General features: G+C 36.1%; 6 protein-coding genes across 6 annotated transcripts; 2 read left to right on the top strand and 4 right to left on the bottom strand.

Annotated features, from left to right (window-relative positions):
• Positions 1-24,758: 24,758 nt before the first annotated feature.
• On the bottom strand, positions 24,759-30,249 carry betaCOP (coatomer subunit beta). Its single transcript, XM_073977877.1, has 9 exons — positions 29,579-30,249; positions 27,667-28,952; positions 27,473-27,602; positions 26,888-27,413; positions 26,659-26,820; positions 26,460-26,596; positions 26,264-26,400; positions 25,115-25,220; positions 24,759-25,042 (listed from the first exon to the last, which is right to left on the bottom strand). The coding sequence occupies exons 1-9, from the start codon at positions 29,894-29,896 to the stop codon at positions 24,977-24,979; spliced, it is 2,868 nt and encodes a 955-aa protein (XP_073833978.1). The 5' UTR covers positions 29,897-30,249; the 3' UTR covers positions 24,759-24,976.
• A 6,181-nt stretch (positions 30,250-36,430) lies between these two features.
• Positions 36,431-38,449, top strand: LOC141399349 (uncharacterized). Its single transcript, XM_073977873.1, has one exon. It carries the CDS (start codon positions 36,431-36,433, stop codon positions 37,901-37,903), a length of 1,473 nt encoding a protein of 490 aa, XP_073833974.1. The 3' UTR covers positions 37,904-38,449.
• A 224-nt stretch (positions 38,450-38,673) lies between these two features.
• LOC141399350 (glycolipid transfer protein) lies at positions 38,674-46,711 on the top strand. The gene is made up of 4 exons (XM_073977874.1): positions 38,674-38,807; positions 45,909-45,964; positions 46,038-46,295; positions 46,421-46,711. The coding sequence occupies exons 1-4, from the start codon at positions 38,681-38,683 to the stop codon at positions 46,586-46,588; spliced, it is 609 nt and encodes a 202-aa protein (XP_073833975.1). The 5' UTR covers positions 38,674-38,680; the 3' UTR covers positions 46,589-46,711.
• On the bottom strand, positions 45,805-47,429 carry LOC141399351 (transmembrane protein 17A). Its single transcript, XM_073977876.1, has 5 exons — positions 47,342-47,429; positions 47,164-47,267; positions 46,989-47,102; positions 46,741-46,932; positions 45,805-46,670 (listed from the first exon to the last, which is right to left on the bottom strand). The coding sequence occupies exons 1-5, from the start codon at positions 47,355-47,357 to the stop codon at positions 46,641-46,643; spliced, it is 456 nt and encodes a 151-aa protein (XP_073833977.1). The 5' UTR covers positions 47,358-47,429; the 3' UTR covers positions 45,805-46,640.
• Positions 47,430-52,230: 4,801 nt separating this feature from the next.
• Grip128 (gamma-tubulin complex component 5) lies at positions 52,231-56,845 on the bottom strand. Its single transcript, XM_073977872.1, has 8 exons — positions 56,635-56,845; positions 56,141-56,569; positions 55,599-56,084; positions 55,031-55,542; positions 53,574-54,351; positions 52,931-53,512; positions 52,650-52,878; positions 52,231-52,370 (listed from the first exon to the last, which is right to left on the bottom strand). The coding sequence occupies exons 1-8, from the start codon at positions 56,710-56,712 to the stop codon at positions 52,327-52,329; spliced, it is 3,138 nt and encodes a 1,045-aa protein (XP_073833973.1). The 5' UTR covers positions 56,713-56,845; the 3' UTR covers positions 52,231-52,326.
• A 12,174-nt stretch (positions 56,846-69,019) lies between these two features.
• Positions 69,020-70,455, bottom strand: dmrt11E (doublesex-Mab related 11E). Its single transcript, XM_073973538.1, has 2 exons — positions 69,589-70,455; positions 69,020-69,467 (listed from the first exon to the last, which is right to left on the bottom strand). The coding sequence occupies exons 1-2, from the start codon at positions 70,079-70,081 to the stop codon at positions 69,106-69,108; spliced, it is 855 nt and encodes a 284-aa protein (XP_073829639.1). The 5' UTR covers positions 70,082-70,455; the 3' UTR covers positions 69,020-69,105.
• Positions 70,456-72,089: the final 1,634 nt, after the last annotated feature.

Genomic DNA, 72,089 nt, shown 5'->3' with positions numbered 1-72,089 from the left:
ACAAATAATCAAATCGATCATGTTGTGATAGATGGAAGATATTCATCCAGCGTGTTGGATGTACAATCGTTCCGAGGCGCAAACATTGATTCGGACCACTACCTTGTTGCAGCAAAGGTACGTACGCGTCTAAACGTTGCAAATAAAGCACGTACAGACACAGCGCGGAAGTTGGACATCGATAGGCTGCAAACACAACAGATAGCCACAGCATATTCCACTCAAGTAGCCCAATTGCTTAATCAAAGCACTCCTCATCCCGATAACAAATCAGCGCAATGGCAAAGCATTGCCCACTCCATGCAAACAGCCGCAAAATCCATACTTGAATACCAGAGACCTCCACCAAGGAATCCATGGTATGATCAGGAGTGTCGTGCTGCCACCGAAGAGAAAATGCGGCATATAGGGCTACTTTACAATCCGTAGCAACGCGTAGCGCACGAGAGAGATACAGGGAGAAAAGGAGAGGAGAAACGTCTTTCCCGCAGGAAAAAGAGAGAGATGGAAAAGCGGGAGTGTGAAAAAATCGAGGTGTACAGGAGCCAGAATGAAGTCCGAAAATTCGACCAAAGAGTCAAGCATCAAACTGATGGCTTTGGTACAGGCACATCCTCCTGTAGAGACCAGCAAGGTAATTTGGTAACTGATACAGATAGTGTACTCAGGATATGGAAAGAACATTTTTCAAATCTGTTGGTATCCAATAGCAGAGAAGACGGCGAAGATACCACAGTCCCAATCCCAGAAGATGGTAAGGTGTATTCATCAGCTAGTTAGCACCATCTGGCACGAAGAACGAGTACCCAAGAATTGGAACCTGAGCATCCTGTGCCCCGTCCACAAGAAGGGAGATAAGACTGTATGCTCTAACTATAGGGCCATAAGTCTACTCCCTTTTGCCTACAAGATCGTGTCAGGGATATTGTGCGAACGACTAAAGCCTATGTTCAACGAGATAATTGGACCATACCAATGCGGCTTTAGACCTGGCAAGTCCACCATTGACCAGATATTAACCCTGCGGCAAATCCTGGAGAAGACCCAAGAGATGCAGATCGACACCTACCACCTTTTTGTCGATTATAAAGCCGCCTTCGACAGCCCGCTGCGTTCAAAGGTATTCCAAGCCATGTCTGAATTTCGTATCCCCGCAAAGCTCATCCGGCTTTGTAAAATGACTTTAACTGACACGAGGTCCTCAGTTAAAATAGGAAAGAACCTCTCCGAAGAGTTTGGTACCAAAAGAGGTTTCAGACAAGGAGACAGCCTTTCGTGTGATCTCTTCAACATCCTGCTGGAAAAGTTTATACGAGAGGCAAACGTCAAAAGAAGTGGCACAATATACACCAATAGCCACATGTTACTTACTTATGCTGATGATATAGACATCATGGGCCGATCAGTAAAAGAAGTAACTGATACCTTTATGAAGGTCGAAGGAGAATCTGCTAAAGTGGGTCTGGCGGTAAACGGTGAGAAGACCAAGTTGATGGTGTCGACGCGCAATGCGTCCCTTGAGCTCGGACCGACTGTGGAAGTTGGTTCCTATAATATTGAGGTAGTAAAAGACTTCGTCTACCTCGGTACCTCCGCAAAACACAACAAACGACATCAGTTGTGAAATAAAAAGAAGAATTGTATTGGCCAACAGATGATACTTTGGTTTAAGTAAGCAGTTTAAAAACAAAGCCACATCTCGTCAAACAAAAATAACGCTCTACAAAACACTGATACAACCCGTGCTGATGTATGGCTCCGAATCCTGGGTACTTGCGCAAGCAGACATGGCAGTGCTTGGTGTGTTTGAGAGAAAAATTCTTCGAAAGATCTACGGACCAATCTGCGTTGACGGTGAATATCGACGTCGCATGAACCACGAGCTGTATCTGCTATACAACGACATCAATATTGTTAAACGCATCGAGATGCAGCGATTGCGTTGGCTAGGCCATATCATAAGAATGAGCGATGATGAACCCGCTAAAAAGGCGTATAAATACGGACCGCTTGGCGGTGCACGCAGAATTGGCAGGCCAAGGAATGGATGGCGCAAAGAAGTGGGTGATGAGATGAAAAGACGCGGTATTCCAGAGTGCGAAGCAACAAATAGAGAGAGATCTTTTCTTAGTTCGGCCTATGGAACAAATGTTCTGTAATGTGCCAGCTAAGTAAGTAATATATGTAGTTACATTTTCAGGACGTCGATCCACTATTTTTCTGAAACGCCCCTGCCAAAGGATAATTTCACTGATAAAGCTTCTTTAAAAACAAATACAATAACAAAACACAGTTGTAAAGACAAATATAAAATTGTTTATAACAAAACTGTTCATATCAACACATACCCGCTCATACACGCACACAAATACATATGGATGTGGTCAGTTCCATTGCAGCCGTTTTTGTTCTTGTAATTACAGGTGCCTAAGTATTTGTAAAGTCGTCAATACCATCATTGAATTTGTGATGGAGTGGTGGGGGGTGGAAGGGGGTGAAATCCACCCAACAGCGAAACAGGGGATGGATGGATGGTGTTTAACAATTGGGTAGGTTTCTTGTAATGCAAAGAAGAAGAAGAACTAACTAAAACAACTGCACGGAACAACCATACAACTAATAAGCTAAGCTATTACCTGACTATAAAAGTCAGGTAAGTGAATGTCCAAAGCCTCAGTCAATTATCGGCAATACTGCGTGGCTATAACGTAGAAGACAAAAACAATAAGACGGGCGGAAACACGATTCATAAACATTGATTAATGCATTCACACCCTATCGCGCAGCAATAAGTGTTTCAAAAATTTCGCAAAAAGGATTATTTTTGTGGTTGTTGTAAAGGATAATATGATCATAACCAAGTGGAAACATGTTATCAAAAGAATTGTTTTAAAAAATTAAATACACAAATGAAAAATTGTTACACTTACATGAAAACAACAACAAGAGACAACAAATAATATTGTTTAACGTCAAGGACAAATAGCCATAACCGTTTGGAAGTTTCAACATGTGTTGGCGTCATTATTTATTCAAAATACAAAAAAAGACAAGTGTTTCCTTCTTCTTTCTAAGGCCATCCACAATCACCCAATCCTACCACAACTCTCTGTCTCTCCCTCCATTCGGTGTCACAGCTAACCTTAAAAATTAATAAAAAAAAAATAGAAACAATAGAAATCCTTCAAATTTCAAGTGATCAATTGCATGACAATGACAAATGAAATTTATATTTTTATTAAAATTATTACGTGTTCTTAAATCAGTGACCATTGGCCAGTCAGCTAGCTACGCAAGCATGGACCTCTAGATCCATGCCAATCATCATCTCTGTGCAAAATAGTTCTTATTGCAGCTGCTGGCCACTGCACAAGATTAGATTAGATGACTCTTGTGCGTGTGACAGCGGCTATTGTGAGATACTAAAGTCAACGCAAGTCATCTTCATCGTCGCGACAAACAGATAAGTTCGGATGTAATATCTCTATAGCATAAAAGGATGTTATAAAATTTATCAAGAAAAAATAAATTTACACCGAAATTTATATTTTACTGAGATAATTTTCATATTAAGGATATATTAAAAGTTTTTGACAATTATGACCAATAAGATAAAAAAAGGATATTAAATAAAATTTTTACTTTTTTTCCTATGGAGTTAAATTGAAATTCCAACTTTTCTATACGTATTCACTTTAACGTGTTTTGAAAAAAATGAATGGATAATACGAAAGAGTCAATATATTCATCTTCAACAGGATTCGTTTTTTTCTATTTTCATACAAAAAACCCATTATTGCAGGTGGCTGTACGGGTTTGGGACTTTCGAGAATATAGTGAAGTATTCGTGAAGTATTTTAAACCGACAAATGATACCGCTGCAAAAAGATCGCAGCGTCTCCATTCTTCAAAAATTGACGCATTTTCGCATGTAGTGTGAAATTTCCAAACAAAATAAGTATCAATTGGCTTTCCAGCCTGTGTGAATTGAAACTCTTTTTTCCCTAAAAATTATGTATTTACGGGGTTTTGGATTAACAAAGTCAAAAGTGGAAAGGACCGACATATTCAATTTTGGAAGTGGATCATATTTTGGAAGTACTTTCTTTTCGAAAGATATCGCACCCTCCTGTCATTTCAGTTGGTCAGCGTATAATTTAGAGATTTTGGACCATGATCTTGATCACGAAAAACATAATATCGCTGTAAACAGAATCACAAGAAGTACCTTTGGTAAAATGTCAAAAGGATCCACCAACAGGCACTTAAATAAAAATGTGGAACTTTTGTGATGGAGGTACCCCAGGGAGTTACCGATATAGTCCATTTTTGACCATATACTATGTTTGGACAAATTATTACAAGATTCTAAGTTTGGACCAAAACGGATGCTCCGTTTATGATATATCGCGTGTACCATGTTAGCAAATATATTTGAAGTTTAGTGGGGGAGGTACCAGAAGGAGCAGACAGATAAGTATCATCTCCGAACTTTTTTTATAAGATTTGCAGAATATTACGATATGCAAAATTTGGTACGACCCAGTATCCAGTTTGGACGTTGTCGTGAGCGTCAGTCACTACATACGTTGGCTTAAAGCGTAAAGATTTCGGATCATTTTCTGAGGAAGTATCCCATAAAAACTTGTATTGACGGAATGGGAGCAGAGAATACAAGTTGTTTCAATAAAAAACAAAGCGATTCGATAACAGGACTTAAACTGCACTTTTCCGAAATTTTGTGTGGGAGGTACCCGGAGTGGACCGACATAATCGATATTCAAACCTAACCTCGTAGAAGTATTACGACATGCGTAGTTTGAGCTAATGTAGTATTTAGTGCGAAAGTTGTCGTGCGCACCAGTCACTACACATGGTGGCCGTAGGGGTTTTTTAGAGCATTCGGGTCAGGGAAGTTTGAACTTACCCCTGAAACAAAGTTATAAGGGGAGCAGCGAATACAATTTGTTGCGAAAAAAATCAACACTATGCGAGAGAATGCTTTAAACAGCACTTTTCCGAAATTTTTGTGTAAAAGGTATCCGAAGGAGGTCCGATATAGTCCATATACGAACTTGATCAATGACTATTAGGTTACTGCCTTCGAGAGTTATCTTTCGCACCATTTTAGCGAAAAGTTTTGAACTTTTGTGGGGGTCCACTCCGATGTGGCGCATCTTCAAACTTAAGTTTGGACAAAATATTACAAAGGCCGAATCAGTTGATTCTTTGGAGAGACAGAAACAGACAGAAACGGATTTCGTCGAAACATAGCTGTAGTCTAAAACCATTATTTCAATGAGGCACATTTTGGTCGTATGAAAATGTTAAGGCAAAAAAAACCTTTCAACCTGCGTATATTGAAAAAGAAAGATACAATGTGGACTGTTTTTTGCTTTACTTGCGGACCATTATGATGGGAAGCACGGACTTATTCGAGAAAAAATTTACCTTGGTAAAAAGGGCCGCAAGAAAAACCTGAGTCAATGAGTGCACCCCGATTAGATCAATGACATGGAACTTGCTTTCTATAGCCTAGTCCGAACGGAGTGTCTTACGACATTACTTGTAGAGAAGTTTTAAATGGCTGACATATTCAGGAAATATTATCAACATTACCCTGGCCACTTTTGAAAATGTGATGTTGTCTTCTCTGGGAATCGAATAAAACCATACATTAGACCTCAATTATGTTTTGATTTGGTCTAAAATCGATTTAAGTTCGAAGATATTGCATATCGGTCCACTCATTTGAGTTCTAAAATCGTGAGCACCATAATTCTTGAAGGGAATTGCGTATTTGGTCCCAAAACGGGACTGTATAGGTCTTCAGGTCTTTCCATAGAAATGTTTCAAAATTTTTAGCAAAAGTGCACTTTATGGTCAAATCGCTTTAATTTTTTGCTGCAGGTTATACTTGTGATCTCTATTACGAAGTTAAATTTTTTTCCTCGGACAATGACCTAAAATATCTAAATATATCTTTTTTTATGGGCAATACTTCCCAATATATAGACTCCGAAATATCCAAACATTGAAAACTACTCTTTCTGTGGGAGGTGTACCACACAAAAGTGACGGAGTCTTTGTGATTCTTACTACACATTTATACTTCTTATTTCCTCGATAATGACCCCAAAGTTTAACAAAACCCCGCACAAGGGATGTTATATTCGTATGGTTTTGGTTTTGGAAACATAACCCGTGTGCCTTACGGCACCACTTGGGGACACGTTTTTCATGGCTGAAATACTAAGTAAATGTCGCCTACATTACACTGAGAGCATTTGACTAAAATTTTCATGTTCTGGTCAGGGAGGATTCTGAGTGCAAGGCGGACCACGTTGTTTCGTGTAAAAAGGTGACTTTGGCAGGACATTTGAAAGGTGCAGTGCGTCATGCAGACCTGAACTGCATGCTACACAGATACGATGCACGGTCTCATCAATCGTTGCCCTGTATGAAATGATACTTTTTCACCGTCCTGAGCGTTGTAGAGCCAGCTGACGTCATTTAACTGCTATATATGGGGTATGTTCTCCAAAGACCGCATTCACATGATAGTTGTTTATGGCATCTGCGACTGTATCTGAGAGAATGCTATTCAAATCTGTCTGATAGGCCTGCTCGTCTTGTAACGTTCTCTACATTCCTATCTCTGTATCATGAAGATCCCTCCTGACATGCCTGGGTTGGGAGTGATTAGAATGACTTCTCGGTAACAACCGAGCAAGTAATTTAACGAGATCATACCATTGTGTTGCCATACTGAAAGAATCTTCGTTTCCTTCTGCAGATGGTCTACTGATGTCATGAGAAGACATCCTGATGCAGTTCGACACAATGATGTCGTGTTGGACTTGTATTCATGGATCACACTGGCTCCGCATAGCTTACCATCCTCAAATCTTGTTTGTTAGAGACTTGAAGTCTTTATTCCGGGGTGCAAACATAGACTCGGACCACTACCTTGTTGCGGCAAAGGTACGTACCAGATTAAACGTAGCTAACAAAGTGCGAACATACACAACACGGAAGTTTGACATCGTTAAGCTGCAATCACAACAGATAGCCACAGCATATTCCACTCAACTAGCCCAACTGCTTAATCAAAGCACTCCTCGTCCCGATAACATATCAGGACAATGGCAAAACATTGCCCACTCCATGCAAGCAGCCGCAAAATCAGTACTTGGATACCAGTGACCATCACCAAGGAATCCATGGTATGACCAGGAGTGTCGTGCTGCTACCGAAGAGAAAAATGTGGCATATAGGGCTACTTTACAATCAGTAGCAATGCGGAGCGCACGAGAGAGGTATCGGGAGAAAAGGAAAGAGGAGAAACGTCTTTTCCGCAGGAAAAAGAGATAGATGGAAAAGCGGGAGTGTGAACAAATCGAGATGTATAGGAGACAGAATGAAGTCCGAAAATTCTACCAAAGAGTGAAACATCAAACTGATGGCTTTGGAACTGGCACGTCCTCCTGTAGAGACCAGCAAGGTAATCTGGTAACTGATACAGATAGTGTGCTAAGGATATTAAAAGAGCATTTTTCCAAACTGTTGGTATCCAATAGTAGCGGAGTCGACGAAGATACCACAGATCCAATCCAAGAAGACGGTATTGAATGTATACCACCCGGCCAAGATGAGGTAAAGACAGCAATAAACCGGCTGAAGAATAATAAGGCAGCAGGAGCTGATGGCTTGCCAGCCGAGCTGTTCAAAACCGGAGGCGACACACTGATAAGGTGTATGCATCAGCTAGTTAGCTCCATCTGGCAGGAAGAACGCGTACCCGACGATTGGAACTTAAGCATCCTGTGTCCCGTCCATAAGAAAGGAGATATGACGTTATGCTCCAACTATAGGGCCATAAGTCTTCTCCCTATCGCCTATAAGATAGTGTCAGGGATATTGTGCGAACGACTAAAGTCCATGGATGACGAAATAATTGGACCATACCAATGCTACTTTAGACCTGGCAAGTCCACCATTGACCAGATATTTACCCTGCGGCAAATCCTGGAGAAGACCCAAGAGATGCAGATCGACACCTACCACCTTATTGTCGATTATAAAGCAGCCTTCGACAGCCCGCTACGTTCAAAGGTATTCCAAGCCATGTATGAATTTGATATCCCCGCAAAACTCATTCGGTTTTGTTAAATGACTCTAACTAACACAAGATCTTCAGTTAAAATAGGAATGAACCTCTCAGAAGAGTTTTGTACCAAAAGAGGTTTCAGGCAAGGTGACATCCTTTCGTGTGATCTTTTCAACATATTGCTAGAATAGGTTATACGAGAGGCAAACGTCAATAGAAGTGGGACAATCTACACCAATACCCATTTGTTACTTGCTTATGCTGATGATATAGACATCATGGGACGATCCGTAAAATAAGTAACCGATACCTTTATGAAGGTCGAAGGAGAATCTGCTAAAGTGGGTCTGGCGGTAAACGGCGAGAAGACCAAGTCGATAGTGTCGACGCGCAATGCATCTATTGAAATCGAACCAACTGTAGAAGTTGGTTCCTATAATTTTGAGGTAGTAAAAGACTTCGTATACCTCGGCACCGCCATAAACACAACAAACGACATCAGTTGTGAAATAAAAAGAAGAATTGTATTGGCCAACAGATGCTACTTTGGCTTAAGTAAGCAGTTTAAAAACAAAGTCACAACTCGTCAAACAAAAATAACGCTTTACAAAACACTGATACTACCCGTGCTGATGTATGGTTCCGAAGCCTGGCAGATAAGGCAGTGCTTGGCGTGTTTGAGAGAAAAATTCTTCGAAAGATCTGCGGACCAATCTGCGTTGACGGTGAATATCGACGTCGTATGAACCACGAGCTGTATCTGCTATACAAGGACATGAATATAGTTAAACGTATCGAGATGCAGCGATTGCGTTGGCTAGGCCATATAATAAGAATGAGCGATGATGAACCCGCTAAAAAGGCGTATAAATTTGAGCCACATGGCGGTGCACACAGAATTGGCAGGCCAAAGAATAGATGGCGCAAACAAGTGGATGATGAGATGACAAAGCGCGATATTCCAAAAAGCCAAGCACGAAACAGAGAGAATTGGAGATCTTTTCTTAGTTCGGTCTATGGAACAAATGTTCTGTAATGGGCCAGCTAAGTAAGTAAGTTTTGCATTTTGTTATAGTATTGTCTGTTATCTATCATTGAATACAAACATGTTCGAAAATCACAAGTTTGTGGATATCTTACATATTTATTGAATTATAATTCTGTCTTTGATGTTTGAAGCTGAAAATCGAAATTGCATTTATTAATTTGTGTGTTATTGTTGCAACTCTTCTTTCTTACTGGCATAATGACTTCAAACGCAACACTTGCTTTGTGCAACTTACAGCCATTTAAGTTTCCAGAGTATCGTTTCGTAAGTCGACATCGTACATCCATTCATAGCACATTTACAAATAAATAAACCAGCTTGAGCCGTAAAAATATGAAAATGTCACCATGAATCCATGCGGGTTGAAACGGGGAAAAAACCTCGTCACTGCAAAAAACATCGATGAAAATTATACATTTTCGTAATCAGCGCAACAACCCCTACCGTTTGACAAAAAATCAAAAAAAATCGGAGATTTTTCGTTGGGGTCGTTCCCGTTGAACTTTTTACACATATGGGACATATGGGTTAAATGGACTATTTTTGGATAAAATTACTCTAACATGGCATAACTCTACTAAACACGCTCCGATTTTGTTGGAATTTTTTTTAAAGATAGGTATACTTTCGCATTGCAAGGAAACGTATATTTTTTGGGGTTGAACAGACCCGGTTTCTTCGGTTATTTTAGCCGTTTCACCTGAATATGTGCGCATTTTAAAATGTTGGCAGCAAATGAAGACTACGGCCTGAATTCGCCTTTTGGATCACCTACTTAAATTTGCCTTAGATTTGTGGATACTATTTCATGAGAAAATTCTAATATCATTTGATAGCTTGAATTCAATACCGAATACTCGTATATTGATTGGTGTCGATGATTAATTATAAGATTTTTCGCAATATGCACTAATGTTCCACAAAAATATAGAAAAAGGCTAACCTAATATTTCATTTTGGGCTTTTATTGTAATCTTCATAACGTTCAAATTGCTTTGTTAATTTTATTAAAATTCCTACCGAATATATAGAGTGATAGAATAGCATAGAATACATAAATTTTCCAACATTTACTTTCAAATAAAAACGGCATAGCTAATCCATTTCATTATTCTTCGATCTGCACTCTACAATCTTTAAAATTCAACAATGATTAAATTATTTAGTTTTTAATTTTTTAAGAAAAAAATCCCAATTACACTTTAGTGGAAATATGTCGCTACCCCTACACCATCCTTTTGTTTTTTTGTTATTTTGTGTGCTCGCATTTTATAAGCCGATTACAACAAAAAAACAGCAAAGCAAACTGCCAACTACTTAAAAATTATGCTGTTTTAAATTACACCCTCAGCAAGACCACTTCGAGGGCTTCTTCTCTGACACACAACAACTACAACACTCTCACACAAATAGAAGCCTACAACCTGCTAAGGCGAGAAGCCAAAATAGCACAAAATCACCTGAAAACATAGAATATTATGTCCACACCATTTATTCAGTGGTAACTGTTGTGGGAGACAAAACTATAATTTGAAATTTCAATTGCAATTATAATGTGTTTGAGTAATGACCAAAGTTCATAGAGACAATCTGGGTTTCTTTGGGCTTTCAAAGAACATACATTTTATTATTACCAAATCTACAACGAAGATTTGATTGAATCCACTTAACATAGTGGCCAGATTATAATAATAAATGTAGGAATTATTTCAGATTCCTTGTCAATGTAGTGCTCTAAGCTAGATTCAAATATCAGGACTTTAAAAATTCAATCAAATTAATTTTATTTTTTTAATATTTAAATGCTTCTGTTGTTTTTATTTTCAGATGCGTTCGTATACCAAGGATTGCTGACTTCGTGATTTGGATATGATAGATGATGTGATAAAAGAACAGTGCCAACTCAAGTACTTATTACAGCTGCTGACCACTGCACAAGATTAGATTTGATGACTCTTGTGCGTGTGACAATGGCTATTGTGAGTTACTAATATCGCCAATGAAACCAAGTGTACCGTGAAAAAAACCTACAGAAAGTGTAAAGTGAAGTTGTCCAAAGACAACCACAATCCGAATTATAAATCAGAACATCGCGTGTCCAATTCAGAAATAGGGCAAAATAAAACTGTTGACTGTAGTGAAGTTAAACTATACTCCGTTCCAGAACCTGCAGAATGTACTATTTTTTAAATGTTTATACCCTCAACATTTATGCTAACCGGTAGTGCCCATCTTCATACTGAGACTAAGTATTAATCCACATTTTTGTTGGCAAGTTCAAATGTCCAAAAAGGCCACAAAACTGTGAAGAGATCCTAAATAGATTCGATTTGTCAGTAGATGAATGTTTCAATTTACATAGGATGAGGGTATATCTCTGTCGGCAAAGCAGACTGAAACTTTTTTACTTGTTTTTACAAATATTGCTCTGTGAATCTACTAATTTTACTATTTTTTTCGATACCTTTCTAAGGAATGTATGGGGACAGCAGACAGGTGTCAGTTCCACACCTGACTGCTGCCCCCATGCCACCTATGTAGAGTTGCTGATCTCGTCGATAAATAGCTGGAAGGTCATAGCCGTCTGATCTTAGGGGATTTTAATGATCATCATGAGTTGTCGCATTCGGTCCTCAGAAACGACCAGGTGGGTATAGTGCTGGCTGAGTAGATTGATAACTCTATGTTTTGCACAGTCAATGAAGACGCCCCTACCAGAATTAGCGGAAAGTGTCACAGCTCGGCAGACATAGCAACCCGTTCTTCCTCTTGGATCAGACCATCTCCGCATAATTGTCTTCATCGGCAGAGCGCCCGATTTCATCACCTCTAAACGCCGCACTTTTGTCAAACATACTTACTTACTTAGCTGGCCCATTACAGAACATTTGTTCCATAGGCCGAACTAAGACTCTGGAATACCGCGCCTTTTCATCTCATCATCCACTTGTTTGCGCCATCTATTCCTTGGCCTGCCAATTCTGCGTGCACCGCCAAGCGGCCCGTGTTTATACTCCTTTTTAGCGGGTTCATCATCGCCCATTCTTATGGTATGGCCTAGCCAACGCAATCGCTGCATCTCGATACGTTTAACAATATACAGCTCGTGGTTCATGCGAAGTCGATATTCACCGTCAACGCAGATTGGTCTGTAGATCTTTCGAAGAATTTTTCTCTCAAACACACCAAGAACTGCCATGTCTGCTTGCGCAAGTACCCAGGCTTCTGAGCCATACATCAGCACGGGTAGTATCAGTGTTTTGTAGAGCGTTATTTTTTTTGACGAGTTGTGGCTTTGTTTTTGAAGTGCTTACTTAAGCCAAAGTAGCATCTGTTGGCCAATACAATTCTTCTTTTTATTTCACAACTGATGTCGTTTGTTGTGTTTACGGAGGTGCCGAGGTAGACGAAGTCTTTTACTACCTCAATATTATAGGAACTAACTTCCACAGTCGGTCCGAGCTCAATGGACGCACTCCGCGTCGACACCATCAACTTGGTCTTCTCACCGTTTACCGCCAGACCCACTTTAGCAGATTCTCCTTCGACCTTCATAAAGGTATCAGTTACTTATTTTACTGATCGGCCCATGATGTCTATATCATCAGCATAAGCAAGTAACATGTGGCTTTTGGTGTAGATTGTGCCACTTCTTTCGACGTTTGCCTCTCGTATAACCTTTTCCAGCAGGATGTTGACGAGATCACACGAAAGGCTGTCTCCTTGTCTGAAACCTCTTTTGGTACCAAACTCTTCGAAGAGGTTCTTTCCTATTTAAACTGAGGACCTCGTGTCAGTTAAAGTCATTTTACAAAGCCGGATGAGCTTTGCGGGGATACCAAATTCAGACATGGCTTGGAATACCTTTGAACGCAGCGGGCTGTCGAAGGCTGCTTTATAATCGACAAAAAGGTGGTAGGTGTCGATCTGCATCTCTTGGGTCTTCTCCAGGATTTGCCGCAGGGTAAATATCTGGTCAATGGTGGACTTGGCAGGTCTAAAGCCGCATTGGTATGGTCCAATTATCTCGTTGACCATAGGGTCTAGTGGTTCGCACAATATCCCTGACACGATCTTGTAGGCAATAGGGAGTAAGTCTACTCCCTACCCCCTATAGTTAGAGCATACATTCTTTTCTCCCTTCTTGTGGACGGGCACAGAAAACTCAGGTTCCAATGTTGGGTACTCGTTCTTCCTGCCAAATGGTGCTAACCAGCTGCTGAATACACCTTATCAGCGTGTCGCCTCCGGTTTTGAACAGCTCGGCTGGTAAGCCATCGGCCCCTGCTGCCTTATTATTCTTCAGCCGATTTATTGCTGTCCTTACCTCATCTTGGCTGGGCGGTATACATTCAATACCATCTTCTGGGATTGGTACTGTGGTATCTTCGTCGTCTTCGCTGCTATTGGATACCAACAGATTTGAAAAATGTTCTTTCCATATCCTGAGTACACTATCTGTATCAGTTACCAAATTACCTTGCTGGTCTCTACAGGAGGATGTGCCTGTATCAAAGCCATCAGTTTGATGCTTGACTCGTTGGTAGAGTTTTCGGACTTCATTCTGGCTCCTGTACATCTCGATTTTTTCACACTCCCGCTTTTCCATCTCTCTCTTTTTCCTGCGGAAAAGACGTTTCTCCTCTCTCCTTTTCTCCCTGTATCTCTCTCGTGCGCTACGCGTTGCTACGGATTGTAAAGTAGCCCATTTTTCTCTTCGGTGGCAACACGACACTCCTGATCATACCATGGATTCCTTGGTGGAGGTCTCTGGTATCCAAGTATGGATTTTGCGGCTGTTTGTATGGGGTGGGCAATATTTTGCTATTGTGTTGTTATATTATCGGGACAAGAGTGCAATTGGGCTAGTTGAGTGGAATATGCTGTGGCTATCTGTTGTGTTTGCAACCTATCGATGTCCAACTTCCGCGTTGAGTCTGTTCGTGAATATCGAGATGATTAAATCTGGTACTGCTAACTACCATGTTTTTTGCAGCTGCAAAGCCTATCAGCCTCATACCATTGTCAGATGTTTCACTGTGGGGACTGAATTTCCCGACTGTTGGGCCAAAGATATTCTCCTTTCCAATTTTAATGTCATGGGCAGGGCAACGGTCATATGCTTCTTCTAAGCGCTCGTAAAATATATCTTTGGTCAGTTCGTCCTTGTCTTCAGTGGCGCAAATAAAGCTGATGTTGAAGAATTTAACTTTTATTCGAATTGCAGCAAGTCTTTCATTCACTGGGGTGAAGCTGGATACGAGATGTTTTAGTCTCCCAGTAACTACAAATCCGCAACTAAACTCATCCTTTAAGTCATGGCAGCTATAATACAGTGCCACCTTTAGGTGTTGCTGTGACGCCTTTCCCAATCCATCGTATTTCCTGTATGGCAGTAATATCGGCCTTGTACTTTTCAAGTACGTCTGCCAATGCGAAGACTGCACCTTCTCTATAAAGAGTGAGAAGATTCCAGGTGCAGATTCGCAGATCATGGTCCTTAAAACGTTTGCGGGGTTCGTCCACTTTAGAGGGGTTTGTTTTTTTTTCTTTCGTTTTTTCATAGTAGGTTGTTTTTTCTAGGGGAGGGTTACTAACCCGACGCCCAAACCCAAGTTTTTAACGTTCTTATGGGTGAACGCGCGGCACATGTTAGCTCACAACCTTCCCCCAGGTGACACCACGGGGAGGTCAGTGTCCACTTGAGGTAATTAAGTAGGTTTAATTGAGAAGATTTGGAAACCTTGAATTTAGACGGCTGCACCATCCCGAGTGTAGTTAGGCCAAAACTACTCTGGTTTGTCGTCGAAGTTGACACTTCTCAACCGTGATAGATGGGGGATGTTCTCCTAACACGGTATTCACACGATATTTGTTAATGCCATCTGCGAATGCTACTCAAACCTGCTTGATAGGCTTCCTGATCTGGGGGTTCCCATTTGTAACGTTGGACCTTTTTCTCTAGATCATGAATATCCCACCTAACATGGTTAGGGGCACCTATCCACCACATGGTGATTAGGATGGTTCTGACGATAACATCGGAAAAAGTACTGCAACGAAGGCATGCCATTGTGTTGCTGTACTGGAAGAATCTTTGCCTCCTCATGTAGATGATCCATTGGAGGCACGAGGAGTCACCCTGTTGCTCAGAGTAGCATTCTGACAAGTTAGAATATTTTTCCATTGCGTTGCACTTAGATTCGCGGACCAAACAAGGTTTCTTTATCTGCAACCCCAAGGTGCTGCCGGCTAGAGACTTGAGAACCTTGTTCATATATTTCAGCATGTGACCCCTAGAATCTTGGGGTAGTTTGTGATCGGAATTCTTGTACCATCGACAATGATATTTAACTCTATTCTCACCTCTGTTGTCCATGTGGTGAACAGAGTGGCCGTAGATTAAGTAGCGGATATTTGCATATTTCTCGGGTGAAAAAAGTTGGTAAGATCGTTCAAATAGGAGTTCAGGGGCCTAATTATGTGATTCGATATCGAGTTGTTTCGACCTGAGTACTCAAAGTTGGGATGACAACATTCGTTATCGAGTAAAATTATCGAGTAATTGAGCATAAATATGCGAGTAATTTATCGAGGCCAAATTGCCTATCGTAAACAAATAAAATTAAAGATTTCTTATTGTCTTTTTGTTTAAAATGTAAAAATTGTTGTTTGTTGTCGTTTTATAGAAGAAAAACGATGTTAGTAAATAATTGGCAGCATTTTTTAGACAATATAACAATAGAAATTGGGAAAAGTGCTTTGCAGTCGTTTTTAGAAATTGTGATAAATTTAGAATCAAAATTCAAGCAATCATTAAACAAAAACTAGTTTTGCAGTCGTTAAAAATAAGTTGAAAAATAAGCATTTCTGCAAAACAGAAAAAAATATTTAATATTAATAGCCTTTATTTTATAAGTGAAGTACATTTTAAACATTTCATCCCCCGTGGTTTACCAAAGGAAATATTCTCTCAGAGAGGCTAATGCAAAACACCCACCAAACTCTCTCTCATTTATTTTGAGAGAGGATTATTAAGGTAGATGTATTAGCAATCCGTTACAACAATGTCAAAAAGATTTTGCAAGAATTAATAATTTTCTTATTTTCTTAGCACAACTTCATACCGAAATTATTATTCAATGTATTGTTCAAAAAATTCCACAAATATTTACATTTTTCATTCATAATTTTGTTTTTTTTTTTTGGCTCTTGCTTTCAAAAAAACACCTTTTTTACATCTACCTTCATAATATTCCCTATAGTATACATAGGTTTTCATAGTTCGACTACCGGTTACTCTCGAAACATTCGATCAATGATTTCGATCGAATCTCGTCATGCCGCTTTTTTATCGTGTCGAAATCTTTTTCACGAGCAAATACTCGATCGAATCGAATCACGTAATTAGGCCCCAGCCTTTCACAATTGTCACCAGGTACCTGATGCCAAGATCTTACCATTTTACGCATACGTTTCAACATTTCAAGCTTGGCCGGAGGGTTGTCTGCACAATGTCCTCAAACAGCGTGGAGTGCTTGACAGTATCAAAGGGTTTTGATAAGTCGAGCGCCATCAACATTGTTCTATTATATGTGTGAAGATGGAATGCCGCGCTGTTGTCGTGTTTGTTGCTTACGGAATCCAAGCTGATGATCGATAACTAAATAGCTATTTCTGACGCTGAAGCGGATTAAAGCCTCAAGGGTCTTTGCTACGGGCGAGAAAAGCGAAATCGGTCTGAACGATTCACGTTTGCTGGTATCCTTGCCTGGCCTCAGTAGTGGCACCACCTTGCGCATTTTCCAGACTTCGGGAACAATGTGGATGGCTATCGACAGCTGTTTCAGCATTACCATGAGGCTGGGGTCATTGGGGTTGACACGACAAAGCTCATCACGCTCATTTTCTAGTCCCGTCGCCTCTGCTGGGATGTTTGGTCCCACGGTTTGGTATAGCGGCCAGAAACTACCCCAAAATTGTAGGGGTCACATTCGACAGTATGTTCATGTCGAGCGTATGCCACAGCTATCTGCGACAAGATTAGATTTAGGAACTAGGTCTTCAAGTTCCTAGCCGGCAGAACTTGGGGTGCAGAAAAGAAACCTTGTTGACCACATATAACACGATAGGTCGGTCTGTGCTAAGCTATGCGGCGCCAGTATGGTCGGCTAATATAAGTGCAAAGCGATGGGAAAATATTGAAACCTGTCAGAATGCCGCCCAGAGAACTGCGACAGGGTGCCTTCTTATGCCTTCAGTGGACCATATACATGAGAAGACAAAGATTCTTCCTTTCGTTGCAGTACTTGTTCGGGTGTTATCGTGAGAGCCATCCTAATCACCATGTGGTGAATAGGACCCCCACCCAAGCATGTAAGGAGGGATCTTCATAATCTAGAATGATAGGTCCAACGTTACAAGAGTGAAGAGAACTCCTAGATCAACAAGTAAAAAGTACTTATAAGTTCTTGCAACTACTTGCAAGTACTTCCAATTTCTCTTTTACTAAACAAGTTTGTTAATGTCATGTTTATATTTGAATCACATTGTTCGCTCTCATAATTACGTACACGAATTAACCCGTTCATACGACATGGTACACAATTCATAGCAACATGATTCATATTTTCGTACTTTTTATTTACTGATTTTATAGAAAGTTTCAGCCAAAAGACGAGTAAAATTAATTGAAATTAACTGAAAAAATATTTGTCTTTCTTTCAGATATCTGTTTAATAATTAATTATAATAATTTCATTCATGTTTTTAATTTTTTCTCACAATTTTGGTGTTTTCAGAATATTTTTTTTAATTTTTCTATTTTCAAAATTGACGGGAGACATGCCAAAACAAATTTTTAGTGTACATACTTTATGGCAGGCATTTGATTTTTGTTTCTAAATTTGTACGCGAATTTAAAACGATGGACAAGAAATGCAACTGCAAAGCAGAGAAGACAAAATTTGCTCTGATTTGAATGTATACTAGTCGTTAAACCGTTAACTTTTCATTCATGATTTGCAGTTCTTCTAAAAATTTTTGGGTTTAAAATAAATTTTTAAATTTTTTATTTTTCCTGTCATAATTAATTTATTTCAATAAATTCTCTCATTTGTTAGAGATGGGACATATTTTATCGTCGTTCGGAGAGTGATTAGAGCTGAACAAAGTACAAAAATCGTCCTTCGCTCACCAAAATTTTGTATGGGGAATTAAGAAATTAATTTGTCGTTCGGGGTTGAACGACGAATAGAGAGCGAATAACGTTCGTTATGGACATGGCATAACGAAGAGCATTGTGTTGAAGTTTGTACAAATTTTTGGGTTATCGAACATGCCTAGTCGCAGATGCCATAAACAACTATTGTGTGAATGCGGTCGTTCGAGAACACCCCCCATCTATGGAAGCTAAGGAGCGTCAGCTGCCACGACAAACCAAATGCAGTCGTCTAAATTCCTATAGGGCAGGGATCTAGTACACCTTGTAAAACATCTGCTCAGCAGTGTCAATAAACCTATATAACAAAAGTTGTGGACATAGGTCCACGTTTTGGTATAGCCCCCATATAACGATACCCCCCGATTTACGGTATTTTGACGTTTTTAGCTACATTTTCAGACCGATTTACCTATAGTTTGACATTTAGGGTTCTTAAGTGTCAATAAACTTATATAACAAAACTAGTGGACGTAGATCAATATTTTGGAATAGCCCCCATATAACGTTACCGCCCGATTTCAGGTATTTTGACGATTTAAGTCGCATTTCTAGACCGAATTAGCTATAATTTGATATTTAGTGTTTTTAGTGACCAAAAAACTTATATTCGAAATAATTATGACCGTAGGTCCTTGTTTTGGTATAGCCCCATATAACGGTACCTCGGTATAACGGATTTCGGTATCCCCATATAACGGATTTTCGGTATTTTGAGAATTTTATCTACAAGTTCTAACCGAATTATCTGTAATTTGAACATTTGACATTTGAAATTCTTAGTGGTCACCACACCTCTCCACCAAAAATTGCCAAGAAAGGTCGATGTATTGATAAAGCTCCCATATAAAAATACCTCCCGATTTTCAGTAATTTGATGATTTTAGCTACAATATTAAACCGAACTAGCAGTAATTTGACATTTGAAGTTCTTAGAGGTCACAACATCTCTCCATAAAAAATTGTCAACATAGGTCCATGTTCGGATATAGCTCCCATTTAACGGTACCTCCCAATTTTCAGTAATTGGCAATTTTAGCTACAATTTTTAACCGAACTAACTGTGATTTGACATTTGAAGGTTGTAGTGGTCACCACACATCTGTATCAACAATTTTCAACATAGCCCCAATATAACGAAACTTCCCGATTTTCGGTACTTTGAGGATTTTACTTAAAATGTTTAACCACGTAGGTCCATGTTTTGGTATAGCCCCAAAACAAACCTCTCTATATTCCGTACCTTAGCTTTATTTTTTGGACGAACTTTCTTTAATTTGAAATTTAAAAGCCAACAAAAATTCTGCAACAAAAATTGTTCATTTAATTTCATATTTTCGAATAGCCCACATACCTCCGAACTAGCTGTTAATGAAATTTGAAGTTCCCACGTTATGTACCGATTTTCGGTATTTTGAGGATTCTAGCTACAATTTTTAACCGAATTAGGAGTTATTAGACATTAAAGGCTCCCATCAAAAACTGTCAACATAGGTCCATGTTTTATTATAACCCCTATATAACGGTACCCCCAATTTCTCGTCCACCAAAAATTGTCAACATACATAGTTAGATATAGGCACCATAAAAAAGGGGTCTCTCGAATGAAGCATTTTATGTACATTATCTGACATTTTAACGTACCCACTTAAAGTTGGGGACAAGAATGAAAACTAATTATTCCATTTTAGTTCAGAATATTTTATGGTGGAGGGTATGAAAAGTTCGGCCCGGCCGAACTTAACGCTTTTTTACTTGTTTCAATTGCCCTGCCAAACCTACAAAACAAACTCCAGTTGACCTGCGGTTACATCCCATCGAAGCAGCCGCATTCCTAGAGCTGGAAATACACACAGAGACAGATTAAACAGAAAAACGAACTTACAAACATATAAAATAAAGTTACAACGACAAGACATGGGATTTTTATGCACCCCTGCTATACATATACAGCTGTGTTCAAAAGTAATAGCAGTGCCCATACAAAAAATGTGCCCATATAGTTCCTTTGGCACAACTTTAATGCAGAACAATTAGATTGTTCATATTTGAAAAATTGGATTATTGGCAGATATGACACATTTTTCTACACGCAAAATTTAAATAAATACATTTGACTTTGTTTTTACATCGTATAAAACACAGTTTTCTAATGGAAATAATCTAAATGAAGAACGTAAGTTGATGAGAAAAATATCGTACGGAGCATATAATCAAATATTGTTTATGACATTGCAACGGATCAATGATATGTAACCTCCTTCAAGTTCGAACGAGGAGCCGCACAATAAAGAACCGCTTTTAGAGGCGGCACAACGTTTGTTAATATGTGAGGTATTTTGTTAAATTTAAAAAAAAAATAAAGCCCTAATAAACATGTGCTTCTTTGATTAGAAAAACAAGAGATTGAACCAGCTTCTCCCTTTTCAATGAATTTCCAGCGACGCAAACATTTTTGCAAGAATTCTACTTTCTTTTATTATACATTTAGTGAAATGATGTGGAGACATTTAAATTGAAAATGTAACGAATTTGCATTCATGTTTTCCAAAATATTTAATCAAATGTGAAAAATATTAGTTTTATGTGAACACAAATATTGGCGCAGAGATAATACCCTTTGGAGATGAAAGCCCTTGGTGAGTATATTAAGAACCCCGAAGGACAGATCCGCCGTGAGTCGAACTTCCGCGTTATGGCGTGATGGAGTTTTTGCTAGAAACCTGTAAGACTGTAAGACATCTGGTCTGTTCCTTTACTTTTAAAAATGGTAACAGTGGCAGAAAATGGTAAAAGTGGTAAACTGCTATCATATAAATTGTATGCTATTAAAAGTAAGGGAACACTTAACAGTTTAAAAATGGTAAGAAATGGTAACCTCAGGCACGTAAAGGAACAGAGCAATCAGGAATTAGCGTTATATCTTTGTTCACTGTTGCTTTAGCTTATTTTTGAGATGACATGTCTTCAGTCAAATCGAATGAGGATTATTTTCGTAGAGCACTTCGACCTTCTAACTAGCTTCCTTTAATGTACTTTTCGTCCTTTATTTTAATAGCCGCTATAAGAGTACCACAAGATGACGTTTTTCAGCTTCGAAATCTTCTGCAAAAATATCGCTCAGAAAATTTTAGGTACGGCTCTCGTTGACATATATTGAAATAGTCACTTGATATATGGGATACCATAGATGATGTTACTATTTTTAGGAGGTTTGTCAAAATATGGATCAAAATAGGTCTTATTTAAGTTGTTTTCATATGTGAAATAAGTAGTTTTATTTATATTGAAGCTAAAATTTGATTATCCACCGTGTTTCTCATCTAAAGGTTTTGTTTATAAAATCCATTGAATTGCCCAAATTATAGGAAAAATCGCTGCAAGGACAATAGCCTGTTTAGGCCCCATCCAAAGGTGTAAAATAATTTTGGCGGTTCGTGAAAAAAGATTTTTTTGTGAAAAATCAATAAAATATCGTGAATTTAACGAGTGATTAAACTAAAGGTACATATTTTTTATTTATTATAAAACACAAGTGAAAAAATATACAATTCTATATTGAAATACAAATTCTGAGACGGCCGACAACATTTGTGGTGAAATTTCGACAATTAGACATTTTGTGGAACGTTTAGAGAAGATTGGAAATGCGGAACGCAACTTACATCTGTTTTTTGGACATGACATAATAATGAGTTACAATGTTGAAGGATTATTTGGCAAAAATCCAATGTTTATACAGTTGCAATAGGTAAGAAAATTTAAGGAAATTTTGTTTCTTTATATTTATTTATACATGTTTATTCCTTTCAATTCCTAGATGTTATATTCCACCAATCGCCTGATAAAACGTTAAGTGCAGAAGAAGAAATATTTTTAGCAAACAAGTCGCAGCAAGTCTTATGGTCAAGAAAATAAAAAGGCGATGATGTTTCTGACATTGGAAACGTTTTTATTATTATTTAAATCTTAAAATGTTTAGCCAGCATTATTGCACTTAGTCCATTATAAAAATAAAAAACTGTAATAGACAATTTGTACTTTTTTAGCATTTTCAATATTATATATTTTTTCTTTAATAAAATATATGTACTATTTAAACAAAAGTGTATGTTCATCTTCATATTAAACGTACTATATACCTAGTTTTTTAATCTATAAAAAGTTCCAAATAGGCCAAAAAACCTAGTAGTGAAAATCTGGTATCAATGTCTCCATATGACCCTTTACGAACTATTGACTCACTACCTCTCCAATGTATATACTGACTCACTACCTCCAATGTCAACACATGGCCGCTCAGAAACTACTGACATACTAGTTCCAATAAGTTGTCTACAGTTTGTCAGTGGTACTGTTGACAATGTCAGTAGTAAGTCAGTATAGATTCACTATTGACATTTCCTATAGGGTAGTTATTCGCAATATCTTCACCACCATGGTACAAATACACAGGTAGCCGCATCGGCAATTGTTGGCAACATAAGATGTCAAAATTTGACATAAATTCAATGCAATTGACACATTATGTTACCATCAGCTGGCATGACAATGCTACCTGTATTATTGTACCATGTTCACCACACAGTTGTGGCAAATCGACCTTATGAAGTTGTATTCCTTTTTTATTGTTTTCCAAATTAATTTAAAAAATAAGCTATTAGATTTGAACTAAACAGACAGGAAACAAAGCAAGTTAAATAAAATATTTGCTCTGTTCCAGAACCTGCAAGAAGCTACTATTTTTTACTACGATAACATTTTTTCCTTTATGTTATCGGGAAAAATAGTAAAAATTAGTAGATTCTTGCAGTACTGGAACAGACCAACTGTAATAACAAAATTTAAATTATAGGCCGTTTACATATAACCGGGTTAACCCAGTGGGTTTGGGTTTCAAATGTCAATTCCATTAGGTATACGTCAACTAAATCCTCATAAAGAAGGTTAACCCGGCAAAAAAGCTCTAGTGTGTACGGAGTTTTAGAATTGAGAGAAGTAACTGTCTTTTATTTCCCCATCAACCATAAAAACTATAGATGCACCAAAATGATTGCTAGACTTTGGCTATAAATGTGCCCTCCTTCTTGTAGATAATTAAAATTTGGACTTACCTGAAATGTACATCATCACATCACAAATATGTATCAGAACGCAATGGAACCGCATGCACACATTCAATTGATTCGCATATCACAAAAATAGTTTGTTTATATTTAATGAAGCACACAAACCAATTGCAATCATGACACAAATAATTTTTTAACTTTTATTGCTTGTAACGAATTCGCATTTTGTTTATTATTTTTTACACATAACGGACAACAAACCCGATCTTGTACGGAAACCGAATTAACCGCGCTGGTAAATAGTTAATTCAAAGACGTATAGCAATAAAGACCCGAACAAATGCATTTTCCAAAAACATATGCTAATTGTTCCACATTTTGGTTACAGATGGCTACACAACTCACTGGAATTGATAACAGCAATGCCAATCGTTTTTGAATCCCATTTCTCGCGGCAGAAAACATTAACGTTGTGTTTTGTGGCTGAAATTTATTTCTTTACTTTTTTTATTGCTTATTTCATAAAAAATCAAAAGTGAATGCCGTCAAACTTGAGATTTAATGTTTTTCTTGTCAATATTCCAATGAGTAACAGTTTTAGTTTAACAGAATATTGCTATGATGTCGTAGCAACAGAGGTTAACTCCCTCTACAGTTCATTTTTAACAATTGACTTTTCCTATCTTGTAATTGGCCTGTTCCTTTACTTTTGAAAATGGTAAAACCGGTAAAAGTTGTAAACTGCTCCCATATGAATTGTATTGTGTCGGAAGTAAAGGAACGCTTATCGAGTAAAAAGTGGTAAAAATTGAAGATTCTTGCACGTAAAGGAACAGAGCTAATATTGACATCTTTGGTTAATTTCCGATTAGGGTTAAATAAATCGAATTGTGACTAATCGATAAATCGATTGTTACAGGGTTTGTCTGTGATCAATTTCAAAGGAAAATGTAGTAGGTCTGTCTTTTTACTCGATATTTTGAAAAAAATTTACTAGATATGGTGTTTGTGTGTTCTAAGTGTGAAAGAAACAAACCGAGTGGTAGAACTAAATTTTCAATTTACCTTATTTAATGTGTCTCGAGGAATAATCCTAGAACCTTAAAAACCCTCTAGTATTATAATTGAAGTGTTCCTTTACTGTTCAAAATGGTAAAAGTATTAGAACTTGTGAACTGCTTTTCAAGTAAAAAAGAAGATTTTTGAATGTTAAGGAACAGTGATAATAAATATCTCTAAAATTTCAAATTAATAAGAGCACCCCCAAAATCCAAGAACGAACCCAATGTAAAAATCGAAAAACGATCCGTATTTGCGTAGGTATGTATATCGTTTTTATTTTTTTGTAAACCATTATAGTCGTATCGTATATTACTTTATTTTTGTTTTAGATAAATTGTAATATTTTCTTTTGTAACATATAAATCATGAAAAGAGTAAAATACTTAAAATTAATGCACAGAAAAAAGAAGAAAAATCATATTTTTTGTTTTTGCAAAATTTTGGAATGAACTGTGACGCTCTACATTTTATGAGGCTTGCACACATAATTTTTGAGATGAACTGATTTTATCACCCAAACTCAAAGCCATACCCTGGAAGAGAAGAAATAAAAGATGATATAATTAAGAATGATAAATCAAAAGCCTGTATGTTGGTGAACTTACTTGACTCTTGGCACGTATTCTAATGTGACCTGTGACTTTGGAATCAGGATCATCGACAGGTTTTTCAATACTTAAATTGGCCAAAGCATTTTCACCGAAAATTGATCTAGAAATAAAAGAAAATATTTATACATTTTAATATTAATAAAATTTCGTATACAAAAAATTTCAAGGAGAAGTGCAAAGAACTCTGAAGATATGCGGTTGTGTAGTATTAGCATTGGTTATTTGTTTCCATTATGATTGTGACTCCTGTTTTCAATTTATGGAGTTAAATTCTCGTTTCTAAATTCGAGTGGCGTTCATTGAGTCCCTCGTTTTAAACTGTACTAGACATGATCTTACTCTATCAGGTCTGTTCTTGTTAAATCCTCAACTCATTTCTGTGAAGACGGCGCGCAACTATCTCTGAAGCGGAAACGAAGTAAAGCATATAAGTTCGTTCTTGTTGTACCAAATGGCTATATGTTATATGCCTTTATTAATCGGGTTGCGTTTCCATGGTTCAGTAAGATACTTTGCACAAATTAAATAAATAATAGGCCTCGTTTTACCAATTCTAGAGCAAATCTAACTTCAGTAGCTGCATCGCACTGTCCATATTAAATATATCGGGAATGATGAGAGCTGCTATCGATAGTTTGAGAAATTTCGTACGTATTCGACTCCTAGCTTAGAGTTTTGCGTGGCATTAGTAACATGCAACTCGGTGCCCTAACTATGGAGTCTAGGAGGGATTAATTCGACTTAACTCATCGAGGGTTATCATGAACGCAATTCCCCGTGAATTTTTTCACTTTCTCCCTTAAGTTGCAACGGCGGAAAGACGAAACTCACGGGGAAATTTCATTCATGATAACCCCCATCATGTTTATTTGCTAAATCCTTCGCCTATGCTGGGAAATTTGGCTTTTCAGCTACCCAAACATCAAGAGGATTACGCATTTTCCTGAACCAGCGATTGTTGGATAAACTTTGGTATTGGGATAGATTGAGGTGGGATAAAAGAGAAATGACGGGTTGCGTATTATGCCTGCTGAGAACGTTCGCATTACATCGAGAGTTCGACCAAAAAGCATCAAAGTGACCGACCATTATATTTCTCTTTCGCCAATTATTTTTCTTTTAATATCCAGTTTTTTAACTTACTTGGCATAAATATTTGCAGCCATAAAACCACACTGTCCGGACAAGGCTTTTTCGGGGGTTAAACACTTCATATTTGTGCTCTTAAGCAAATGTTTGAGATATTCATGTAAATCGGTGAATGTGGTATTAACTGTGACCTGAAATTGAACATAATGGTAAGAAGGAAACAACAATAACCAAAGCAATTAAACTTTACCTTATTCTCCCATTCGAAATCTTGCCACATTTGACGGAATTCGGTATCAGTGCAAGTAGCTGGGATAATATAATCCATGATATCAATGTGGATGGTGTTGAGGACAACAACATTGGTGTTGATTGATGTGTCATAAACTGTAAACGAAAAACAGATTAAGGTAACTTTACGAATCGTTTAATGTTAAAAAATTACTCACCAATATTGCCAAAAATAATGCCATTTTCTGTTGATGAAACTTTAACATTGGCCTTGATGTTGCAGAAATCATGGGGAGCCAAAACAACGGGATGAGGACGTTCAACCAATTTCAAATCACCCAATGTGGCCAATTCCAAAGTGCAGTTTTGCAACGTGTCATCTGTAAAGAAAAGAAAAACAAAATTAATATCAATACTATAAAACTATCCACCACTCTCCCAACTTACTAGTCTGATTAACAATCAAAACATCCAAAACAATATCATATTGATTAACATTAACATAGGCCTCGGCATAGACAGGATCTGAGAAACCAGTCAACTGGGTAACCTTATTCAGTTTGTTATTAGGTGATGTAATATCGCTCAGATTGGTTGATTTTGTACCAGCCAAAGCTTGATTCAAACTTGACTCGAATACATTTTCACCCAATTGATTTTCACGACCATTCGACAATTGAGAGAAGAGTACTGGATCATCAGGTTGTACTTTAGCTGTGGCCTTTTGTTTCTCTTTGAGTACACGCTGATCTTCCTCAGCTTGGGCATCCAACATCTTACCCAAAGCTTCACGGCAATAACGTTTGAACACCTCAACAGCCTCCTCGGTGCGTTCGCTAAGAGTGCGCAAACAAATAAAAATGCGATCGGTGTCGTCGTTGGTAATGGGTTTGGTTGGGAAACCAGATTTGCCCAAATGCAAAATTGAGCTCATAATCAACATGACACGGGTGGTCAAGCGGTTTTGGGAACGCTAAAAATAAATGTGCATTAGTATAAATTGGGACAATTTATTATTTTTATAAAACTTACCACATCCTGCTCCAAATCGGCATAACGTAAAACCAATTTGGTCAAAGTTGCCGAAAGAGCGGCACCAATAAAGAAATCACCATCCATGAGATATTGACGCAATGGTGGACGTTTTTCCTTTTTGGCAACTCTAAGAGAAATAAATGAGATATAAAAACGGTTATAACTGAATATTGCAGTAAACTTCAACTTACGGTGCCAAACTGAAAGCACTTTGTGTGGCATATGTACCATCCGAAGTAACCTTGGAGTTTGTGCTTTGTGTTGATGGTGCCTGCTGAGTACCAGAAGATTCTTCCTCTGTCTGTTCTCCTGCCAAGCGACGTTGCTCAGCCTCAACCATGGGTATTTCACCCAAAGTTTGTGTAATCACATCGATCACTTCCAAAATCTGACTCTTATCATCAACATATTCACCCAAAATCCATACAGCAGCACGATGTATCTTTGAGGATTTAATTTGTGGGAAAGCCTCAATCAAGTGCCCAATAATCAGACCTCTTAATGCTGGGAATTTTTGTATAGCCTCACGTATGAAAATCAAAACATCGGCAGCGGCCAATTCATTTGTATCGGAAAGGAATTCTACCAAAACAGGTATAACGCTGGCTGCCACATCAGGGAATTTAATGGAACACGAGTGCAAGGTGCGCACCAACAGTTGGCGATATTTGCCGGTGTCTTCATGTTCAACGTTGTGAGTCTTTGACACCTCCTTCTTTAAGACCAACACCATTTCGTTAATGTTGCGAGATGACACCAAATCCATAGCTAAAGCCAAGGTCTTGCGGCGCACTTCAATATCAGGAGCGGCCAAAACACGTAAAATATCCATAACCAAATCCTGCATAACCTTTTCCATATTCTCATTATCCTTCATGGCAATTAAACGATCCAAAACAATCAGCTTCACATTGTTGTCGCTCTCCTTGACAATCAACTCAATGTAGCAACCGGCAGCAGCCTTAATGGCTGTGGGAGCTGAGGAAAGGGTAATCAAAGTACCGGCAGCCTCATAGCGAACGGCATTCGAGGAAGAGTTCAACAAATTGTAAATGCAACGAATGAAACGTGTTCTTTCGGCGGGATTGGCATGACAAACTTTGTAAATCAGTTCTACAATAACCAATTGAAGAATATCACCGAAATTGTTTACTTGATCGATACAGGAAGCCAAATAGTTAAGGGCTCTTTCCTGGTCGGCATGCAAGAGCATAAGGAAAGCATTACGCTTACAGGACATATCTTGTTGGGTGTCTAAGAAGTTGGCAATTAGCTCGGGGCCATCAGGAACAAGCCAATCAAAGTTTTTATAAATTGTAAAAATGGCAAGAACAGCATTACGTCGAACATATGAGTGACGATGTTCCAAACAAGCACGAATCGAAGGCATTAGAGGTTCCAACAACTCTGGTTCCTTCAACTTGCACAGGAAACGTAATGTGGAACCACGTAGGAATTCATTGGGATGTTGGAGATCCTGGAAAAAGAGAAGAAGAAAAGGAAAGTTGTTATTCTTAGTGCTTTTAACCAGGAAGTATTTAGCTGGACAATTTTTTTTAATAAAATTTGAAATGAGAAAAAGGCTGGAAAGGAAGATGAGTTGGCAATACGAGTTATGTACTTAAACTCAACATAAGCCATGTTTTTAATTCCATTGAGTCACAAAGTAGTCGAATTGATGTCGTAAATATATCTCCAGCTAAATCACAAGTACCCCCATTATTATAAGTCTTCTTTTGTTACAAATCGGATTTACCGAACAGATTTATAGCGTTCCGGTCAACTTAAAGTTAAAAGTGATGATAAAATGTCAAGGAGGAGCTTCTTGGCACTAACTTGTGATGTGAAAAATTAGCTTTTAATGCCTCCAAATTGCTTTATTTTGCTTTTTAAAATCCATCCAATAGTAAAAGGAAACATATAATAATGGTCCCTATGGTTTCTAAAATAAGAAACATGTTTAGGTCATTCCAAGTTCTATGATATGTCAAGATAAGAAACTGTGTTGTTTTAACACAAAGCACACCACCCCCTTTGCACTACCTCCTTCTAACAATTCATATCTAATATCTAAAAAACATTTTACCCGCTTTCTCAACTTACCTTTCTATAGGCATCACACACTAAAATCATCTCTTGCAGCAATTTTCCATCTGGTGATGTTTTGGGTACAATTTCCCAAAAGATAAGCAGCAACTTCTTGATTGTATGATTCTGCACAGGCAAAACAAAACGTATTATGGTCATAATTAGACCGGATAAACGTTCACCATTCAACAAAAGTTGAATAACTTTTTTCAGCGTATCAATTTTAACATTTGTATCTCCCTTTTCCAGATCTTGTTTCAATTGCATTTCATTGGGCACCTCCAAATCGGGCGAATTTATAATGGTATAACAGGGCACGGTTGATTGAGACATGTTGTTTCGTGTTTTATTGACGTCGTTTCTTTGTTGCTTTATGAATTTCACAATATTCAGAGATTGCGAAGTGTAAATTAATATAAGATAAACTTAAATTCTATAAAAATTGCTGACAAAATACTATTTTTCTCAAAGTTTTTTCAAGTTTTAGTTCCACAAGTATTTTTTTACAATTGACGTGTCAGACCAGACAACCAAGCGAATCGATTTTTTCGGCAACGGCGGCTTCTCAGCTCTTGCATGCCGACGACGGCGAGCGATGACAATTTCGTCGGCGGCGACTGAAAAAATAGTACAAATCATGGCACAATAATACAGGTTCTACACCAAAAACAGCTGATTACCACACTAGTTGTCAAAATGCATTATTGAGAATAAAATCACATATACAATCTACTTCGTCTAGTTCAATAGCTCAGCTCTTTTAACTGAACTAGTTCAGCAATCTAGTTCATACTTCACTATCCAGTTTAATCACTCGGATCAAAATCGTTCACGGGCTCATAATCGTTCGCTTGATGAAAGCACATATATACACCAAATATGAACAAAAAATAGAATATAATTAAACTACAAAAATATTACATTAAAATAATATTACAAAAATAAACATTAATACATATAACCGGATTTAACAAACCCACTGGGTTTTAAATGTCAATTCCATTGCTATATGTCAAACAAATCCTCATAAAGAAGGTTAACCCGGCAAAAAGCTCTAGTGTGTACGGAGTTTTAGATATGAATTTTTATTCCATTCATAAATAAAGATTAAGCTTGCATTAAGTTTCGAAAAAAACGTCCTTTGGAAAGAAAATTGTAATTACAATTTCATTTAAGTGACTGGCAAAAAAATCTGATGCTGTGTGTATAGAAATTATCACTGCGAAAAAAAGCTTTTGCTCTGTTCCAGAACTAAAAAGTTTTTACAATTTTTAGCACTTTTACACATTTTGTGTTCCCCTACACAAAATTTATATGAAAATCGTTTACGACTTTTACCACTTTATAAAGTACGGGAACAAGCCATTTGTGTATGTATGCATGGTATAAGTAAAGAGGTAGATTTAAATGAAAAAAATCTATAGAACCCTTGTTTTTCCTGAATTCATAAAACTTCAAAATTAGTAAACAAAAAGGCAACATGTGGGTTTGTTTACAAAATACCAATTTTGAGCATTTTATAAAAAACGCGAAAAATGAATGAAAGACCAAGGTTTCTCCACATAATCGAGTTGTGGATATGATAAAATGTTTGTTTCAATAATAAGCTAAAGAATTTCTTCCATACAAATGTTCTAAAAACAATTTTGAAAATCATTGAATTCCATTGTTTTTAAAACTGTTGGCATATTATTCAAACATCACACACACATACAAAGATTGTGTATATTGTTTTGACGTTTTAGGAACAGTCGAAAGAAAAAAATTTAAATTGACAGGAAGCTTTAGCTAACCTTTGGTCTGTTCCTTTACTTTTGAAAGTGGTAAAACCGGCAAAGGTAGCAAAAGTTGTAATCTGCTTCCATATGAATTGTATGGTGTCTGAAGTAAAGGAACGCTTTTCGAGTAAAAAGTTGTAAAACTTGAAGATTCTCGCACGTAAAGGAACAGAGCTCTTTATTATTAAACCATGTATTGCTTGGTTTACATTCGGCGTCGTTTCGTGATTTCGCGCGGAATCAAGCAAAATTTATCATGATTTCGCATACAAAAATGAAATCATCTCATTTCGTGATTTCAGCGAAATCAACAACGAAATCACAGTACACATGGTATACAACCCTGATTTTGCCTAAAAAAGTACCAAAAGTTGCAACACTTTTCAAGTATCACAATAAACAAGGTAGATGGTCAATTGCCGCAACAAAAAATTTTGGTAACAAAATGTGTAAACAATATGAAAAAAATATTAAATAAATTTGTTACAAGGATATTTGTGTTCCCGTACTTTTTAATGGTAATGTTAGAAAAAAGAGCGAATTTAAAAAAAAATCCCATACAAATTTCCTTAATAATACGAAAACGAAAAAATGACGGAAATTGCAAAAACTCCAGCAGAAATGTCAAAATCAACGAATCAGCTATCATATTCAGATGCCAATAAACAAGGTGCTAGTTTTTTATTCCAAATTCGTATAGCAGGAAACAAGAGAAGAGAGTGTTTGTTATTAAGCGCTATTTTTGTTTAAAGAGAAGTGCAAGTCTTGCTAGATTTTGGAGTACGGGAATGCATTTGTAGCACTAAACGGGAAAACTACTGCAAGTAGTAATATTTTGCAGGTTCTGAACACAACTTTTATCTATCAAAACTAATTATTATGATGTCTCAACGATAAAATCATTTTTTATATTTTAATTTTTTAGTATTATACACAATTAATACGATATATAGATGATTTTCGAAATAAAACAGTAAAGTTCTATATTGTTGTATATTATTGATGACTAATTCAAATTGCAACAACTTGTTTAGAAAATTCATGTTCGATGCGCTGCGCATATGCATCTACCTTGATCATTGTGATATGTTTGAAATCAACAAAAAATAAGTGTAAACACCGGGGTGTATTTCAGGATTTCGTGAAATCCAGTGGATTTTGGAGCGTAAGTGTAAACTTGGCATATGTATGTTTCTTTTTATTTATTCCTTTTTTCTGTCTAAAATAAGCCAGGTAATGGATTCTATATATTGGGATATGTAAATTTCATTAAATCATGCGCTTCTAGATCGACTTCCATACTAGAGTAATTTTACGCAATTGCTACGAGTTCCCTCGATCTAAGAACCCCTATAAAATGGGAGAATGTTTATTACAAGTTTCAGCGTGTGGCATACGACGAAGCAAGCAAGTTGAATGTTTTCATTAAGCTCTGATCGGGACCAAATTTTTCAAAGGTGGGTCTTGTCACCCTGATCACAAATATATATAGCATTTATTGCGGAAGTCAATACTTCCCGAGATAGGGTCCTCTGAAGTACCGAAAATTCGTTTGTATGTATCTTCGCTATTTTTGAACGGATAATGATAATATGGGTACTATTGTACATTTTTTACATTTTATTATAAATAGACGGCGTTCGGCCGGGGATTTAGGACTTTTTCTATGGAATGATACATTTTCTCTAAATAGGCGGCTTTCGGCCGGGGATTTAAGACTTTCTCCCATGGTAGAATAATTCATAGGTAGGCCACAGCTAACAGCTGATTACAATTTTTGATTTTATGGCTTCTTCTGTCAAAAGCAGGGTTGACATTTCTTACTGTTGTTGACATTATACAATAATAAAGGTAGATGCATCGGTGAATTTTCCCAGCAAAAACTTCACTGTAAGATATTATCTTAAAATTGAGAACAAGGACAAATAATTATATTAGCATTGGCAAAATTAAATTGGTCAATAGTGATACTTGCGAAATAACGATTTGTAAAATATTAATTATAATTGAAATTTGCTCTGAAAGTACGGGAACGGAAAAACTACAAATATTGTAAAAATTCTAGCTGCAATGTCAACGTATATGCAAAGCAGATGCCCGCAATCTTGATTTTTGATCAGCCAAACTTGTCAAGTAGAAAATAAAAAAGGAATGACATTTTTGTTTTCATTGTCGTAAGTTTGGGTAACTTGTGCTATTTTTGGAAGTCTTTTCTAGCAGTACTGGAACAGACTAAATATTCTGCAGCATAGCTAGTGATTTTTATATTTTACATTATTTGGTGCTTTTATCATAAACAGTGAAGTTCTAAAATCCATATGTTTTTTAAAATCGGCTAACTATGCAGATACATCTACCTTTATTATTGCTGCATGCCATTTGACGTTTTAACCCTGCGTTTACAAATGACAGGACAGTTGACTTCATGTATTGATTGTCAAAATCCCACAACTTGCCTGTGTGACGTAGGCGTCCCGACAATTGCAAAAACAGTTGTAACATTTTGAATGAAAATCACCGATTTATTTTTGTTTTCCGTTCACATATTTTGTTTTTGTTCATGTTCTTTTGTTTTCAACACATTTCAATTATTATCTCACTTATTTTTACAAAAATGCCAAAAATTTGTCTTCGACTGTCTGTGAAAAAATGATGGACAGCTGAGAGACAAACGACAAATTTATGTATGTGTTAGTAAATCAGAGTTGTATTTGAAGACAAACTGTCTGGTGTAAACGCCTAGTAAGCCATGGCTACAGGGTTGTGTTTTTCAGCGATTTTCATACCTGGCCTACCTATAATTTATTGTACCATGCTTTCTCCTATGGACAGGTGCAAATCTAGGGAACGGGAACCAAATTTTCTTTAAAATCATAGAAGTTTCTATAAATAGCCGGCCTTCGGCCGGGGATTTAAATCTTTCTCCTATGAACAGGTGCAAATTTAGAGAAGGCCTTCGGCCGGGGATTTAAGACTTTTTCTATGGAATGATAACTTTTATCTAAATATCCCGCCTTCGGCCGGGGATTTAAGTCTTTCTCCTATGGACAGGTGCAAATCTAGGGAGCGGGAACAACATTTCCTTTAAAATAATAGTCGGCCTTTAACAAGGGAATTTTCGGAACTTTAGAGGCCCATATCTCGGGAAGTATGAACTTCCGCAATAAATGTTATATACATATATTTGTGATCTGGGTACGAGACCTACATGTGAAAAAAATTTGGTCCCATGGTATAAGTAAAGAGGTAGGTTTAAATGAAAACAATCTATTGAGCTCTGTTTTTCCTGAATTCCTATTACCTCAAAATTAGTAAACACAAAAGCAACAAGTGGGTTTGTTTATAATACCTTTTTTGAGCAGTTTATAAAAAAAAGCGAAAAATGAATGGATATTATGAAATTATTGTTTCAATTCAAAGCTGAAGATCTTCTTCCATACAAATAGTCTAAAAACAGTTCTAAAAATCATTGAATTCGATTGTTTTTAAAATTGTTTGGCTTATTTTTCAAACAATACATACACATAAGGTCTGTACGATAACTTCGCAAGTGAAAAGTACTTGCAAGTACTCAGCAAGTTCTCAGTAACGTCTCTCCACCAATTTTACTCTCTCGAAGCTAAAAATTTGCAGATTGTTAGCGAACAGCAATTTGCAAAAACTTGCAAGAACTCAAGTGATTAGAAGAAGAATAAGAAGTTGACGGGAAAGATTAAATAAATAAATAATAAAATAAAAAGTAGTCACCACAAACTACAAAATAAGATATTTTAATGTTTCCCTTTTTATTTCTATTTATTTTTATAACCAAGCGTTTGTTTATGTTGTTGCCAAGAAGTCCACCACAAAATATATGAATTTAAATCAGCTGATCAAACTTGCAAGTTCTTACAAGAAAAATTTTCCTTGCAAAAACTTGTAAAAAAAACTCTCCAAAGCTCTCCAAAATTCTCTCACTACTGTCTCCAAATTCGCACTCTTTTACTTTACAAGTTTGTTATCGAACAGCATTTTGTAAAAGTTTGTGCAAATTTGTACAAACTTTTGGGTTATCGTACAGACCTATAGACAGATTGTGTATTTAAATTTAAAGCTCTGTTCCTTTACGTGCAAGAATCTTCAAGTTTTACCACTTTTTACTCGAAAAGCGTTCCTTTACTTTAGACACCATACAATTCATATGAGAGCAGTTTACAACTTTTGCTACTTTTGCCGGTTTTACCACATTCAAAAGTAAAGGAACAGACCATAAATTGACAGAAAGCTTTAGCTAACCTTTCTTATTAAACCATGTTTGCTCCCGATCCGAGCTTAATGAAAACAATCAACTTAAGCCAACTGATTCCAACTTTACTATTTGTCCCGGGCCACACTACAGTAATTTCACTGAAATTTTGACACGAAATTAGGCGTCTCTAGATCGAGTTGCATAGTAGAGTAAAATCATAAAAATGCTGTAGTGGGGTATTCGAGCTAAGAACGCCTAATTTCATGAAATTTTTTAATGAAATTTACACTAGTGTGGACCGGGACTTTCCTCGTATATCTTCTTCAAAGTCCCGGTCCACACTAGCGTGAATTTCATGAAATTAGTTGTTCTTAAATCGAATTCCCCACTACAGCAATTTTATGATTTTACTCTACTATGGACGTCGATCTAGAGCAGCGACGACCACAGAAATACAGCCAAAGCGAAGACATGTATGAAAGTATGAGTGAAAAAAGCAACAACCACATTTTGTTTTTGTTTGTTTTCATTCATTTACACTGTACGTGAGAGAGAGAAGCAAATGCAAAAACAACTCAGTGGGCGCCCTCACTATACGGTCTAAGCAAAGAAGCTCGACCCTGATCTAGAGACGCATATATGCATATGCATATATAATTTCATATCAAAATTTCAGTGAAATTACTGTAGTGTGGCCCGGGACAAAGCATCCTTTTTTATTTCATGAAACTTTATCATGTTATCGATATTTATGACGATTATCGTTTATGATTATTAAAATTATCGTAAAACTTCCTTCTCTAACCATCGAAACAAAACAAACTGTTCTCTTCTATCTCTCACCTCATTCACTCATCAATCATGTCTTTGCAAAAACCGAGCAATTGTTTACATATTATAAAATTATTAAATATACAAGAGAATGAAACTATTCCACATCGTTTTCTTCTCGTCAAAGGTAAAGTGGAAGGCCAAGGCCGCAAGTGCTGCGGAGATAAAAAAATCGCGTTATTCCTGGGCAATACCCCACAAACACAAGTATCAGCTGACAGTGATTCAGGAAGGTTTAAATTTCTACTGGATTTAGGCGAGGAAGACAAGAGATATCATCTCAGGCTCAAATATTGCAATAACAAATTAGAATTATTTATAAATTATAAACAAAAACGATCTGTTTATAGTATCCAACCATTGATTATACTTGCCAAAGATGAAACAGAGGAGGCTGATGATGAAAAGGTGTCCGAGTATCAACAAATTATTGATTTAAATTTGTTTTTGGTACAAGCGGTCTATGCGGAAAAGTTAAATGAGCAGTCTAAAGGACGTTTATGCTTCAATTTCAAAGACAAGTGTGGTATATTTCGTTCCTGCCTTACAAAAAGCGAAATTTGGCAACTAAATGAACACGATCTATGGTCTAGCCTGGCAAAAGAACTATTGTTATCAGAATGGGGTAAGGATGAAAGCACGGTCAAGTTTGTGGCCTTTATTGCCTGCAGCAAATATTTGGGAGATGAGGTAGTAAAATCCCAGGATTTCTCCTATGAAAATATACGCAAACATATGTTGGGTCATGTAGCATGTGGCACAGGTGGTTTCGCCTTGTTTAGTTCTTCCTATTTTTATTCATGGCCTAAGGAATTTGAGCGGATTTTGCAAAGCTTCAATGATAGAAAGAAAATAGATTTATCCAAAGATCCGGATGATAGTAATTATCGCAAAACGTATGGAGGTGTTTATGCTTCAAGTTTGGGTGCAGTTTGCCATGAAATTGGACACATATTTGATTTGGGCCATGATCTTGAAGGTGTTATGGGTTCCAATTTTGATTATATCAATAATGTGCTTGTGACAAATAAAACCACGGAACATTTACCAACAAGAATGGTAGTGCAGCAGAATTATAATGGTGGGAATCAAATGCCAAAACAACGTTTTACTCAAATAAAGAAAACTCCAGCCCAAGGTTTCCTCATTTCATATCGGGAACAAAAAGAAAATGATTCATTTTATTTCTCACCAAATTCGGCAATTATTTTATCTCACCATCTTTGGCTGAAATGTGATATGGAAATTGTAAATAATCAAGATTTTGAGGTGGACCTATGTGAAAAAGATTTGGTTGTCAAGTCGTTGAAATTTCCTTTGAAACTTATAGAAATACGTACCAACTCCAATAGCCTCGTAAAGCAGTGGTTTGAATTACAAAAATTACCACACGAAACAGAGGTCTTCCAATATAATTTAAGTAAATTTAGAAATCAGCTTGAACATGATTGTCACCTTTTTGTTATGAGCATCAAAGGGCACATGAAGAAGATATGGCTATGAAGCATTACATACTTGGTGGCCCCCTTTTCAAAACGATACAAAGATTATTTTTGTTTTGCATGGAGTCGTCAAACCTACAGCAGCGACATGGTACCCGTACCCCACACACTCACGCACCCAATAAACTTTGCTCACACACTTGAAGCATTTCAGAGAAGCCACAAAAAAGAGTCAGTCATCCATCCACCACACCACAACGCTGCTCGACGACATCTCATTGAACTCTTTCCACTCTGTTATTAAAATGAGAAATGAAAATAAAATGTGCATCATTCATAGATAATAAACCAAACAAATAATAACACAAAATAGCATACGTAGAGCATCGTGTATACATTGATCGTTTCGACTCTCCCGCCTCGACGCACCAACCAACCAGCCATACCATACATTGATATACAAGCGTATTTTGTTAAAGCAAAACAACAACAACGCCGAGCAAAATATAAAACAACCTTTATTTTGCTAACTCGTCTCAAATCAAACCGTTGAATTCTCCATTATCAATGCCATACCAAAAATGATAAGATAAACTCCCAAACAAAATTGAAAGGTATTATTGATTTTTGTCTATTCGGCATTATCAGCGTCGAAAAAAGAAAGAAAATAGAACACTTGCTAGTGTGTTGAGTAATAATAGCTGAGCCAGTCAGTACTTAATTTCTTTCAAAACAACACGTATTTCTATAAAAAAAAAGTTTTGACTTCGTCACCACCATCAGCAACAAATCATCGAATTCAGTTTAATTAACTTATTTGGAATATAACAACACAATTATGGAACAGCAACAACAAACAGCACGTATACAATTCAAAAAACTCAAAGGTTTCCCTCCTGTAATTGATGATAAACTTGAAACGGAAATGTTTCTAACTTCTTCAAATGAAATTGTTGATGTGATACGTAAGTACCAAACATCTTTATAAAATATAATGTAAAACAAATTAACAACTTTATTTGTAGTAGTTAAGGTGAGAAAAACTATTTGTATTTGTTGTATGAGAATGAGGAAAATTATACTATACCTGTTAGAGATGAGTGGCTGAAGTCTCATTTAGGGCCATCTCACGGATCGAGCTGAAATTTGTACCATAGGTAGTCCTTGGGAACCTGATCACAAGGAAATAACATTCCGTGGGGAAGTTTAAGTCTGAAGTTTTTAGGGTTTACAAGAAAAAAAAGTATGAATCGGCTTTGCCAACATATAGCTTGTTGTTGATGTTGTAACAGTGTTTTCATTATGTTTATATGTTCGTTCCTCTGTTCAATCTGGTTCTGGGTCTATCTCCAGTTGCAGAAAAATGGCTGCTTCGATGGGATGTAGCCACAGATCCACTGGAGTTAGATGGGTAGGATTGGCGGGGCAGTTAAAAAGGTGTTGTGTGTCGTGCGGGCCCATGCCGCATACTGGGCATATGTCTTGCACGGCGCGATCAATTTCCGGACAAATGTATATCATTATACTCAGGGCCACAAAGACTATCTGTTGTATATATGGTAAAATTCAAATTTCCTTTACAATTCCATCGAGAAAAAATTTAAAAAAATTTTGACAAGCACATTCACGATTTTTGTTACATGGGTTAAGAAAAAAATCGTGGTTTCAAATATGTTCGTGTTCACAAAATTGGATGCTGCGCCCAAAAGTTATGGGGGGTTTTATTCCCTTATAAAGAAAAAATATTTAAAAATTCCCTTTGTGTTGGAATACCAAAATGTATATATAAATGGGTAACAACATTTAATATCTATCCGTAGACGCCTAAATATTAGCTAAATTTATTTTCATTTTCGCGGAAAATCAAAAAATAATGAAGGAATCTTGGAGTAAATTTTATTTATTCTTACTCAGAGTCCATAAAAATCTCTAAAAATAAATTAAAAATACGTACAGAATCTAGACAATGTCCAGAAAAATGTGAGACCAAAATTTTATTGATTAGGATTTTAAATTGCATATTGCAGCTACAACAAAAGACAAAAGTTTATTGTTGGAACATTATTTCAAGAATATATTTTTTGGTTTAATACGAAAAATTTGAGAACATTTTTTGGGAGTTATTCTACTATTTCGCTAAATTTCCAAACAAAACCTGAATTATTTTGCTAAAACCTCTTCAAGGAAAATAGTTTATCATCGTGAAAGTATATTTGCACAGTGTGATAAGCAATAGAATTAGGAAATAAAGAGTGATATTGATATTACAATCAAAGAAAAAACATAAAAGTTATAAACCGTATAACGCGCGAAATAGTTAAAATCAGTTGAGGCGCATGTGCTTTTCGCATAGAGCGAGTGCATCTCTGTCAATATGTTTGCATTTTTCCATGTTTCATTTAACCGCCAAAGTGTGCCATCAGTTGCATCTTACTACACCAAAATGCTTCATGTGGGTAAAAATAACGCGATGTTCATATGATTATAAGGCGCATCCGATTTCAGTGACCCCCTGTTAAAAATACGTCAATAAGACAAATTTTATACAGATTCGTCAAGAACCGCGGATGTGCTACCTGATTCTATTTTTGGTTAAATACGAATACTACTCCCGAATCTCTGAAATTCATGACACACCTTTTTGACAAATATTATGATCGTGTATAAAGGATTCCATTTATGTAAAAAATTTAAGGGCAATCGCGGTTAAGTATGCGGATTAGTCAAAATAAAATTTTGCTTATTTTCCTATTTTCAGGGTATCTATATCAGCTGTTTTAGTGGATGGATTCGATCGCGGTAGGGCTCATTGAATCCGGCGCGGAAAAAAACTAAAATCACGCGGGGTTCAAGGGTACCTGAGTCACAGTTGTAAATTTTGAAGCCAAAAAATAGGTTTTTAAAGAAAAATTACGCACCAAAAATTCGACTTTGGACTCCTATTACTAGGGAGCTGTGGGGAGCACACTCATGAGATATACATCAAACGACGTGGAATCACGAGTTCTACAACCCAATAAATGGATTAGGTCATTATCTGGTTGCGCCCTCCAATTATAAGAAAAATTCAAAAAACCCCGATTTCAAAACTTCAAAATGTCAGCATCGATTTAAGGGGGATGCACTGTATATATCGAGAAGTCACACATTAGGATTATGTTGCCCAAGGGGTATTCTTCAATTCTTTCTTTGAGCTCAGGTCTGAATTTTCCCTGGTTTGACCAGAAATCAAGAAAAAACACAAAAAAGCTTGCTAACTTCAACACATTTTACCCATTTTTTTATTTTACCACCAACGCAGCTTCCACGAAAATTATTTGTTATGGTCCATATTATGAGATCGTAGCAAAAACACTTCAGTTAATATAAATATATTCATACTTTATAAAATATATTAACAGTTCGCGACTTATTAAATGGTGAACCTCAACTTCAACGATTGTAAAACTTTTTTGAATATTACCATATATCATCAAGATCCGGGACCGGGCCCTAAACTCGTCTTGTTCCAATTTTTGTAGTTGTAATGTTTGAACCAAATCGTTTGATCACTTCGATAGTTATCGTGATCACCAGGAAGACACTCGGACAGGGCTAAATCGATTCCGATCTTTCTGAAACTGTTGATGAGACACATTTTTGGTCTTACTGAATTCTATATACCCTCGTTAGCCTAGGTTAGGTTCAGGATGCGTGACTGCCAATACTGACAGCCACTCCACTCGGAGACCTTGAGGTCCATTGTGATCATCCAGACTATTGTTGTTATTGGTGATTGATGGTGTTTTTGTTGTGATGTACTTAGGTGAATCCGGTTATTGTGTTGAATATATGGTGATTGTGTGCATGATGGAGATGATGATTGTTGCTGGTTAATGTGTTTGTTATTGGTGATTGCTGGTGTTATATATATAAGTCGTTAGCCTAAATGCTGAGCATAAAATAAAACTACCACAAACAAGAAACCTAAGCATTTCGACGTTCAAGATCTTCTCTGGTTTCGTAGTAAAATCATTTCATTTCCAATTCTATATTCCGCTTTATTAAAAATGTAAAAAATTATCAATAATAAATATCTTATCTTCGCTCACAAAAGCAGTTATGACTGAAAAGTACATCCATTATTCATTAAAAATAAACCCATAATAAACAATATTATTATGTTGATATTTATACAATATAATTTTATATATATCAATAACAATGAGTAAACTTATCTACGAAGGTTGATGAATATATGTTGCTCTGATCAATTATCAAAAGCCGAAAATGTTATCACCACTGACGCAATATTTCTATAGAGGAGAAATTTTGTGAGTCATTGCTTTGAAGGAAATACGATCTATTGTGGTATGGTTCGCCCAAAGCTATCATATTAGCCTTTAGGCTAGTGAGGGTATATACACTTTGATACGATGTAAATGTGCCTCATCGAAATAATGCTTGGACGAAATCCTTTTCAGCCCCCCAAAATTTCAATATTTTTTGCTAAAACGGTGTGCACGATAACTCTCGAAGTAAAAACCCAATTTGGTCCAAACTTTGCGCATCGTAATATTTTTTCCAGACATGCATCAGATTCGTATATTGACTATATCGGTCTATTACTTCAGGTACCCCCCCCAAAAAATTTCAATTTTTTTAACTCTTCTCGGATCGTCATTATTTTTTGCAGCAATTTTTGCTCGCGGCCCCTTTTACGACAGAACAATATTTTCGGGGGTAAGTCTATATTTCCTGAGGAAATGTCCCAAAAGCTCTTAATAATCCTGCAGGTACCAACTCAAATAATGAGCACGAAAACTTATGAATTGAGTATCCGATTTGGACGAGACTTTGGACGTAAGAAAATACCTTCCAAACGTACATCAAGTTAAAAGAAGGCCTAGTTCGGAAAATATTTTCGGGTACCTCCCTCACAAAAGTTCACAATGTTTGCTTAAGTGTAGTTTAAGAAACTTTCGAGGATCGTTTGCATTATTTTACCGAAAGTATTTGGTGTGGTAATGTTAACAACGAACTAATGTTTTTTTCGTGGGAAGTAAGTTCATAATTCCTGACATATTAGTCCAAAAGTTTTAAATCATCCACGGTGACCAACTAAATTACCTGATAGGCACAATAACTATCGAGAGGAGTGATTTATAATGGTCCAACTTTGCGTATCATAATACTTACACACTTAAATCATGTTCAAATATAGACTATGGCGGTCACTCCTTCTGGTACCTCCGACACAAATTTTCAACATTTGTGCCGTTTAAGGGACCAAGACATGTCTCTAATCGGTTTGAAACTTTTACAGCATGTAGTCATCACGCAATTTTTATCGGCGGTAAGTTCATACGGATTGGCTCTTACAGGGAGTTCTTCCAAATGTACGTCAAGTTCGAAGATAGGCTATGTCAGTCCACTTCTTCAGGTACGTCTCCCAGAAAAGTTCAAATATTTAGGCTTCCGAATTTTATTTTAGATATGTTCCCAGTTCTCATCACAAAAATAATGTTTTGGAAAAACAGCACATACCGGGTGTGCATCTCTTCAATACGTCAAAGACTCAGGGTATATACAGTCGAAATCGCTTATAACGTCGGTCAAGGGACCGACGGAATTTGTCGCTATAACCGATATGTCGTTATAAGCGATAGGGCTATAAAGGGCCCCAGAGATTTGGGACTTTTGGATATCGTCGTTATAACCGATATGACGTTATAAGCGATTTCGACTGTATATATATGACGGCAAAGCCGGCTGAATCTTTTTTACTTGTTTCAAGAGCAAGGTGTTGAACTTTTGTGGAGGAGATACCCGATGGGCCGAATTTTTGAGGTAAGTCGACGAACGGCATTCACTCCTTTCGATAGTTATCGGGCCCAGCAGTATTTTACCGAACGGTTAACTTCGAAATTCATACATATGTTTCCACAACGTCCCCGAAGGGACAAGTGAGACTTATCTCATACACCGATTCATATTGGGTCAGTGTTGGCCATGAGACCTACTTTTTATCGCCGTGTCCTGCTGAAATACTCCGGAAATGTAAGCCAGCATTACAGCTAGTAGATTTGCCACCGCCGAAATTTTTGATGTTCTGGTCAGTGATTGAACTGCAAACCTTCTAAGTGCTGCACCACGGTGTCTCCAAGTTCTCCGACATAGGCCTCTTTGAAATTTAAAACATTTTGAAAGTAATATTACTAATTTTGGCCAAATCCGTTACCCAATCTGTTAGTAGTCGTGCTTATTTTAGTTAGTATTGGAAGAGGTTTTAGTGCCTTTGAACTGAAAGTATGGCATGTTCCGATTTAGCCATGTCCGTCCGTCTGTCTGTCAACGATTCGAACCAAATTTTGGGTTTCGTAATATTTTGTCCAAACTTAATTTAAGTTCGAATATGGGTCATATCGGTCCACTCCCTCGGGTACTTCCCCCAAAAAAGTTCAACATTTTTCTGTAAAATTCTGTGAACGGTAACTCTTGAAGGGAGCAATTGATTCGGTCCAAACTTTACACATCGTATTATTCCTTCCAGATATAGACCGGGTTCGAATATGGACTATATCGTTCCACTCCTTCGGGTACATCCCACACAAAATTCGGAAAAAGTGAAGTTTAAGAGCTCCTCTCGCGATTTGGTATAGCCCTAGACTAATGAAGGTGTAGACGAAGAATTGTTCTCAGCATGTTACTTAGTATGCTCTGTAATAGTTAGATGGCGTTAGTGGTATTTTTTAACATTGGGCTACTACACGACATATTTGAGTGAAAACCATAGCATATCGAGAACATATTGAGTGGAAGGGCAACATCTATAAAAAATAAACACATTAAAATTCTCAATCTATAGATTATTTTGTCTATGGAGCTACTACACGACATATTTGAGTGACATCTTCAGGATATCGAGAGCATATTGAATGGATGGGCGCCATCTACAAAAAACAAGCACACTAAAATGTCTCTGTCTATTCTTTTATTAGTTTATGGGTATAGCCTCACATTACGGTACCTACAGATTTTAAAGCAAACACATGACACAAAATCAATATATTTTATATTTTTTTTTTATTTCTTTTATTATTCCACTTGGGAACATAGGGCTTCTACAAGAGTTTTATATAGAGGTTTATTGTGGCACAATGATTTTAAGTCATGGAATGATTTATTTTGTTTTTCAAGTTCCTTCATCGTTGTTCTTCGCCATGTATTGCTTGGACGGCCTGGACGTCGGCTGCCCTGTGGGTTCCATTCTAGGGCTATCCTTGGGATGCTGTGTTGAGGCTTGCGCAGAGTGTGGCCTATCCAACTCCATTTCTTTCTTAATAATTGCCGCAATATAGGCTCTTCATTTGTCAAGGACCATAGCTCTGTATTTCTAATTGTGTTGGGCCAAAATATGCGGCATATTATTCGTAGGCATTTGTTGATGAATGATTGTAATAATTGAGCCGTTTGTTTCGTCGTCATCCAGGTTTCACTGCCATACAATAGGGTAGATTTCACACATGCATTAAATATTCTTAATTTAGTTGTCAGTGATAGTTGGGTTGACCGCCAGGTACTATATAGCCTTCCAAAGCCTTTATATACGGTTTTTTAATCAGTGGCTGAGGGTATATCTCCGTCAACACAGCTGACTGATACTTTCTTACTTTTTCTTATACTGATCCTAACGGTTATACATTTTGTTGCGGAATGCATACTTCCCGAGATATATAAAAAGGTCTACACCTTTTTCAGATGTAATTCGAATTATTTTTATTGTAATTCGAGAATTCTATTTGTAATTCGTAACATTTCATTTGTAATTCGAGAATTCCATTTGTAATTCGAATTATTCCATTTGTAATTCGAATTATTCCATTTGTAATTCGTAATAATTCGATTCGAATTACAAATGGAATGTTACGAATTACAACTAAAATGTTTCGAATTACGTCTGAAAAAGGTGTATAAAGAATCGGCCGAAGGAAACTTGTTCCCATTTTTCTATTTATTTTCTAGTATTTACTTCCCAATTCACTTTTCATCTAACACTTATTTTTCCTTTCCTTTTTCTAAAACAGGATCCTTTGGTTCTCTCTTTTCGCCAGTAATAAATGATATGACCGGTAACATAACCGTAAGTACATTAACACAAATTCTCTGAAACCAGCTTTAAATTTTCGCGCTTCTACACATCTTGTCATCAACAGAAAATCCGCAAAGCCTATGAAAAAGATTGTCAGAAATTCAAATATTTAGATGATTTAATAATATTGAATATCGGATTAGATAATACCGCTGCCAATGCTTTGTTGTGGTTGAAACGTGGCCTACAATTGATATGTACATTTTTCGAAAACATTTACAATGATGTTCAACAGAGCGATGTTGTGAAGAAACATCTGCAAGATGCCTATGAGAAGACATTGAAACCTTATCACGGGTTTATTGTACAAAGTACAATAAAGGCAAGTATTCCGAAAAAGATCAAAACAATTGGCAAAAAAGGCACAAAATATAAACTTTTTTATCTTCTCTTTTGTGGGAAATTTTTTTTGCTTATTATACTCTCTTTTTTGTTGTGTTTTTTTAGATTATTTACAGTTGGGTTCCCACCAGAAGCCAGTTAATCGGTCAAGGTCCAGATCATGATGAAAACATTAAAGTCTTAGCCACATATCTACCCACAATGCGTGGTCATCTCAATCGCATTGATGATTTGCTGAAGAAACACAATTTGGATGATAAAAGTAAAGTGTAGCATGGCAAGGTTTCCATTTTTTGTATTATTTTCCTAATCTATGGCCAGTTAATTAATTTTTTGCATTATTTATGTTTTCTAGCTGTAAGTAGTAAATAAAAAAAACAACGTTTTTAGAAAAAAGGAAAATTTATGGACATTTATTTGTTTACCAAAACCGTTCGTTCCGATTTTGGCCAAAGTATGACAACACCAATAAAAAATTCTAACGACATTAAACTCAATGTTGTTACTGCAATTGTTAAAAGTAAGGTGGCAAATTCTTTGGCCGAAAGTAAGAGGAAAATCATTATTGGCAGTTGGACCAGAGGGGAGAGTATTAGAAATGTACACAAATCACCAGGCTGGAATGAGAAGAACCACTTAACTTTCAAACCATAATATTCCCTTTGCTAATTACCCTTGATTGTAAATTTCCTTTATAACCCATACGCAAACGATATAGTTCTGTTAAGGAACCAATTAAATAGGCAATGATCACACATATACCATGTAGGTCAAACAGATCGGAAAGCTGTAACAAATGGATATTTTTTAAGTTTTTATATTTCAATGGTCAAAATGACCTCTACAACCTTGTATAGAATATAAACACCGTAAACAATATTCCATGATATGGACAAATAAACATTACAAAACATTAATATTTGCAATATTAAACTGGGTTTGTAGGGCACATCTGTAATATAAAAATAATAACATTGATTGGAAAAATATTAGAAAAATTTTAATTAAAAAATCAAAACAACTCACCCCTTAAATTGTTCATCTTTGAAGTGACTGCTGCCGCATTGAACAAAATTAAAGAATAAATGGTTGCTATTGGAAACCAAAAGCCTAACCCTCAATACAACCGGGACAACAAGTAAAATAGAATTACTCGGCTTTACCGACAGCCTGTAATGTAAAAAGTTCGCTCGCTGCTTACATTTCTTGACACCCCGTTTGGACTCGACATGTCCTTGTCCTTTATGCATCTTAGCTCGAGATTTTTTTTTTCGAGAAAACTTATAATTGTTTATGAAAATTATATTTTTAAGATTTTTAAACATTTTTTAACAAATAACTTTTTTCTCTAAAACGTATAGTTTTCCCGCAATCGGGCCTTCTATTTAAAGTGCCAAAAACTTTGGAGGGTAATATGGTTTTATCCTTATATGCCAACCGCTTGGTTTTTGATTGAGAAAATACTCTTACTATATTCCTAACAAATCCCTGACTTTATATGATTCATACCCATTATTTATTCCTTTTACCTTATCTCATATTAAAAAATTACTAGGCGTTTACTCCAGACAGTTTGTCTTCAAATACAACTCTGATTTACTAACGCATACATACATTTGTCGGCTGTCTTCCAGCTGTCCATCTTTTTTCATTAACAGTCGGGTTAACAAATTTTTGAAATGTTTGTAAAAATAAGTGAGATAATTGGTCTGTTCAAGAACTGCAAGAATCTACTAATATTTACTATTTTTCCGATAACATAAAGGAAAAAATTTTATCGTAGTAAAAAATAGTAGATTCTTGCAGATTCTGGAACAGAGCAAAAAATTCAAATGTTTTGAAAACAAAAGAACATGAATAAAAACAAAATATTGAACGGAAAACAAAAAGAATTCCATGATTTTCGTTCATAATTTTACAATTGTTTTTGCAGTTATCGGGACGCCTACGTCACACAGACAAGTTTTGGGATTTTGACAATCAATACATGAAGTCAACTGTCCTGTCATGTGTAAACGCGATAACATTTTTTCCTTTATGTTATCGGAAAAATAGTAAAAATTAGTAGATTCTTGCAGTTCTGGAACAGAACAAAATAAGAGGTGTTTGGAAGACTTGCCCTAAATATTGAGGATTATTCTGAACGAAAATTCCCCGTGAGTTTTGCCTTTCCGCCTTTACAACATAAATGAGAAAGTGAGAAAACTCCCGGGAAATTTTCGTTCAGAATAACACACATTGGAACATGTCGGGACCCATATCTCAGGAAGTATCTGATTCCCCTGGCAAAATATTAAAATTTCATCACGATCCGAGAAGTTGCCATAAACTGATTTAAAGCGGAAAAGTGTTGTTTTATTTGTAAATCGTAACATTTCATTTGTAATTCGAATTATTCAACATGTAATTCGAATTATTCCATTTGTTTTTTTAATTATTTCCAAATTCGAATTATTAAATACGTAATTCGAATTACAACTAAAATGTTTCGAATTACATCTGAAAAACGTGTAATCATTTCTTTCGATAGTTATCTTGTGCACCAACCGTTTTAGTTGATCGCCGTAGACATTTTTACGTCTATATTTTTAATTAGCCCTTTTTATACCCTCCACCCTAGGATGGGGGTATATTAAGTTTGTCACTACGTTTGTAACTACTCGAAATAATCATTGTAGACCCCACAAAGTATATATATTCTTGATCAGCGTGCAATTCTACATCGATATAGCCATGTCCGTCCGTCTGTCCGTCTGTGGAAATCACTCTAGCGTCCGAACGGATTGACGTAGGTTGATGAAATTTTGGGAAAATATGTTATATTTACGTAGGACTTTTGGTATTGAAAGCGGGATATGTAGGTCCACGCTTTCGTATAGCCCCCATACAAAATGACGCGTGACGCGTCGTCTTTTTGAGGAATTTTTAAGATATTTGGCCCATTTTACCACCGAATTGGTTGTAGTTTGGTACTTTGTGTCTCCAGAGGCCAAAAAATATTCGTTCCAAAGTTGGGTTATATAGGTCCACGTTTTGGTATAGCCCCCATATAAGGCCCCATATAAAGTACGCGTCATTTTAATATATTTTGAATGTATTAGACCCATTTGACCACAGAATTGGTTGTAATTTGGTATTTTGTGTCTTCAGAGGCCAGAAAACATTCCTACCAAAGTTGGGTTATATAGGTCCACGTTTTGGTATAGCCCCCACATAAGGCCCCTTATAAAGTACGCGTCGTTTTAATATATTTTGAATGTATTAGACCCACTTAACCAAAGAACCGTTTGTAACTTTGTATTTTGTGTTTCTAGAGGCTAAGAAACATTTCTACCATAAAATGTTTATATAGGTCCACGTGTTGATATAGCCCCCATACTACAATCAGCCCTATTCTGAACATTCCCATGGGAACGAAATTTCCATTCCCATGTTTTCCATATTCTCAACGACGTGGGAACAACAAACGATGGGAGCTGAAATTTCGAAATTCGAAATCAGTTACACCAACTTATTATAGCATACTTTTGGGGGGCTGTAATTTTGTTTTGTAATACAAAATGCCTATTTGCATTGAATTCGCGGTTTTTGAATTAGATTAGCAAAGCACAACTCACTTAATTCAACAACCGTGCATTGATTTATGGATTTTTTAAGTGAATGGAGTCAACGATGTGTGGTGTTGTCCTAATAAGTACATTTTCTTCAGAACTTGCGAATTGGTGTAAGCATTTTTTTTTAATTAGTAGGCAAGCATAAGTTTTGTGTATAAAGTAATAGGAACTTTTTAAGTTTGCAACGAATTTAAAAATTGTGTGTTGATTCGGGGTTTAACGCGTATATCGCTAGTTTTACTTATTCCTAATGATCGCTAGAACTCGTATTTTGCATATTTTTAAAAAAAATCAAAAAGATAAATTCGGATATTTTTCTCGATTATTACATATTTCTGTAGTGGAATTCTATAACTCATTTTTCGAGTTACCGACAAATATCGGTAAAATTAAAATGCTTATAATTTCGGTAATTAACGAAAATTTTCGGTAAATTTACAACCAAAATAACGCTGTTGCTAAATCCTACCGATGGCAACAGTGCTGTCAACATTTATTGATACTCTTCATTGATAATTTTGCGTTTTAATTTTAACGATTTTTGTCGGTAACTCAAAAAATGAATTACAGAATTCCACTACTGAAGACGTATCTAAAAAAAAAAAATAAATAAAATACGTTTTTGATTGAATCTAAAACTAAAACACATGCCCTTGCAATATTTCAAGCTTCTACGTTCAAAAATAACGATCCTATTCAAGAAAAGGCATTTCGGAAAACGGAATAGCATTGCAATAATTTAGCATATATGTATGTACGTTTGTGTGATCGTTGTAGTGTCGTTGAGGAGGCGAACACGTTTTCAATAGAAAAGTTGTGAAGATTGTATATATTATGGTTATTTTCCAATATATTTTAATAATTATTGCCAAAAATTTTGAAATTGATGTGTTTTTACTTGCTGTGCTGCGTTAATAGAATCAACCATGACCCTTTTTCTCGTATTTCAATACATATGGTCTGTTCCAGAACTGCAAAAATCTACTAATGTTTACTACTTTTTTTTGTTTTGTTCGATAACATAAAGGAAAATTTATTATCGGTGTAAAACATGTTAGATTCTTGCAGGTTTTTGTATCATATAAGAATATGCAAAATCCGAAGTCGTCTAATGACATATTTTACAGTACATTTTGTATGCTTTTATTAAGCAAACACATGGCGATTATAAATATTTGCAATAATTTTGTCGTGTAGATGTCTTAAAATATGAAATTACATAAAAATATGAAATTTCTTGAATTTTTTTTTTCAAACTCCCACACTGTTTGCTGGGGAGATTTTTCCCACAAAAAGACACAAAATTCTCCCACAATTCAAGATAGAGAATGTATACTTTTTTCCCATGGGAACAAATTCCCAATTCGAACTTCATTCAGAATGAGGGGAGATGGGAAATGGGAAAAAAACTCCCACAAAATTTTATTCAGAATACGAAAATGTGGGAATGGGAAAAAATTACCAACTCCCATGCGTTCAGAATAGGGCTGAATATCTCCCGATTTTCGATATTTTGAACGTTTTAGCCTCATTATCACACTGAGATGGCTGAAATTTGGTATTTAGTTTTCTTTAGGCGTATAAAACTTTCCCCCAGAAATTTGTAGGTATAGGTCCACGCCATCATATAGCCCCCATAGAACGGTACCTTCCGAATTTCGGTATTTTGAAGGTTGTGGCCACATTAATCCACCGAAATGGCTGAAATTTGTGGTGGAGGGTATAAAAAGTTTGGCTCGACCGAACTTAACGCTTTTCTTACTTGTTCAATATGGTATAATTAAAAAGTTCCATGGGGTTTCACTATACAATAATCAACCAATTTAGCTAAAAAAAATTGAAAATAAAATTTTCTACAAGTAAAATATCTCCTTACCAAAAAGGGTCAATATAGGTCCATATCTCGATATAGCCCCTATATAACGGCACGTCCAATTTAAAGAGTTTTAAGGTTTCTGGCCACATTTTTGAACCAAATTGGCAGAAAATTTACATTTTGGGATCTTAGTGAGGTTCAAAAAAAGTTTTAACGTAGGTCCATATTTGAATGTAACCCGTTTTGAGGTTATATATTTAAAAATATATGTATTTTTGCAACTCTGCAAAATAAAAGATCTCCATTTGATAAAAATCTCCTCCAAAGTTCATAGCTTTATCTTTATCCGTTTATAAAATATGGATTTTTTTTGTGTTAAAAATCTATATTTTCTAAACGGACACACTGTGCTACGGTATAGCTGACAAAGCTCGTAGTTCATACGAAGATGTAGATCATTCTAATTTCGTTCAACTGTATGATTGTTTTGAGTTTCATCTCAGTTCTTTATTCGAATCAGCTTTTTTGAAAGCATAATATATAAAAAATATTAAAAACACAATAAATTAATCGTTAACAACTTAATGTGGTAGACTGGTATTGAATGCCGCTCTCAAGCCAGATACTGAAATAAAAAAAAAACAATAATATTTTATAGCACAAAATTGTACAGTGCAAAATATGTATCGATAACTTACATCACCAACCTCGTAACTCAAAAAATAGTTTTTTTTTCAGGAGTATAAAAAACGATTAATTTAAAATTTAGATCTAATTCCTTAATAATTGCATTTAAACTTTTATCCATATCCGGATTTGTCAAAAAATTATTATCTCTCCTGAAAATTGTTATTTTTTTAAGATACGAGGTTGTGGAAGTAAGGTATGGGTATGTCATACTCACAGAATGTATTCTTCTTCAAATAAACTTGATCATTTAAGATATTTGCCAAATACTGATGACAACAAATGTATGTGTACTCCATGGCATCTATTTGGGAATTGCTAACAAAATCGGCATCAGCATCTTCGCTGGAACTATCATCCAATGAAATGGCCAAAGGATTGTTGCTTTCAATGAATTTAACACAAGCCAACCACTCGGCACGCAATATGGACACCAAACTTAAAAGCTAAGACAAGGTATTAACTACAAAAACTTTAGTTTTTGTTTTGGTCGCTTACCTGTTCCACACCCACTTTAATGGTATTAAGATTATCCGTTAGAAAACAATGTTCACACACTGTGCTCAAGTATGACTTGTGCACCATTTCCATTTCTTGGAAATTTTCACATTGTTCAATTTTCTCATCCAACTGCTCACCCATTGACTGCAGGACATGTGTCATCAAGTGAAAGTGTACACTTTGTATGGCATAAATCATCCAAAAACGTAACTGCTCCAATCGTCGCATTATCAAATCGATCATTTCAAAACGGGCATATGGTATGCGCCGTTTGTGGGATCGGGCAAATTGCAACTTCTCCAATGTTGTTATACCCCATTTAACTTTGAGTAGAAAACAGAAAACTTTATTATAGGCCTTGATGTCATCTGTTGAAATGAGGTGAGAAAGTTCCCGGGTAAAATTGTAGGAAACAATTAGCTCTTCAACAGCTTCAATAACTTTGGTGGTTTGGCAACGATATGTGGATTTGACTTCTAGGCAAAATAGTAGAGACATATCAGGATATTTGGAGCAAATGATGTCATCCAGTTGCATGGTAAGTAGGGAACGATTGGCCCACGATTCACCAGATTCAATCTGCAGGACATAAAGATAAAAATTGAAAGGCAACCTTAGATCCGTTGTGTTAATTACCTACCTGTTTAAATAATTTGCTATAGAAAATATGCATAGCATCACTGGCCTCCAAAAGCATTACTTTACGTATATTCCTCAAATGCTTGAGTATCATAAACTCTTCTCGGTAAAGTTTCAATACAAAACTATTGGCAAAAGCAATACGCATTTTGAAAATGTGACTCAAGGTGGAAATCAACAATTCCTCCAAAGGTAAGATATTTTTATTGGCTTTCTTGCGGAGCAATTCATAAATAGTGGAGGCATTTATTTCTTTACCCTCCTTAGCATTGTTTGAGGACTCTTCCTCATCTCCAGTTTTGGGTTGTTCTCTAATATTTAATGCAAATGCCATAAGCAAATAACTATCTTTTGTTGTTAGGCAGTCCAATAGCGAATTTGTTGTTGTCGTTTCATTTTTAGTTTCGACATTATTGGGAACTTCATTATAAAATCCACTATCATTAGGTTCCATCTCATTTGAAGAGGGATTTTCTTCCATTTCCCCTGATGCTTGAGCCACTTCATTTTGTAAAGTATTGACTTGTTTTAGAAAATCTTCAATAAACACATTATACAACTTTCCGCCCATGGCATCACAATTTTTACGCAAATCACCAATACGATTTATTTCATATAACAAATTCAATGTCCTTCCAGCTTCCAGAGAATGTTCACGCATCAACTGGAACAAGCTGTTCTTTTCAATGACTTTGCTAACATGCGTAGAGACGAAGAAAGCTTTGCTTTTGTTTTTACGATATTCACGCATGCAAACCGACTGGTCACTGTTGTTTATCCTGGTGGAACAGAAACACAATTTTAAAAGACTTCTTTTTGAAATATTTAACATAAGAATAACATAAATCTTCAACGTTAAGGCATTTTGTGGATTATACTAGGAAAAGTAAAAATGTTGACCATTAAGATCCCAAAAGTGATTTCTATATGTATTTCTGGCTACATCCCTGGCTGCACCAACTATTTAAATTTGTCGTTGTCCAGGTTCGTCAGTGTTGATTTCGAAGGGTTCCAATATAAAGATATATAATCAAATGATGTGTGAATAAGATGTCATTATTGCGTGCGGGGATTTGTTACATGAGGAGATTTTAATAGGGAGCTTTTTTAATTTATATAATTCATCCGCTCTCGTCATTTATATTTAGGCTTTAGCCTTTCAGCAGCATGGAAAGTGCAAATGGGAAACTGTGGAAGACTAGTGCTTCGAGAGTCTTTGACGTATTCAGATGAAGAAAATTCGACTACTACAAGTTGACTATATGTTTGGGTTCATTCAATTAGTTTGGACCCTTTGTTGTTTAGAGCAGACATGCGACATTCGGAATTGACTATATGGACTTAAGAAATAAATATTCTCTATTTTTTGTGGCCCTATGCTCCTCTTTGGATTAAAAAGGAATAAATAAAAAAAAATTTTCGTAAAGATTATAAACATTCATTTTCTTCAATACTTACCTTTCCACAATGTATTCCTGTTGCCAATCATCCAGCCGACCATCTGTCCACCATGTATCAATAATATCACAAAATACTTTGATACTAGATAGCAGCAGGGACATAAACAAACTACCCTTGCTAACACAACTTTCAGTTTGGTAGCAATTCATTAGACTGGACAATAGGTAGGCACTTGTAATATGCGCCGGATGTTGGCGCCAATCTAGAAAAACTTTTTCATGTAATTCATATAACGATTGTAAATGGCGGAAAGATTCATCCAAATAGTTACGCATGGTAACCAGGGTATTCACTTCAAAATCTTTCGGTTCCATTAGACGTTTTTCATAGTCCAAAATTGTTTGCCACACTGGTTTCAAATGCAAATGTAAATTGGCTGCATAACATTCCAAGGTGCGTGGCGGTAGACGATCTTCACAGCAATAAATTGCCTTATGGAATTGCCTCAAAACGTTCATCATTTTCAGATAAGGCAAATACTGATTCTCCAAATAGGTTTGGAAGGCACTCTAAGGAGCAATGCAAAACAAGTTACCATAAAAATGTAATATTGACTTGTGCTTACCACTCCACAACTGGGTATTGTTACATTTGGTCTTATATGCAGCTGCTTATCGGCAGCATCTACAAAGAAGACGGCGGAATTTGTTGGCCTCTGAAATGTCCACAGAATTTCACGTAAAACATGTTCCTCTGCAATAGTTATGGGCTCTTGGAAACGTATCAAATTATTAGAGGTTTCACTAAGGAACCGACTATAATCCAATGCAAAATTCCCGAAATGGTGGTCACTTTCTATAGTGGCATTGAAATGTCCTCCCATTGCCACATTCCACCATGAATGTTGTATCTGTTCGTTCAAGTTTCTTTCCGGCTCAGATGCATCAAATAATTTATAAGGCAAAGACTTCTCAGGTGGTTTCAATTCATGCTTAACTGAAGGATGTATAGCTTTTATGGTATTTCTATCATCAATGGACAAGTTTTCAACGTTGGCCGTAATATCTGCGGTGATGTTCTCGGTATCATCATCTTCGTTGTCAGTCCAATCCTAAAAAAGAGAGAAATCTCCAAATATGTATATCAAATTTAAGCACAAATACATACACTCAAATCCGACTCACTATCATCATACTTTGGAACAGGTATAAAATCCTCTTTCAGCACATTTGACCAATATGCTTTCTCAGTATCTTTGACGCTTGCAACTTCTTCACATACCGCTGGTTTAATTTCTATTTTATGTTTATTTTTCTTAAGAGCAACTGTGGGATTATAGGCCAATTCAAAAAGTAAATCTAATAGCGACCAATGAACATCCACTTCATAGTGATCAACACACAGTGGATGTCGCACAACTTCATCACATAAACGTCCCAAATAATCAGCATATTCAGGACAATTTTCAACACAAAATCTTTCCTGAATACCTTCGATTTTACGCCGGACATCATGGCTGCTTGTGCTAAGATTACGATGATTTTTAATAATGTTCCAGGCAAAGTGAATGCAATGCTCCATGTTGATATCATCATCCTGAGAGGAAGACGAGACAGCCGTTAAATTTGCAAACATCATTGCATTTTGTATGGAATACTTACATCAAATCCTGTAAGCAATTTCACCAATGTTGGTATGCATTCCAATATAATGTCATTTCGTTCATCTTGAGCCGACATTTTAGGCACATGTATATGACAGAAATAGCGTAATTATAAATTAATATTTTAAATAAATTCGTGTTTTTATTGATATCAATTGTTTACAAACAATTCTCTGTCCTCCTATTCCTTCATTCGTAAAAATTTCCCTGTCCTCCTATCTCATTCGTAAAATTCGCAACAAATACCGAGTACTTGGTAGTTGTAATCCAAATAAAAAGCAACATTAGGGGTGCTTTAATTTAGTAAATTTATAGGAAAACAGGAAGCATGTTTATACTCAGCTCCTGTTACGTTAATTTTTCATTGAGTTCCCGCACTTTTTTAATGGTAATGAGCCAATAAAAAGTGCGAATTGTTAAAAGTTGCTTTTCTACAATTTTTCAGAAATTACGGGAAAGAAAGGGCTGTGTAGCGCATTTTTTGGATTGAAGAGAATTTCCGGTTTTGTTACTTTTTGGAGTACGGGAATGCATTTCTGGCACAAAACGGAAAAAATAGTGCATGCAGTACTATTTTGCAGGTTCGGGAACATAACTTTTATCAATCAACATTTATTATTATCTGAGTTAGTCGAAGGTCACACTAGAGTGGTTTCATTGAAACTTTTAGGGATTCTTAAATCGAGTTCCCAACTACAGCGAATTCATGATTTTACTCTAGTATGGACATCGACCTAGGAACCCTGGATTTCATGAAACTGTTTCAATGAAACCATCTAGTGTGACCAAGGACTTACTACATCCTGAACTTTTGCGCGACTTTACGCACCGGGTCTGTGACCAAAGCACTACAGGTAATTTGCCCAGTTTCAGATGCAAAAAGTCGATTTTGCAACTTTTAATAATAATAATTTTTAGTGGTATGAATGACATTTTCAAAAATAGCGCCATAATCGCGGTTTAAATTGCAGTCAAAAAGAGAATTTCGAAGAAAAACTATAAAATATAAATTACACTTTGAACAAAAAGTGTGTGGCAGAGATAAATCCTTTTGGAGATGACAGCCCTTGGTGAGTATATTAAGAATCCCAAAGGACAGATCCGCCGTGAGTTGAACTTCCGCGTTATGGCGTGATGAAGTTTTTGCTAGAGACCCCGTAAGCCATAAGGAATTAGCGTTAAGGGCTGTTTACACCATCTATCAATGTCATATGAGCTGCCATTTCTTTCACCCATTCGACATTCTCTATGTTTGTCAAAATTGACGTCATCCATACAACTTTCAATTTGTGCGTTCATACCTGCAAGTGTTATTTTCGTATGACATAACCTAAAAATATAAAATCAGCTGTTTTTGTCATTATTTACATTTATTGTTGAGTTGCAATTTTGCGCAAATTTTAATTTTGGTTGAAGGAAACTGAATTGGTAGAATTGGTGTTTGGAGTTATAGAGGCATTCATGTTTTTGCCACCAAACAATCATTTCAAAGACTGCTTCTTTCTACCAATCGATCTGAAAATAACATTATAAACGCCATTTATTTACTTTACTGAATATTTAAATATACATACCTTTCCATTTTCTTTTTTAAAAGATTTTGTTTTTCATTTTTTGTTTGAGAATATGTGTGTTCGTTTACTTACAATTTGTACAAATTGTTACTGGATGTTGTTCGTTTACTCTACTGTACAATGCAAAAGACCTTAGTCGATTACAAGAAGTTGCTGGACTTGTACAAATTTGTACAAATTATTGAGTAAACGAACAGACCTAATGTCAGAAAACAGCTGATAAATTTATGTTTACATACAAAGACATAAATGGTCTGTTCCAGTACTCCAAGAATCTACTAATTTTTACTATTTTTTCCGATAACATAAAGGAAAAAATGTTATCGTAGTAAAAAATAGTAGCTTCTTGCAGGTTCTGGAACAGACCAAAAGTAATAAAGACCTGACAAAATGCATGCAACAAAAAAATGTTTACGAAACTATGTATAGAAACATTACCCTTAACAGGTTGCAATTAATTCAAAATCGCAACCAAGGAGGAACATTTCATGTAATGATATCAGAAACGAAATTTATGAATTCAAGGATCTATTCAAGAATAATTCCATGTCAATTGGATCGGTAAATTCGGTTAAATACGTAAAAATGTATAAAAGACAAAAATGTTATATCACCATATCGTAACATAACATTATGTTAAATTCAAAAGCCATTCACTGAAGAATGATAGCAAAAAAATGTCTTATCTTGTTGTATTTATGTCTTTGATATAGCTCATTTAGACTAGCCATAAATCCTCGACTGGATTTAATAAATCCAGTACAAATCTCATTGCATTTAGATATACATTTTGGAGGATTTAAATTGCAGTCAGCTGATTTTTGTTCAAAGCACAACTACCAAGGTAGAGAATCAGCCCATCTGAAAGAATTTGAAACGTCAAAAGAATTTTTTGTAAATTGAATTCGTCAAAAAAAAACATACGTCAAATTACAAATTTATTGTTTAATACTTAAAATGTTAGCACATTATGCTACTAATAGATGTGTTCCTTCATGGTTTAATAATAAAGGTTAGCCAAATCCTTCAGCTTATTATTGAAACAAACATTTTATCATATCCACAACTCGATTATGTGGAGAAACCTTGGCCCTTCATTCATTTTTCGCGTTTTTTATAAAATTATCAACATTGGAATTTTTTAAACAAACCCACTTGTTGCCTTTTTGTTTACTAATTTTGAAGTTTTATGTATTAAGGAAAAACAAGGGTTCTATAGATTTTTTTCATTTAAATCTACCTCTTTACTTATACCATGTGTTCCTTTACTTACCTGAGGTTACCATTTTAACCATTTGTTACCATTTTTAACCTGCAAAGCGTTCCTTAACCCCGAAAAGTGGCAAAACTGGAAGCAATTTTTAAGAGAGTGAGAGCGAAGAGAGAACGAGAATGGCTTTCTCTTCTACCACAGGCTACCAGCAAAATTTCTGCAGGTAGAAAATAGCAGAACTGATTTTTCGACTTTTGTTTGACGATTGACCGAAGAAAAAGTCGAACACTGACAACACTAAATTAAAAACTGTGAAATAAAAGACGAAAATTTATTTTTTATGTTTTTTTCTGACATTGCTGCCGGATCTACCATTTTTCCGTTCCTTTACTTTTCTGGTAAAAATGTTCATGAGAGAGCAATTTTGAACAATTTTGACACTTTTCTCTTTTACCACTCTTACCATTAAAAAAGTAAAGGAACAAAGCTAATGCTAACAAAAGAGCAAATAAATAATTATTTTATCGCAGTTTGCCCATCTAAAATAAATAAACTAATTATTTTATCGTTTAGACATCATAAATATTAGTCTTGGTTGATTAAAATCAACTTTGTACATCAAAACAAATTTAATTTTTCCACCTTGTTTAAAAATTTTTACATTTTAAATTATTTTTAGTGTAGCAATTCACCGATGCATCTACCTTGTTTCTTGTGCCAGCTTGCAACTTTTTGTTTTTTCCAGCAACATGTTGCAAAAAACAGAGTTGTATACGAGGATTTATGCCAGATTTAAAACAAATCCACTCAATACGAGGATTAATTTTTGTATGGGAAATCTGGTAGATTTTGGCTGGATTTAGCAAATAAAACCTGATAATGGGCTAAATCCGGCTAATGGTGTCATATCTAAATGACATATTACATACGAGAATGCCGTATCAAATAGAGCGCTCCCTAAATGAAAAATTTACATATGAGTTGCCAAATCATTTTGATACATGAAAATTTTCATAGTGGTTACACTATTGGTCTGTTCCTTTACTTTTAAAAATGGTAAAACCGGCAAAAGTAGTAAAAGTTGTAAACTGCCCCCATATGAATTGTATGGTGTCTGAAGTAAAGGAACGCTTTTCGAGTAAAAAGTGGTAAAACTTGAAGATTCTTGCACGTAAAGGAACAGGGCTTATGTGTACAACATTCGCAGGTAGAAAATTTGGCATCTCATACGACATTGATAGATGGTGTAAACAACCCTTTATATCTTTGTTCATTGTTGATTTAGCTTATTTTTGAGATGGCAATGTCAAACTTTCTCCACTACTAAATTAGTTGTTTTGAAATATTAAAACAACAGCAATGGGATTAAGCCAGACTATTTTGAAAAACAAATTATAATTATAGCACAAAGCCCAACATTAGTTTTTAAAGTGAACGATCGGTACATGTTAGCACACTACCTTTAAAGGCAGTTGAAGGCAGTACCTCGGTTGATATCACGGGAAGGGCAGTGTCCACTTGAGATAAAAGGTGGACCAAGATAGGCTTTGGGCTTTGCCATGTTAAATCCGATCAGGGTCGTTGCCTGGTATCTCTCATACCCTACGTCACCCAACGTAAAAAAATAAGTGATTTTCAAAGGTTCAAGTTCAACGTTTTTTAATCCACTTTAAGAATATTTTTCGGATCGTGTTGAAATTCTAATATCGTGTTATGATATGGGCTCGATATGTCCCATTATTTGGGCTAATCCCTAATACGTTTCCCGCAAAATTGCCGTTAAGTCCAGGATTTGTTCTACAAAATTCCGTCGATAATTTCATGAAAGTTCCAATAAGCCCGTCGAAATGTTCTTGAAATATATGAGTTCATAAATGCTGTATATATATGTACATACCCAGCAAACCATTCGTACCGACATCGTAACGAAATCGGAACAAAATTCGGACGATACATCCGAAATCTGATCCGAAATCGTAACGATATCTTAACAAAAGTTGTATGAAGTGGTTGACATAATTTCGGAACGAAATGTCGCAGCGACTTCGGATCGATTTCGGTCCGATTTCGTAACGAAATCCGAAGAAAATCCTTGTGAAATTCGGAAAGAAAATTTCTTTCCGACATTCGTTCCGAAATCGGAACGAAATCTGTACAAAATCTGAACTATTTCCTGTCCGAAAAATCGTTTAGAAATCGTAACGAAATCTGAACGACTTTGCTTCCGAAATTGTTCAGACTTGTCGGACATCAGACATTTGGTTTGCTGGGTATGTATATGGATGAATATTGTAAAATTACTGGTTTCGGGGGTCGAAAACGGCAAAGTGCGAAAATGGTTTTAAATAAATATTCGGCTGATACTATTTTATAAGACTATTTAATGCATAAATTAGGAACGGTCCATGTATATATAAGGATTTGTTCAGACCACGGGAATCATATAGTCCCATGGAAATGATATTTAAATATAAAACTTTGTAAGTCCCAATTTACATTAGGCGAGTTTACTTGCGGCAATTGTCAGTTTGTGGGTGAGAGAGGGTGTTGAGAGACAAAGGGTTACCATATACCTCACCTCTCTCTTCATCAAACTGACAATTACCGCAAGTAAACTCGCCTAATGTAAATTGGGACTAAGATTCATTTGTTCTTTCTTTGTTTTTACAGTGTTTTATTTATTAACTATAGCATTGACTTTGAAATCGGTCTATTTAGATATACAATTTAACATATTGACAGTGGCGTAGGGTATCATATAGTCGGACCCGGTCGACATCATCCTTTCCTTATTGACTATTTATTTTTCCTCTGCATTTCTACTTTTTTCTTTCTTATGGTTCCATGTTGTATTTGATGGTTTGTTTAAAAATCCCATGATAAATTTATTTTACAATTATTATAGATTGAATAATCGCAAATTTACTTTAATTATACCCACGGTAATGAGAGAAACATGATTATTCTTGGATTTAAATGTTTAAAAAGTTCAACATTTATTATATGATATAATATAATTTAATGAATGAACATACCTATACCATCAATTGAAATGAAAAATGAACATACCTATACCATCAATTTGGAATTTCCATAATATAAATAACGAAAAAATACCACAAGAATGGCGCAAAAAAACACTAAACATTTCAATAAAATTTTCAAACTAATAGTACATTTACGTTTACGAAATTTAGTGTCAATTCCTATATACGTAAAATGAAATTATATAATATAATATATATATATAATTTCCGAAATCCACTCGATTTCAACTGTCAATTCCTTTGCGTATACGTCAAATGAAAACTCATCTGAAATCCATTTGATTTCATTTGACGTTTGATCAATGGAATTGACAGTTGAAATCGAGTGGATTTCGTTAATGTAAACTTACTATAAGAGTTATGAAGTCAGCCTATATCTTCGTAGGGCATTTGGGTCAACCACTCTGTTATTTTTTTATTTGAACAAATTATCGGAAAACCTATTCCTTTTACTTCCTCATAGATGGATTAACAAACAGTCATTAGATAGCCTCATAATAATATTAGCGTCACTACTCCATTTTTGCGAAGAATTATGGTGCATGTACATGGAGAAACCAAAAATTCTATTGAAATTTCCCAAAAAGAGCCAACCTGTTGTAAACCATTTGGATAAAATTCTGTATAAAATATATATCCAAATAACGACAATTTATAATTTTAATTTAATAATAGCTTGAATACCCATGGTGTTGTGGTTTCTCCTCTAAAACATATGCACAGAGTTAAGAACAGAAACTAAATCCAAACTGTTGTTGTTGCTGCATTCTTAATTTACATTTTCTCAAACCAGACAGTATGGCACCAGACTGTCTGGAAAGAAACATTTCGATGTTGTCCAGCATGAGAGATCCTTTTACACAAAACACATGTAGCAAAATAGAAGAAATTCCAATACCAGCAAAGAACTTATGCTAAGTAATAAAGAGCACATACGCACAAATTCCGACACATGCTGAGCCTCTGGTCGTGTGTCTGTCCGTCCTGCTGTCATTTAGAATCCTATTTATTTATTCTAAACCAATTCAACTACTTGAAAATCTGAAGTTAGTTACAATTTGTTGCTTTACTCCAATTACAAGACATAGGGTCCTTATGTCTGCGCCTCCTCTTTCGTGTACTCTGTGGTATGAAATTATTAATATTTTCCAATTTGTTATTGTGCCCTTAGCTCTCCCGTAAATTTGTTCATCCAATTTTATGCATTTTAAAGATCAAATTACTCACTCTGCACTGCCGTAAGTTGTTATTTGATATCCATGGATCCTTTTCGTTAGTTTCTTTTGGGGTTTCAGAAATTGTAGCTATTTTTCAAGAGTAGCTAGCCAGCAATGCACGTTTTCTCATCCAGACATGTTGGCATCATAAAGAGGATCGTAAGGGTCTTGTAGAGCAGACAGTGTGTCTTCGTTTGCTTGCTGAAGTTCAAGGAAATTTAAAGAAAATACTTGGAAAGCATTTGGTTTTCATATTCATATGGCCTGGGTGTCTGTTTAGTTGTTTTTGTATAACCACGAGAGAGAAAGAGTGTGGGAGTATATTTGATTTGCTCTTTAGTTGTTTTCTGGAGGGATTGACATGTGTTTTATGTAAAAATCAATTTTGAAAAATTTTGATTTGATTGATCTGTTAATTTACTTTAATGGAATACGGAATTCCATTATCATTTAAATAAACACGAGCTAATGGGTAAGGAATTGAGTGCCTCCGTTAAATATTCTGTAGAAATAATTGTTATGATAGGAATTTTGATGTGTTGAGGTAAGTCCATATTTACATTAGGCCATTTTCCTTGCGGTAATTGCCAGTTTGAAGGAGAGATAGGTGAAGCATATGGTAACCCTTGTCCCTCAACACCCTCTCTCACCAACAAACTGACAATTGCCGCAAGGAAAATTGACTAATGCAAATATAGACTAAGGCCTTGTTTATATTATAGCCTTTTGAAAGGTAAACATTCTTAATGAGGATTTATTTGACGTATACGCAAAGGAATTGACATTTGAAACCCAGTGGGTTTGTTAAATCCGGTTATATACATGGTATAATTAAAGAGGTAGATTTAAATGAAAACAATCTATAGAGCCCTTGTTTTACCTGAATTCCTAAAACGTCAAAATTAGTAAACACAAAAGCAACAAGTGGGTTTGTTTACAATACCATTTTTGAACATGTTATAAAAACCGCGAAAAATGAATGAAGTGTCAAGATTTCTCCACATCATCGAATTGTGAATATGATAAAATGTTTGTTTCAATGCAAAGTTGGAGAATTTCTTACATACACATGTTCTAAAAACAAATTTAAAAATCATTGAATTCGATAGTTTTTAAAATTGTTTGGCATATTATTCAAACAGCACACACACATACACAGATTGTGTATATTGTTTTGACGTTTTAGGAACAGTCGAAAGAAAAAATTTAAATTGACAGAAAGCTTTAGCTAACCTTTCTTATTAAACCATGGTTATATATAAACGTACTATAATACAAAGGAGAAATAATTTTTTTATACAAGTAAATGGAAAGTGTTTTCATTCTAAAGGACTTGACACATAAAAAGCATAACATTCTTGCTTAAGTCATATCTGGTAAAGACCAAGTTCGACCTAATTCAAATGTGGTTCTGACATTTCTTTATTCCTTTCCCTGAAATGACTTCAGCTAGAAAACCAGGTGCTTATGTGTCTAGGCCTTAGAGGCCTTGCTTTCCTGCTTCATTTCTGACATAACATAAAATAAAAGAATAAAGAAGGCCGAGCCAATTTCGAAATAGGTTGCCCTTTTCTTCTTTATTATTTTATTTTTGTTACGTCAGAAATGAAGCAGGAAAGCAAGGCAACCAGGCGAGGTAGCTTATGTACCCAGGCCTTAAAAGAAAATAAGTTTCCATGTAACTCCGGTGCTGATAATAAATTTAGATATGTTATTTGTCCAGAGGAGTTTCAGAAGTAACTATACTGTTGATATTACAACGGTTAATCTCATTGGACTTAATAATATGCTTACATTAGAACCTTTTGGCAGGTTAACTTCCTTTATGAGGATTTATTTGACGTACAGTTAGGCCATGTTTATATTATAGCTGTTTGCAGGGTTAACCTTCTTAATGAGGATTTATTTGACGTATACGCAAAGGAATTGACATCTAAACCAAGTGAGATTGTTAAATTCAGTTATGTATATATAAACTGTCAGTTCGTTTTGAAAAACATTACTCTCTACAATAGAGGGTAATAAATGAAGTTGAGCCAATGGGGGAATACTCCACTCAAACAATCGAAAACGTACTATAAGTATGTAAGGCCATGTTTATATTATAGCCTTTTGAAGTGTTAACCTTCTTTATGAAGATTTGTTTGAAATTGGAAAATTCCTTTTAAAGATAAAAGGCCTTGATGTGTATACTAAGAACGCAAAAGGAAATATCCGTCATATGTGAAGTTTCTGATATATCGCGTGATGAATTTTTCCGCCCCTATAATACTTGGGGAAATAGCTTCATATCTCTTTTTGTCTTTATTGTAGCTTCGGTTTGAGATCGACTCGTGAATCTTTTTGTAGAACATTTCATTCTTCTAACTCAATTCCTTTCATATCCTTTTCGTCCTTTATTTCTTGAACCGTAGTAGAAGTACCACAAGATGAGATTTTTCAACATCCAAATATTCTACAAAAATGTTGCTCAGAAAATTTTAGGTACGGTTCTCTTTGGCAACTAATCAATATTGTCCCATTTTCATTGTTCTTTTTGGTGTGTACTCGGTATTGGTTCAGAAAAAAACTATGTTTGGTTTTTCTGTATATTCGACATTGGTTATTTATTGGACTTGCACTGCAACTAGCAAAGTTTTAATCAGCGAATTAATTTTATTTGATTGACAACTCTTTAAGCTTTGTAATGCTATACATATATGTATGTAAGCTTAATACTTACTTACTTAGCTGGCATAGGCCGAACTAAGAAAAGATCTCCATTTCTCTCTATTTGTTGCTTCGCACTCTGGAATACCGCGCCTTTTCATCTCATCATCCACTTGTTTGCGCCATCTATTCCTTGGCCTGCCAATTCTGCGTGCACCGCCAAGCGGTCCGTATTTATACGCCTTTTTAGCGGGTTCATCATCGCTCATTCTTATGATATGGCCTAGCCAACGCAATCGCTGCATCTCGACAATATTGATGTCTTTGTATAGCGGATACAGCTCGTGGTTCATACGACGTCGATATTCACCGTCAACGCAAATCTGCCCGTAGATCTTTCGAAGAATTTTCCTCTCAAACACACCAAGCACTGCCATGTCTGCTTGCGCAGGCTTCGGAGCCATACATCAGCACGGGTAGTATCAGTGTTTTGTAGAGCGTTATTTTTGTTTGACGAGATGTGGCTTTGTTTTTAAACGGCTTACTTAAACCAAAGTAGCATCTGTTGGCCAATATAATTCTTCTTTTTATTTCACAACTGATGTCGTTTGTTGTGTTTACGGAGGTGCCGAGGTAGACGAAGTCTTGTACTACCTCAATATTATAGGAACCAACTTCCACAGTCGGTCCGAGCTCAATGGACGCATTGCGCGTCGACACCATCAACTTGGTCTTCTAACCGTTTACCGCCAGACCCACTTTAGCAGATTCTCCTTCGACCTTCATAAAGGTATCAGTTACTTCCTTTACTGATCGTCCCATGATGTCTATGTCACAGCATAAGCAAGTAACATGTGGCTATTGGTGTAAATTGTGCCATTTCTTTTGACATTTGCATCTCGTATTACCTTTTCCAACAAAATGTTGAATAGGTCACACGAAAGGCTGACTCCTTGTCTGAAACCTCTTTTGGTACTGAACAGTTCGGAGAGGTTCTTTCCAATTTTAACTGAGGACCTAGTATCAGTTAAAGTCATCTTACAAAGCCGGATGAGCTTTGCGGGAATACCAAATTCAGACATTGCTTGGAATACCTTTGAACGTAGCGAGCTGTCGAAGGTTGCTTTATAATCGACAAACAGGTGGTAGGTGTCGATCTGCATCTCTCGTGTCTTCTCCAGGATTTGTCGCAGGGAAAATATCTGGTCAATGGTGTACTTGCCAGGTCTAAAGCCACATTGGTATGGTCCAATTATGTATTTCGTTGACCATTGGCTTTAATCGTTCGCACAATATCCCTGACACTATCTTATAGGCAGTATGCCCCTATAGTTGGAGCATACAGTCTTATCTCCTTTCTTGTGGACGGGACACAGGATGCTCAGGTTCCAATTGTCGGGTACGCGTTCTTCCTGCCAGATGGTGCTAACTAGCTGATGCATACACCTTATCAGCCCGTCGCCTCCGGTTTTAAACAGCTCGGCTGGTAAGCCATCGGCTCGTGCTGCTTTATTATTCTTCAGCCGGTTGGTTGCTGTTTTTACCTCATCTTGGCCGGGCGGTATACATTCTATACCATCTTCTGGGATTGGATCTGTGGTATCATCGTCTTCGCTACTATTAGATACCAGCAGATTGGAGAAATGTTCCCTCCATATCCTGAGCACGCTATGTGTATCTGTTACCACATTACCTTGCTGGTCTCTACAGGAGGATATGCCTGTACCAAAGCCATCTGTTTGATGTTTAACTCTTTGGTAGAATTTTCGAACTTCATTCTGGCTCCTGTACATCTCGATTTTTTCACACTCCCGCTTTTCCATTTCTCTCTTTTTCTTGCGGAAAAGACGTTTCTCTTTTCTCCCGATATCTCTCTCGTGCGCAACGCGTTGCTACTGGTTGTAAAGTAGCTCTATATGCCGCATTTTTCTCTTCGGTAGCAGCACGACACTCCTGGTCATACTATGAATTCCTTTGTAGAGGTCTCTGGAATCCAAGTATGGATTTTACGGCTGTTTGCATGGAGTGGTCAATATTTTGCCATTGTGTTGTTATGTTATCGGGACAGGGAGTGCTCGCATTAAGCAATTGGGCTAGTTAAGTGGAATATGCTGTGGCTATCTGTTGTGTTTGAGCCTATCGATGCCCAACTTCCGCTTTGTGTCTGTTCGTGCTTTATTTGCAACGTTTAGACGGGTGCGTCTCGGAACGATCGTACGTCCAACACGCTCTTCCATCTATCACAACATGATCAATTTGATTACTTGTTCTTTGATCTGGAGACACCCAATTGCCCTTATGAATATCGAGATGATTAAATCTGGTACTGCTAACTACCATGTTTTTTGCAGCTGTAAAGTCTATCAGCCTCATACCATTGTCCGATGTTTCACTGTGGAGACTGAATTTCCCGACTGTTGGGCCAAAGATATTCTCCTTTCCAATTTTGGCATTAAAATCGCCTAGAATGATTTTAATGTCATGGGCAGGGCATTTTTTTTTTTGTTTTTACAGTGGTGGATATTTGTCCACTCAATGTGTATGGTTTCCATGACAAACTCATATTAAAAAAGTCAACATTTAAAAATTATTTTCAATACTTAATGGTTTTTATTTATTTTTATTTCTATATATAAATATTCTTATATTTTTAATTTCTTTATATTTTTAATTTTTTCCCTAGCCTACAACTTATAAACTAAATATCACATTTATTTTATTTCATATTTTACAAACAGTAAAGTTTTCGTTTTCCATCTTTTTTAAGATTTAATTAATGCCCATTATGGCGTCTATGGAAAAACTTAATTTCGGTTTCTTACTGACAGCTGTCTGGGGAACTTCATCGGCAACTTCAGGTGTTTCATGGACAGGTGATACGTAAGGGCTTATGAAATTGGGATTGATTACAGGCATCGAAGTGGCAGCAGGATATGCTAGCAGATAGGAGTTTTGTAGGACTTCATAGTCGTACAGCATTGGTTGGGGCTGGGCAATTTGACTGACCACTGCGGCGGCATTTAACAGTGTAGCATCGCTAACTTGATTCAATTCGGGATCAGCAAATGCACGACGCTTGCGAATGCGTTCGACTAGAGGTGAATTCCAGGCAGAAAAATGTTGATTGTATTCTGGAAAGGACAAGAATAAGAGAAATTGTAATTAGTTATGGTTATTAAAGACGAGAGAGTTTTGAAGTTCCTAATTTTAATTTAAAATTTAATAAAATCCAGATTTTAATTTTCTACTTACTTTCCATGGCAGCATTGGCATACAATGTTGATTGCTGGACATTCCTTAAACGTTGTTTGTAAATCTTTTTCTGTTCGATTAAAGCTTCCTGGGTACGTTGATATACAGCAGAGGCGGTAGCTGGTTGTTGACACGATTGCGCCGGGTTGCTATCATCCGAATGGTTTTCATAAGAGTTATTGGGTGATGACTCTTCGACCACCAATGATGTTTGTTGACGCCTTAAGGCCACCTGGGCAGCCATAACCCTTTGGCGATCAACCACCAATTGACAATTTTGACAGGTACATTCACGCCAACGACACAATTTCTTGTGACCTTTGACACAACTAATGACACCGTGATTACGACAACGGGCACATTTGGGAGTGCGTAACATACGGCGACGTTCCTTATTGGATTGTGGAGAACCACCACCCGAAGATGTTGAAGACTTTGAACTGGACATTTCGTCAGATGAATATGAAGATAATTCCGTTTGATTATATAACATGTTTTTTTGTTTTTAAACTATTTTCACTTTTTTCAATAAATTCTTTAATTATTTTTTCGTTTTTCTTGGGCACTCTTTGTTGTGTTTCCTTGTAGTGACTTTTTAAAACTGACCTTTAGAGGATTCCTGTATGTCCTCTTATACTAAATTTTAAAAGGATTCTCTCCCGAGACTCACTAAGAAAACAAAACTGTAAAAAACGAGGCAGACAGTCTGTCGTCTATGGTCTGTCTTAAGTGGGTTGCAGCCGTCGTAAATCACTTCATTTGGGGGAAAATTTCACACTTGACTTGTTTAACACACACAACGCACTACCTCTTCGCCAGAACAGTGGGTATTAAAAACGCCCAACAGAAATTTTCAAGTGGTCCATCCATCTGCCTGTGTGTCTGCTACGAAATTGTGGGTGTCACTATTTCTCTCTCGCAAGACGGCAATGTGATCACGATCACGCTTTCACACTTTCCTTTTTCAATATTTCTCAGCATTTTTTTCTAGACGTTTTGTCTGCGTTGTGTCTTCAAAATGATCAATTCTTGGTATCTGATTGGTCAGGTTGTTCATACTCTCTTCGTTCTATAAATAACCCCCCAATGGCTTTCAATATTGTCGCATGATTTAACCCACCCTTCCTTCTACCACAAATAATTAGCAAGTAATTGAAATTTGTTCTGAATTGTTCTTTCGAGAAAATTAAAACAAGTTGAGTTTTCTTTTTTCAGGTTTCTTTTCATAAACATTTGGATTTGGATTTTATTTTCTTTTGTGGTTTTGTTTTTAATATTAGTTCAAATATTAATAAATAATATCTTAAATATCAACAATCAATTACAATTAGACATCTCATTTTGTTCATTATTTCCATTCATCAAGTTCTGTATTTTGTCTTTTTTTTTTTTTTTTGGCATTCGGTTGGAATTTAAATTGTACATATATTTTGTGAATGTGTTTTGTTATTTGTTTTATTTGTAATTAATAAATTTTTATATATGTTTATTTTTAAGTAAATATTTAATATACTAACATAAAAAAATTATAATTTGGTTTTAAAGAAAATTCATAACTGCTAAAATGAGGTTTCAAGAAAAAAAAAAAAACCTTGGCTAACAAGGCGCCCGTTAGTACCACATCCCCATAAAAAATAACATCCCAATATAAAAAAAAACAAAAAGCATACGTTTTAAAGAATGTTCGGAGTTACAAAGTAGAAGGCCGATATTACTACCATACAGAAAATACGATAGATTGGGAATGGCGTCGCAGCAACACCTAAAGGATACATACTGTAATAAAGCTGTCATGTGTAGTTTGCTGGAGTTTTTACATCTTTTCTCACATCGGTGGATAAAAGACTTGTTACAATTCGGATAAAAGCTAAATTATTCAACATCAGTTTTATTAACCTCCATGCCTCCACTGAAGACAAGGACGAGCAGATCAAAGATATATTTTACGAGCGTTTAGAGATGCCCATGACATTCAAATTAATCTATGCGATTTTAATGTCAACATTAGAAAGGAGAATATATTTGGCCCAACAGTCGGAAAATTCTGATAGACTGATAGACTTCTAAGCGGCAAAAAACATGGTATGAATGTCAAGATACTTAAATCTGATACTGTTAAAGATTTAAGTATTTAATATGCCATCACTACAGATGGCCACAGTGTGCCCAGGTTTTGGAAAAAAACATTGTTTCAATCAGTTGGTTTTCAGTGCTTTCGAAGACAACAAAAATATCAAAAATACAATCCGAGAAGATGGTATTGCGTGTATACCGCCCAGTCAAAAAGAGGTGAAGAAAGCAATAAACTGGCTGAAAAATAATTAAGCCGCAGGAGCCGTAAGCCATCGGCCATTAGTCTAGCTGTTCATGTTATGTTTTTACTTAATTGTCTGTATAGGAAGAAAGGTGGTACCGACCGCCTCAACCTTTAAATGGTCACAATTCATCAATTTAAATCAAATCAAAATGAGTTTGCTTCATTTCGTTCGATCAGCTAGCTA

This window comes from Musca autumnalis, unplaced genomic scaffold (assembly GCF_047663935.1).
Source record: "Musca autumnalis isolate F117 unplaced genomic scaffold, ASM4766393v1 scaffold_3, whole genome shotgun sequence".
NCBI classification, from domain to species: domain Eukaryota; kingdom Metazoa; phylum Arthropoda; class Insecta; order Diptera; family Muscidae; genus Musca; species Musca autumnalis.
The sequence above is the reverse complement of the archived record's forward strand: the minus strand, read 5'-3'. Positions and strand labels throughout refer to the sequence as shown.

Bases quoted from the DNA above. Each gene is read 5' to 3' on its own strand.
- LOC141399350 (XM_073977874.1), top strand. From the start codon at position 38,681: ATGGAACAGCAACAACAAACAGCACGTATACAATTCAAAAAACTCAAA. The intron at 38,808-45,908 runs GTAAGTACCAAA...TTTCTAAAACAG, and splicing joins TGAAATTGTTGATGTGATAC to GATCCTTTGGTTCTCTCTTT. The intron at 46,296-46,420 runs GCAAGTATTCCG...GTGTTTTTTTAG, and splicing joins TTGTACAAAGTACAATAAAG to ATTATTTACAGTTGGGTTCC.
- dmrt11E (XM_073973538.1), bottom strand. From the start codon at position 70,081: ATGTTATATAATCAAACGGAATTATCTTCATATTCATCTGACGAAATG. The intron at 69,468-69,588 runs GTAAGTAGAAAA...TGTCCTTTCCAG, and splicing joins TGCCAATGCTGCCATGGAAA to AATACAATCAACATTTTTCT.
- LOC141399349 (XM_073977873.1), top strand. From the start codon at position 36,431: ATGTCTTTGCAAAAACCGAGCAATTGTTTACATATTATAAAATTATTA.
- LOC141399351 (XM_073977876.1), bottom strand. The intron at 47,103-47,163 runs GTTGTAGAGGTC...CATTTGTTACAG, and splicing joins GTGTTTATATTCTATACAAG to CTTTCCGATCTGTTTGACCT. The intron at 46,671-46,740 runs GTAAACAAATAA...TACTACTTACAG, and splicing joins AATCGGAACGAACGGTTTTG to CTAGAAAACATAAATAATGC.
- betaCOP (XM_073977877.1), bottom strand. From the start codon at position 29,896: ATGTCTCAATCAACCGTGCCCTGTTATACCATTATAAATTCGCCCGAT. The intron at 27,414-27,472 runs GTAAGTTTTATA...ATTTATTTTTAG, and splicing joins CCGATTTGGAGCAGGATGTG to CGTTCCCAAAACCGCTTGAC. The intron at 25,043-25,114 runs GTAAGTTCACCA...CTTCTCTTCCAG, and splicing joins GAATACGTGCCAAGAGTCAA to GGTATGGCTTTGAGTTTGGG.
- Grip128 (XM_073977872.1), bottom strand. From the start codon at position 56,712: ATGTCGGCTCAAGATGAACGAAATGACATTATATTGGAATGCATACCA. The intron at 56,085-56,140 runs GTATGTATTTGT...TCTCTTTTTTAG, and splicing joins ATAGTGAGTCGGATTTGAGT to GATTGGACTGACAACGAAGA. The intron at 52,371-52,649 runs GTGAGTATGACA...TTTTTATTTCAG, and splicing joins TTTGAAGAAGAATACATTCT to TATCTGGCTTGAGAGCGGCA.